Source organism: Eriocheir sinensis, chromosome 8 (assembly GCF_024679095.1).
Source record: "Eriocheir sinensis breed Jianghai 21 chromosome 8, ASM2467909v1, whole genome shotgun sequence".
Taxonomy (NCBI): Eukaryota; Metazoa; Arthropoda; class Malacostraca; order Decapoda; family Varunidae; genus Eriocheir; species Eriocheir sinensis.
The window spans coordinates 9,528,091-9,591,046 of NC_066516.1; the positions used below are offsets into that span (position 1 = coordinate 9,528,091).

The window sequence follows — 62,956 nt, forward strand, 5'->3', positions numbered from 1 at the left end:
CGACTGCCTGTCTCTGTCTACCTGTCTTTCTGTCTACCTGTCTCTTTCTGTCTACCTGTTTGTCTACCTGTACTTCTGTCAAACTGCTCTTTTATTCCTCTCTCTGTGCCCTCAAAGCGCCAGGAGCACCGGAAGAGGCAGGAGACATGGGCCACGTAGCGGCAAGGTTGTGAGCAGCCGTGCGCCAAACCCTACGTCGAACTGATTCCATTCATGCTCCTGCCGATACACCGCTTGGCAGGGACTGTGGGGGATGATAACCGATACGAGGACAATGGGAAAGAACGGGAAGAGGAAGAGGAAAGGCAAAAGTGAAAGGCGTTGGGAAAGGTTGTGGGGAAGAGAGCAATACCGAGTCATTCGATTTATGCTAAGGACAAAAAGGAAAGCGGAGAGCAAGAAGAAGGAAAGAGGAAATGCGAAAGGAAGGAGACATGAAATGGGGCGTAGGAGAGAGAGAGAGAGAGAGAGAGAGAGAGAGAGAGAGAGAGAGAGAGAGAGAGAGAGAGAGAGAGAGAGAGAGAGATAAACCAATTAATCAAACTCATCTAGCAGTCAAATGGAATACAGAAAACACTTTATGAGGTTCCGTGGAAAAATCAACATCAAGATTGAGAATAGGAGAAAAAAAAGGGAGGATGGGACGTTAATCAAGAGAGAGGGAGAGAGCGGAAGGGTAAAAAAGGGGAACCAACAGACTTCGGTGACCTTGAACAACCGGCTGACGTACGAGCGAAAGAGGAATTGAAGGGAATGGAAGGGAAATGGAGATGGAAAAGGAGAGTGAAGGAAACGGAGATGAAAAAAAAATAATGAGAACAGAAGAAAATGGTGATAATTATGAAGAGAAAACGAAGCAAATCGAACAGTGTGTGATGGGAGTGGAGGTGGAGAGGGAGCGTTAAGGGATTGGAGATGAAAATAATAAAATAACAACTGAAGAAAACGGCGATAATCATATAAAGAAAACGAAATCAATAGGATAGACTGACTGACATGAAAATTGGAGGGAGGACACGAGGGAATAAACTTGGGATAGACAAAAAATAGATAATTCTGAAAACCGAGAATAAATAGACGAGGAAGAGCGCGTAGGAGGGACAAAATGAAAGAAAATATAGGAGGAAGGAGAGAAATGACGGTAATGGAGAGGAGGAAAGTGGGAAGAATGAGCGCCATTGAGAGGAGATTGTGAGGAGGAAGGAGAGGGAGGGAGGGAGAGGGAAGGAAGGAGGGAGAGGAAAGAAGGGAGAGCAAAGGAGGAGAGAAGAAGGAAGAGGGAAAGGGAAGGAAGAAAGGAGGGAGAGGGAAGGAAAGAGGGAAAGAAGGAAGGAGAGGAAGAGAGGAAGGGAGAAAAAAAGAAGGAGAGGGAGAGTAATGGTGCAGGAAGAAAGAGTGATAAAGGAGGTTTAGAGGGGAAAAAAGCAGAGGAGAGAGAGAGAGAGAGAGAGAGAGAGAGAGAGAGAGAGAGAAAGGGGGAATTTATAAAGAAGGAAAGAAACGAGATATAAGGAGGAGGAGGAGGAGGCGGAAATGTAAAACCGGTCTGAATAGGAAGGAAGCGAATGACGAAGACGAAGAGAGTGGACAAAGAGGAACGGAGGAAGGAAAGATAAAAGTCAGTGATGCCGAAAAACATAGGAAAAAATATAGAAAAAGAGGAAAAAGGTGGAGTAGTAAAATAAAACAAAGACAAACACCTACAGACAGACAGATCGACATAGAGACAGACACAAACAAACAAATAAACTAACAAACAGACACACCTACACAGGCACACATAAACGAATACAAACACACAAACATGAACAAAAACACACACAAACGCAAACAAATAAAGTAACAAACAAAGACGCCCCCCCAGCCCCACCGCACACGCACAAACACACACTCAAACAAACCCACACACTTACACATACACATTTTCCAGCGCCCCTTCAAAAAAAAAAATAAGCACAAAAGACCGTCCGTTGAGAAAGCTTGCCAAAGGAAAAATAAACAAATAAAAAACGAAAATGGAAAACTTGCTGGGTATCGAACTGGTGCATTAGAATACTTCAGAGGCGCGTCGTTATCCCAAACTATGCGCCGAGTGTCCTGTGCTGAGTTACCGTAAGACTTTGCATTCGAGTCTTCGTATAAACCGTGTAAGCTCTTAAGTTGCATGATAAATAAAACTTGTAAATTCGCGGCAACCTGTAAAACGATATGAAACTCTTGCGAAATTCCTCTGAAGTCACCTCTCCTTTGTCATGGATGGTTCTGTATGAATGTTTGTTTCTCTTCGTATGTGTCTACGCTATTCCGATGGGGAAGTGGGGAGAAAGGGGTGAAGAAGGGAGAAGGTTGTTGAGGGTGGGGAGGGGTTGGATGGTGTTATGAAGGGGAAGGACAAAGAGAAGGGGTGGTTAAAAATGGGGGAAGGTTGGGAAGCAGGGGGTTGGAAGGAGTTATGAAGGGGAAGGACAAAGAGAAGTATTGGTTAAAGAAGGGGAAGGTTGTGGAGGAGGTGGGAAGTTAGAAAGAGTTATGGAGGGAAAGGACAAAGAGAAGTATTGGTTAAAGAAGGAGGAAGGTTGTGGAAGAGGTGGAAAGTGAGAAAGAGTTATGGAGGGGAAGGACAAAGAGAAGTATTAGTTAAAGAAGGAGGAAGGTTGTGAAAGAGGTGGGAAGTTAGAAAGAGTTATGGAGGGAAAGGACAAAGAGAAGTATTGGTTAAAGAAGGGGAAGGTTGTGGAGGAAGTGTGAGGTTAGAAAGAGTTATGGAGGGAAAGGACAAAGAGAAGTATTGGTTAAAGAAGGGGAAGGTTGTGGAGGAGGTGGAAAGTTAGAAAGAGTTATGGAGGGAAAGGACAAAGAGAAGTATTGGTTAAAGAAAGGAGAAGGTTGTGGAGGAAGTGTGAGGTTAGAAAGAGTTATGGAGGGAAAGGACAAAGAAGTAGTTGAAAGTGGTAGTAGTAGTAGTAGTAGTAGTAGTAGTAGTAGTAGTAGTAGTAGTGAGGAATGAAAAGGAAAGGAAAGAGAAAGGGTTGTATGGGTGTTAAAGAGGACTGTGAGGGGAAAGAACACGGGATAAGGTTAAGTAGAGGTGGTGGTGGTGCTGGTGGTGCTGATGCTTGCAAGGGGAAGGAAAGCGAAAGGGTTATGTGGGTGCTAAAGAGGGATGTGGGGGGAAAGGAAGAGGGAGGAGATATTTTAAGGTAGTTCATGGTTGTGGAGAAGGCGGGGAGGTGAGGGTGAGGGTGGAGGAGGAGTAGCGGGGAGAAGGGAGGTGAGGTTGTGACTGCGATGAAGAGAGTTATGACAGGAAAGGATGAGGAAGGGTGGTCGTTAAGGGAAAGTGAAGGGATGGTGGTGAGGAGAGGGAGAAGTGGAGAAGCTGTGACAGTGATGAGAAAAGTTATGAAGGGAAAGGATGAGGGAGACTACACAGGCGGATGGCGGGATGGTATAGTAAGGGGAAAGTGAGCGGAAAGGCTGTGGTGGAGGTGTTGGGAAGAGCGGTAATGAAAAGACGAGGAGAAGGAAGATTAGGATAGTGAAAGGCGATGAAGGGATGAGAGACATGTGCCGGTGTTTGGGAGGAGAGAGTTACGGGGACAGTGAGGGGAAAGGGAGCGGAGGGGCTGTGGTGGAGGTGTTGGGAAGAGCGATAATGAAAAGACGAGGAGAGGGAAGATTAGGATAGTGAAAGGCGATGAGGGGTGAGAGACATGGGCCGGTGTTTGGGAGGAGAGAGTTACGGGGACAGTGAGGGGAAGGGGAGCGGAGGGGCTGTGGTGGAGGTGCTGGGAAAGGGAGGTAATGAAAGGGCGATCAGAAGGGAGAGTAGGGTGGTGTAAAACCGGTGTCCGTGAAGGGAGAGTTATTGTTGCGTGTTTCAAGTCGTGTCGAAGATTTTTTCTTTCTTTTTTTTTTACATTAAAGGAAACATCACAACGGAAAAAAAAAAAAAAACGCAAATCACTGCTCCAAGGTGATTAGAAAACAGAAAATTATAACGATAAAATATGATGAAAAAAAGATGAAAATTCTGCTTTAAATAAATGTAGACAAAATTTACAGCGACTGAATTTGTTGACATCGTAATCATCATCACCACAATTTCATGGCGGACTCACACCGGCATCGCAACATCCATCTGGAGCCGCGTCACCGCCTCACCAACCTTCCCCACCCCTCCCCTCCTCTCCCCCCTGCTCCTCAGCCCTGCCTTCCCTGTCTCTCCCTTCACCTCGTCCTTCACAACTTCCTTTACAACTTCCTTCTTCTTCCAAACTGACTCATCAACTACAGTTAGCTGGAAGTGGAGAAAACCTGCAGACCATGTATCAAGGATTGTATTATCGGCAGAAAACGAGTTGTACTCAACAGACAGAAAAGCTTCATCGTAGTTCTCTGTCATTAATGGAATACCATATGGGTCAGTCCTGGAAATCATTCTCTCTCAAGTAGACATCACCAGCTTCGGAACTTGCCTAAAGTTTAACATTTTTTTAAGTTTACGGGTGTCACCAAAAGCTGGGAAAATCCCTCATCACGGCCGACTGCCATGCGTTCCATGCAAAAGGGCCTTGACATAATTATTCAATGATCCGAAAAGTGGCGATTGTCCATCAGCCTTGACAAGTGCACCGTCATACGCCTAGCCCCAAAACAGTAACCATACGTACAGTATAAGTGGGAAATCCCTGATGGTCAAACGTGACTAAACAAATCCTTGGGGTCACTTTCACCTGTGATGTCAAGACCTCAAAGCACTTAAATTTGATTATAGATAAAATTTAAAAACCGATAGCATGCTCGGGTTATTCGTGAGGAATTTTAAGTCACACAACAGGAGTTATGTTATTTCTGTTTAACTCAGCGATGAGACCTCGTTTAATATATGCAATACAGATCCTAGTCCCTAAATCACAGGAAGGACAGAGTTGGTCGAGAGCACAGCGAAGCACCACGAAAGAGATGCCACCTTTGCAGGCACAGTCGTAGGCTCATTCTTTCTGCTGGAAAAGAGACGACTACGATGACAGCATACAAACAACACAAAACTAAAAATAATGGTTTACTGATTTAAGTGAAGCTAGATTATGCAGGTCACTGAAATGGCTGATGAACGAACCGAGTCACTAAGGCTTGCAGCTCTGACATTAGCCAACTATCTTTCCTTTTTCTGCTATTCTAGGCTTCCATGTTTCCTCCTTTACCCCCTCCTTTATTTGTTAACCCGAATAACCGTCCCGCCACGTTAACCTTCCTCAACATTTCCCTCCCCGGAGTCTTTGCAAAATAAACTCCTCCTCGACTTCACATCCACATCCTCCTCCGCTGCCTCGTCACCTCCCGTGTTTCCGCTGCCATTTGTTCGAGCTCCTTCATCCCTTCCCGCACTTCCTGCACCTCGCTTCCTATACCTCGTTTCCTTTTCTTTAGTGTTTGTATTCCTTCTCCCTTCTTTCCTTTCAGTATCTTTCTTTCCTTCTCCATCTCACTCACTCCACCTGGCCCTTCCTTTTTAACTTTCATCCAACCTCTTCTCTCCCGTCCTCCACCTAGCATTCCTCTCCCTCAGCCTTTATGCCTACCAACGCTTGCTTCCCTGACCTAAGTTTTCACCGTTATCCTGCTACTCCTTCCTTTCTGTACCCTTTCCCTCTCATCACCTTAACACAACTTTTTTTGACTTTCAGAACTAACCCATCATTCTTACTTTTTTTTCTCTTCTTTTCATATGTTTTACACTTTCTGCTCTTCCTGCTTCCTCCTACTTTGCTAAACATGCATCCCCACCTTTCTGTTCTACCTGGCCTTCACTACTTTTACAACACTCCAGCTTTCCTTTCCTTTCCTTTCCCTTCCTTTCCTTTCCTTTCCCTTCCTTTCCCTTCCTTTCCCTTCCTTTCCTTTCCCTTCCTTTCCCTTCCCTTTCTTTCCCTTCCCTTTCTTTCCCTTCCCATCCTTTCCCTTCCCATCCTTTCCCTTCCCTTCCTTTCCCTTCCCTTCCTTTCCCTTCCCTTCCCTTCCTTTCCCTTCCCTTCCTTTCCCTTCCCTTCCCTTCCTTTCCTTTCCCTTCTTTCCTTCTCTTTCTTTCCCTTCCTTTCCTTTCCCTTCCATCCTTTCCCTTCCCTTCCTTTCCTTCCATCCTTTCCTTCCATCCTTTCCTTCCATCCCTTCCCTTCCTTTCCTTCCTTCCTTTCCTCCTTCGTTTCTTTCCTTCCTTTCTTTCCTTCCTTTCTTATCCTTCCCTTCTTTCCTTCCCTTTCTTTCCCTTCCATCCTTTTCCCTTCCTTTCCTTCCTTCCTTTTTTCCTTCCTGCCTTTCCTTTCCTTCCTTTCTTTCCTTCCTTTCTTTCCCTTCCATCCTTCCCTTCCATCCTTCCTTCCCATCCTTTCCCTTCCCATCCTTTCCTTCCATCCTTTCCTTCCCTTCCCTTCCTTCCTTCCCTTCCTTTCCCTTCCCTTCCCTTCCCTTCCTTTCCCTTCCCTTCCTTTCCCTTCCCTTCCTTTCCCTTCCCTTCCTTTCCTTTCCCTTCCTTTCCTTTCCCTTCCCTTCCTTTCCCTTCCCTTCCTTTCCCTTCCCTTCCCTTCCTTTCTCATCCAACTTCCCTTCCTTTCCCTTCCCTTCCCTTCCTTTCACTTCCTTTCCCTTTCTTTCCTTTCCTTTCCTTTCCCTTCCTTTCCTTTCCTTTCCTTTCCCTTCCTTTCCTTTCCCTTCCTTTCCTTTCCCTTCCTTTCCTTCCTTTCCCTTCCTTTCCTTTCCTTTCCTTTCCCTTCCTTTCCTTTCCCTACCTTTCCTTTCCCTTCCTTTCCTTTCCCTTCTTTTCCTTTCCCTTCCTTTCCTTCCCCTGCTTCTCCTCCATCTCCTCTGGCCTACTCGCATGCCCTCCCCTTCCTCTCCCTCTCCACTCCTCCCGGTAACCAATCTCGACTTTCCCTTCACTCTCGAGGAAGCGCATGATAGACACTTTCCATTTCCCTCGGCCACACGCTGTTTACTCCTGCCTGTGATCACCGGTATGGGCGGCTGCGGATAAAAAGTGAGGTAACAAGCGAACTGACATAAAGTTAAACTAAAAATATTGCTTTCTTCAGTCGATACGGTTTACTTAGATGACCCCGCAAGGACAAGCGAAATAACAGAGGTAGAAATAGTAATAAGATAAGAAAGGAGTGAAATGAAAGAGTGAAAAATGGCGAGACGAAACCAGATTCATGAATGTGGTAAAACGCAAGTGTGAATTATTATTATTTTTACCATTTTTTTAGGTCATTAATAATCATTTTTTGTATTACTACTACTTTTGTTTTTCTTTTCCTCCTCCTCCGTCCCCTCCTCCTCCTCCTATTACGAAAGTCCAAGGTCGAGCGCAAGAAAGCTAGGGTACCCTCGCTCCACTTTCTCCCTCTGTCACTGGATCCCCGCTACCGCTGCCACCGCATCGACACTGCCACCTCTGGACCCACCAAAAATAGTACCACTCCCTTGCACCACCACCACCTCCACCACCACTGCCACCTCTGGACCCACCAAAAATAGTACCACTCCCTTGCACCACCACCACCTCCACCACCACTGCCACCTCTGGACCCACCAAAAATAGTACCACTCCCTTGCACCACCACCACCTCCACCACCACTGCCACCTCTGGACCCACCAAAAATAGTACCACTCCCTTGCACCACCACCACCTCCACCACCACTGCCACAGGTACCTCTAAAGCGAGTGCCACCATCACCACTCCCAGTCCCCCTCCCTTCCCCCCTCCCATTCACTACCATCTTCATTACTGACACTCCCACCTCTGTCACCACCGTCAGTATTGTTACCGCTGCAACCATATCCACCATCAATTTCACAGTACAACCACAATATCACCACATCCTTCACCCAGTGCTCTCAATCCACCACCACAACCACCACCATCATCATCACAGCACCATCCCCAGGTTATCACTTCATCTACTATCACCACAGCCACCAGCACCACTTCACCACCACAACCACCATCATCATCAACGTTCACTGCTGCCAGCCTATCACCACAAACACCTAAGCGTAACATCGGAACTCTATCATCATCTCAACACCGTTCATCATCCCCACATGACAAGTCACCACCGTCATGCAACACCATTACCTTCCGCCTCAACACCACAGCGTCACAGTCATCACCGCAACACTCCACACCCTTCCTCATCCTTCCGTCCCCAACCTACCGCACCCCCATCCTTCCCTACCCTTCCCTGCCCATCCCGCCCGTAACACTCCGTCACAACACGATATAAAAACAGTAACTACCTCGAACTTGGTATTTAAATGTGATCTCTGACTTTTGGCAATGTTACTACCACAACAACTACCGTAGCTACTACTACTTTTGCTCACTAACATTTACTTCGTCCGTGGCTTCAGTGAGTACCTGTGTCAGCTGTTCCCATTCTCTGCTTTAGTAACGCTAGACATCCGCTCACACCTCAAAAATAACGAGGCGGAAATTCAGTCAAGTCGTAACGCCAAGCACGTCATGACAGTCGCCACGCGCTCAACATTCATGGGTAGAAATGTTGCAGCAGGTGGCGGGCATCCATGTCTGAGGGGGACTCGCGAGGTGCAGACTGCGGTGAGGTAATCGCCTTGGGAAGTGTTATCAAACGTTCTGAACGATACAAATGTGCTGTCTGGCTCCCCTCGCCGCTGGGAGGATGATCCCGCGGAAGACTGTTTTGAATGGGGTCACGCGACGGACGCTGCGGGTTATTCTCGTATATGAGAGCAGACCAGTCCTGTAAACACTGGCATTGGTGTGTGTGTGTGTGTGTGTGTGTGTGTGTGTGTGTGTGTGTGTGTGTGTGTGTGTGTGTGTGTGTGTGTGTGTGTGTGTGTGTGTGTGTGTGTGTGTGTGTGTGTGTGTGTGTGTGTGTGTGTGTGTGTGTGTGTGTGTGTGTGTGTGTGTGTGTGTGTGTGTGTGTGTGTGTGTGTGTGTGTGTGTGTGTGTGTGTGTGTGTGTGTGTGTGTGTGTGTGTGTGTGTGTGTGTGTGTGTGTGTGTGTGTGTGTGTGTGTGTGTGTGTGTGTGTGTGTGTGTGTGTGTGTGTGTGTGTGTGTGTGTGTGTGTGTGTGTGTGTGTGTGTGTGTGTGTGTGTGTGTGTGTGTGTGTGTGTGTGTGTGTGTGTGTGTGTGTGTGTGTGTGTGTGTGTGTGTGTGTGTGTGTGTGTGTGTGTGTGTGTGTGTGTGTGTGTGTGTGTGTGTGTGTGTGTGTGTGTGTGTGTGTGTGTGTGTGTGTGTGTGTGTGTGTGTGTGTGTGTGTGTGTGTGTGTGTGTGTGTGTGTGTGTGTGTGTGTGTGTGTGTGTGTGTGTGTGTGTGTGTGTGTGTGTGTGTGTGTGTGTGTGTGTGTGTGTGTGTGTGTGTGTGTGTGTGTGTGTGTGTGTGTGTGTGTGTGTGTGTGTGTGTGTGTGTGTGTGTGTGTGTGTGTGTGTGTGTGTGTGTGTGTGTGTGTGTGTGTGTGTGTGTGTGTGTGTGTGTGTGTGTGTGTGTGTGTGTGTGTGTGTGTGTGTGTGTGTGTGTGTGTGTGTGTGTGTGTGTGTGTGTGTGTGTGTGTGTGTGTGTGTGTGTGTGTGTGTGTGTGTGTGTGTGTGTGTGTGTGTGTGTGTGTGTGTGTGTGTGTGTGTGTGTGTGTGTGTGTGTGTGTGTGTGTGTGTGTGTGTGTGTGTGTGTGTGTGTGTGTGTGTGTGTGTGTGTGTGTGTGTGTGTGTGTGTGTGTGTGTGTGTGTGTGTGTGTGTGTGTTATTGTATCAATCTCTTCAGATATTTCAAACCGTTCTTTAGCATCCATATTGACCTGCCCTCCCCACCCACCCCCCATTTCACCTCTCGGACACCCCCGTGGGGTGTTGGCGCTTCGCCGACGGGAAAGCTAGACCCTTCGTCCTAGCTGTCGCGCCTCGCCGCGGCCAAGGTCACCAGAAGCAGGTAAACCGGTGAAAGTGTGGAGAATATACAGCAGCAAGGCCGGACAAATTCGCAGACACGCCCCGGAGATGTAGTTCCCGGATGCCTGCTTGCCAGCAGGGAGACATGCAAGACATCTACTGAATATATGCCGTGCACTCACAAGCCTATATATAGTCCTGCCTTCCTCCCGCTCCAGCTATTTTACCGGGTTTGTTCCCAGAGTCCTGGACAGACGGACTGATGGCGGCAGGATGCACGGGCCGCTACACACGCTGCAGCCCGGGTGTCTATAGTAACTATAGATCTTGGCCTGGCCCGCGGGGATTCTCTCACTCGCGCTGCACCGATGCACTCACAACAGATCCGGAAGGCAGACGGTCTTGTTTAATAACAGAAGAAATCTTAAACAGAAGAAATAGCAGCAATAATTTTATTTTTTATGATTTTTTTTGATCTGTAGTTGGAAGGGACAGAAATGAATCAAATTCATCAATATTTTCTTAATCAATGTTTTTTATCTAATGTTCATTATCTAAAGGGAAATTTACAAATTTTAGTTAGCAACAGTTAGTCCTTACACCATTAGGTCCCACAGAATTAGCTCGGACGGACGAGACTGAGGTGCCGACGTGTGTGTGTGTGTGTGTGTGTGTGTGTGTGTGTGTGTGTCAGACAAAAGCATTGTACCCATAGCTCGCTCACTCATTCAACAAAACTGGCACAACCTCCCCCTCCCACACCCCGGGCGTTCTATAATTAGTTCATCCTGATCAAAGAGCCCAAACTCCTAACTCCTCCAAACATAACAATTACGACAACATACAACATCCCCATTACGTCACCTGTCCTCTACATCCGGATATCCAAGGATGATAGTGCCTTCAGGGCTTTCCCAGCACACACCTACCTGTCTCTTACGTATAGATATATGTTATGATTCCAGGGATGTACGCAGTTTAATGGCATAACCTTCTCTAACTAACAAAGATTCACCACCACCGCCAAAGATTCATTCACACCGCTATAAAAAAAAATACAGGTAAACAGATAAAGAGACTAGCTGATAATTATAGTAAAAGGGGCTCATCACCACCACAAACATTAATTCACACCTCTCCCAAAAAATGCAGGTAAATAGATAAATCGACTGCCTGGTTAATCATAGTTAAGCATAATAAAACAATAGAATAAAATGATAATGATGATACATAATAACTTCAATCAATAAGTAAAGAATAAACACCACCACCACCAAAAGTCCTTTATACTAAAGCCAAAAACAACTTTCTAATCGGGTGCAATATTACGTTCGTGCAGTCCTCCCTCCCTTCCTCCCCCGGCCACGCAACGCCACCGCTTCTTATCCAACTGATGCAAGACTCTGCCCCGCCTAGGCCAACCCACTAACCTTGGCACACACTAACCTCCTCTCGGTATCAGTAGGAAAATAACGCGAAGTAACTGCTTTAGATGATTTCCCTATACCTTCCACTCTAGCACGGGCAATGTGGAAAGGACACGAGGGGGAAGAGTAACGTAAATGTCTGCACGAGAGGATTAGTTACGTAGTTCCAGCGAGGCGGGTCAGGCGGGGCGGGGAAGGAAACAGCGGTGGTCCAACGAAGATGTTTACACCTACTATTCACCTGTTTTGTTGTATCTTCGTATTATTGTGCTGCGTCTATCTGCCTCATTATCGTAAGCCCATCTCTCTTTTTTTTATTTTTTAATCAAGGGTATAGTACGAAGAGGAAGTGGGTTAGTGGCGAAGGTACAGGTGGGGGAGAAGGAAAGACAGTAGGAGTGTACAGTTGTATGGTGTAGGTTCGTTAGTTGTTCTGGTGTAGTTATTGTTTATCGGGCACCTTATTTGTACTCTCTCTCTTCTCTCTCTTCTCTCTCTTCTCTCTCTAGCGCTGGCAATGTATTCAATGGCCTGCTACGGAGCCGCGTTTCGGCCTGCGAGGCGGCAACACAGTTATACACCTCGCGGGTACAGCAAAATTATACGTGCAGTGGTTCTTAAACACACACACACACACACACACACACACATTGTTTAGAGCCTTTTAGTCCAAAACAATCTAGTGCTCTTGCGCCTCGACAAGAGGATAAAATTATGGCACAGGTGCGTAATGTAAGACGCCCTTCAAAAGTTCCTCTTTAAAGCCCTTTAAGAGGATGAAGACTCTCCGACGCAATGCTCGTGTCAAGAAGCTTCCCGCTGAGCCAAGGGAGGGAAGAAAGATAGATGGGAAGCATAAACACTAATTCGCCTCTTTACGACATATTAACTTTCTAGTGGTCACTTTAGCCTTCAGTAAACAGTTTATCATGCGGAAGGCGGTGACGGCGTTCCTCAGGTTGGCAAGGGCGACCCGCGGTGCTTTAAAGATGTCCGGAAGGGAAAATGCTGGGCGAGGCGGCACAGGATGACAGTAGTTTGTTTTCCAGGGAATTCAGCAGACGGTAACACCAAACGACGAAGACCACTTACTTAACACCTGCGTTCTCGAAACAGTCAAACAGCTCATTTAATTTTCATGAGCCAAAGTTCTCTTCGCATTTAATCTTGCTATGCACTGCTGATTTGCAAGCACTCACTCACGTCCATACCAGTGCAGAAAACTATTAATATAAGCGAATAAATTACTATTTAATGATTTCGTCAGCACAAGAGTCCTCACAGTGATGCAAGTCGGGGGAGCAACGTACCTTTATTCCTCGTCAGGAGCTCAGGCAACAAATATGTGTTTCTGAGGCTGCACAATCCGTCTCTGGCTCGGGTCGACCCTCTCCTAGTGGCGGGAGGGCGAGGCGACTTCAATAACGTCTTGGTAACTCTCGCTTATATCCCTGCGGTCGCTCGTTTCCAGGGTTCACTATGGAGCTGGTTTGTATGAGTCTTCGGTACAGTTCCTCGCTGTTTCTCGAGGCCTCAGATCACTTTTGTGCCCCACGAAAGCAATGTCTTGGTCTGAGTCGCTCCTGCCTCGGCCCAGGACGCAAATGTTGTTGAGGCTGCGGGTCGACGAGGCAGTTGGCAACCTCTTCCTGTGGCGCCGTCCGGCGGGGATGCAGCTGGATTTTCAGAACTTATCTCTAGAATTCCCGAGTGTTCTCGTTCGGTCAAGGCAACGCTAGGGTCCAGTGTACCTTGATCATGTTTTCTCTCAAAAAACGATGAACGATTCCTTGGTAGACCGACGCAACACGGGATGAACTGAACATGTCTGTCCTGTATCCCACTTGCTGTTTGTCTCTAGACCCCCCCCCCCCCTGTTTCACAATAATTGGGATAATGAAAGAAACTTTTCGTATAACTCACTGGCTTTCAAGGCCCCGCGTCCAGTCCTCGGCAAAAAAAAACACCCACCGTCGACCTTAACCCACCCAGCGAGTCTTCTGAGAAAGGCGATACAATGGTGCGCCACACACCACAATCTTCCCTCTCCGCTCCACAACTTCCACTTCTTCCTCCTCTTCCTCCACAGCCACAACCACCACAACTTCTTTCTCCTCCTCCTCAGTCTCCCCCTCCTCCTCCTTCTCCCCCTCTCCCTCCGGCGTCCTACAAGTTTCAAAACAAAAGACGTTGTTAGTGGTGGTAATGACTTACACACACACACACACACACACACACACACACACACACGTCACTCTTCACAGTACAGTTAGAGGTATCCATGGGGCACACCTTGGCCGACCCCACCACCAGCAACACCCTTTATTTAGTCGACCAAACTGAGCCACTGACTGATCGCCTCCACGCGACGAAGCAACTCTCAAGCTCTTAACAACACTGCAAGCAAATGACTGTGCATCACCTGCCATCTAGAGCCAGGACGCGGGTGTTCCCCTCGGACACGCGGGCATCCCAGCGGTGCGGGTGTGCGTAGTCGCTGCACCTGCTGCATACCTGATGTCCCTCTCGCCACCTCCAGGTCGGGATGGCAACAAGCGGCGGGACATGCTTTACGGACTACTCTTGTCCACAGGCTGTCCGGGACTTTGCATGAAACTTTTCCTACTGGATCTTCATCTTTATTGTGTCTAAGAAAGAGTCACGTAATATGTATATATATATATATATATATATATATATATATATATATATATATATATATATATATATATATATATATATATATATATATATATATATATATATATATATATATATATATATATATATATATATATATATATATATATATATATATATATATATATATATATATATATATATATATATATATATATATATATATATATATATATATATATATATATATATATATATATATATATATATATATATATATATTTTTTTTTTTTTATGGCATCAAACAAGTTTCAAGTCATTCAAAATGCTGAGTAAGGTGGCGGCCAAACATTCGCGGCAGTGACAATGACTGGCTGCCGAGGGAGGGATCGGCGGGCTTCCCCATCATGAACATCGCTTCTAGGACAGATAATACTGACGCGTGGCCCCGACGCACCAGCATCACATGTTCACATCATGTTCATGTTTCGCCGGATATGGCTCGCAATTGTCCATCAATATTAATTTCAACGAGCAAAATTTGACTCTAATGAATTAAACGGTTACTTTTGCCCTAACATCATGAATAAGCCTTTTAATAAGCTGCAAGCTAATCAATCTGTGTGTGTGTGTGTGTGTGTGTGTGTGTGTGTGTGTGTGTGTGTGTGTGTGTGTGTGGAGGACTGTACCTGTATTCTGACTGAAGTCACCCGTAAAGTCTTTGTGTTCGCTGAAATGTAACTGTACCTATACTACTCTAACCTGTGGTGAACGAGTTGGTGAAGATACCGGTGAAGATAATTACCAGGGATTTTAAACATACAAGCAAGGGAGGACACGAGCACACTTGCCGCCCTGCAAATCGTGTTATACCGTTCTTGGAAAAAAAAAACTCTCCTGTTATTGTCCTCATTGTGGTAAAGTGTTTGTTCGTTGCACACACACACACACACACACACACACACACACACACACACACACACACACACACACACACACACACACACACACACACACACACACACACACACACACACACACACACACACACACACACACACACACACACACACACACACACACACACACACACACACACACACACACACACACACACACACACTCCGTGGCGCAACTGGTTAGAGCGCTGCGCTGCCAGGGTTCACGGCCTGACAGGGCGGCGGTTCGAGCCCGCTCAGGCCGGATTCTTCCGTTGACTAGGAGTGGTTACTGTAAACCTTGAGCAAGTGGGATGGGGGGTGTGGTGTGTGAGGTCCTGGCAGTACCTAGAGATCGACGATAATGAGCACTTGTTCATGTCGGGAGGGTGTACCTGCTGGCGATTACGAGTCCAGCACGTGATCAGGCCATGGTGAATTACACACACACACACACACACACACACACACACACACACTGGTGGTCAGGCCCAATGTCATGCCGGTCAGGCGGGGTAACCTTGAACACTTTACCCCCTTCCACCCCACCCCACCCCACCTGACAGACATATGGGCTCTGATCCGCCCTGCGAAGCTCCAAATGTTAGGTAACGAGAACCTGCTTAGAAAAATTATCCTCATATATTTACCCAAATGGATACAAGTAAAGAACTGCAAAACTCGAAGAAAACGAGTGACCAAAACACGATCCACTAAGAGTTTGCGAAACTCCTGAGGAACTAAGGGCAATTCAGTGTAGTGACCTAACGCTCGCCTGGTGCCTCGTGAAAGCCTCGCAAGCTGTAAAAAGACGGTAAAGGAGAGAAAGGAACGCTGATACAAAGCTTTCCAGTAAGAAGGATTTCAAGTGAGGATACTGACTCACTTCAGCGATGGCAATTAGACGAATTTGACGAAAAAAATATCCAAATCCTATACACATGCCGACGTATGGCCGGAACACGAGTTTAAAATTGAGTTAGTGAGTTCAGGAGCCATGGTTGTAATTTTAGGGCCAGCACGAAAAACAGCACTGCGGAGGAGCCTCAGGAATGTGAAGATACTTATTTTAAAGACAAGGAGTTCATGGTCAATTGGTGTTGTTGTTGTTGGTGGCGGTGGTGGTGGTGGTAGTGGTGGTGGTAGTGGGAGGGATGGGGAGCTGTTGTGGTTGTTATTGTTACTGCTGATGTTCCTGTTGTGGGTGCCATAGCTACTGATGTTATTGACGTTTTATTGTTGTTGCTGTTGTTGTGGTTGTTATTGTTATTGTTGTTGTTGTTCCTCTTCTTCTTCTTCTCTTCCTCCTCCTCCTCCTCCTCCTCCTCCTCCTCTTCCACCTCCTCCTCCTTCTGCTCCTCGTCCTCCTCCACCTCCTCCTCCTCCTCCTCGTCCTCCTCCTCCTTCATCTTCTCTCTTTACAACAGTGGTTCCCAACCTTTTTTGTGTCGTTTCCTCTTTCAACCAGTTCAACTATCCGATTTTCCTCCTTCATGTGGACAAGGAGGAAAAGTAGCCAAACACAAAATTTACGTGTTTAATAACACAACATACATAATAAACAAATAGTAGCCAAACACAGAATTTGCTTGTTAATAACAAAAACAATCAATCAATGCTCTGACGCCTGTTTCCGCCGGGAACTCGCTCCAAGGGGGTGGCCATGACAGAAGAGTCTTCAGTTTTCCCTCTCCAAACATACATTTCTCGCACATCTAAGTCCTCGTATCTCTCTTTCACCCCTCTCTTTTATGACTGATTTTTATTTCTGTATACTTGAAGGAAAGTCAATAGCCGCATTCTATGAGATTTTTTTTTCGGTCGACTAATTGCTAAAATTTTAGTAAGATATATTTCACTCTGGTTAAATTTCCTCCCTGGAATTCTGAGATTTCCCCCCAGGTTGGGAAATGCTGCTGTACAGCGTTGAACACTCTAGTTTTGTTGCTTTTTTTTAAAGTATTTTGTTGCTGTTTTTGGTCGTTTCAAGGTTGGGGGAGCCGAAGCGCCACCATTACCACCACTACCGCCGCCACCTCGACCACCGCCTGAGCCACTCTCTATGGTTTTATCCCTGTATTCCTTGTTTGCGGGCGCTCGGCCGCCGCTACTTGTCCGGAGAATGTACGCGTCACCACCACACTCACTAACAGGCAAACACTAACACCTCAACACAAGGAGATTGACAAACAGCCTCCTAACAATCTCTCTCTCTCTCTCTCTCTCTCTCTCTCTCTCTCTCTCTCTCTCTCTCTCTCTCTCTCTCTCTCTCTCGACGTAGTAAATTTTTTAGCCTCACTAATGCAACATCCATGAGGTCCACAAGGCCATTTGTTAAACCACTTTTTCCTTGGTCTTTTTGCCTTGTTTTAATAACCAGTATTTTATTTTAGTTTAGTTTTTTTTTACATCTTTCTTTGTGGCTACTGTGTGTGTGTGTGTGTGTGTGTGTGTGTGTGTGTAGTCGGTGTGATGCTACGACAGAAGGAAAAAAAAAAAGGAGTAGAGCAGATCCATCACTGCCAAAATAATGAAAAAAAAAAAGGAAAATGACAATGATTTACAAATATAAGAAGAACGTTTTACATCCATTCGCTTTTTTTTGTTTCTTTGTTACTCCCGTTTTTGTCTCACTCATAAAACAGCACAAGACCATTAGAGTTCATACATAGAGTTTAGATTGGAAGGGGAACACACACACACACACACACACTTTGATCTACCTTCCTTAATTAACAAGACAAACAAAATAACTACCAGTAAAGAGAGGAAAACAGCAGAGAGAGAGAGAGAGAGAGAGAGAGAGAGAATATGGAAGTGTAAAGGACCCTTGTGTAGCCTACTATCCAGAAAAGAAAACAAACGCTAGAAGGGGAAGAGTAATACACAACCGCTCACTCTAATGATATAGAAATACAAAAAAAAAAAAAAGTCAGAAGTGGATAAGTTAAGTATTATTAGTCAAGACCTGCACGCATTCAAAATAAAAATAAGAAAAGAAGGAAAAGTTGTGCGTAAAAGAGGAAAGGACAGCCAGCAGGATCTCAATTACAGCCCCACCAACCACCTCCGTCTTCCTAGAATCCAGCAGTCGTATTCTAAGCACGCACATTTGACAAGGCTTTCGTAGGAGTTGTGGGCATTTCCAGGGGTGTTTTTATGACCTTGAACCTAAGAAAACACTCATTAGAATCCGATTCATCTCGTTTTCGGCCTTAGGGAAATAATTAATGTGAGATTCGGAAGCGACTGAAAATACTAGTCTGTACATTTCGTAACCCAAAGCACACATTTGACAAGGCTTTCGAAGGTGTTGTGGGCATTTCCAGGGGTGTTTTTATGACCGTAGTGGTGGTTAGACCCTTCTTCTGTACCTTGAACCTAAGAAAACACTCATTAGAACCGGATTCATCTCGTTTTCGGCCTTGAGAAATAATTGGTGTCAGAGTTTGAAGCGTTTGAGAAATACCAGCCTATACATTTCGCCGTCCAAACACATACATTTGACAAGGCTTTCGTAGTTGTGGGCATTTCCATGAGTACTGTTATGACCCTGGTGGTAGTTTGACCCTTCCTCTGTACCTTGAACTTAAATTAAAACTCATTAGAACCCGATTAATCTCCTTTTCGACCTTAGAAAATAGTTGGTGTGAGAGGCGGAAGCGTCTGAGCATACACACAGTACCTTCAGCCATGGAAATCCCGAGGTGGTAAGGACTTAAATATCAGGAGCATTAGTCACTTGGTAAACAACAACAACAACAACAACAACAACAACAACAACAACAACAACAACAACAACAACAACAACAACAACCACAACCACAACGACCACCACAACCATCACAACCCAACAACCACAACCACAACAACAACAACAACAACCACCACCACCACAACAACAACAATAACAACAACAACAACAACAACAACAACTTCTCCCAGTCACTGCAAAACCACAAAACCTATATTTACCGAAACACATTTACGCGGAAATGCATGTACTTTAATAGTGTTTATGCCCACCCCCCACCCCGTAACACCGCGTGACGTCACCACCCACCACCACCATCACCACCCTCACCACCACCTCAACCACAGGAACTGCACGATATGAGACACGTGGGAAGTGGGGAAGTCCACCATGTAATTCTCTTCCTTAGGTCTTCCTTATTTCGAAACACGTATAAATACCGATTGGTGGTTTAAAGTGAGGAACACGAAGATGAACTTAAGAAGCGGTGGGGCGTATGAACAGTGGGTTGCTCATGCCTCTTGGGTCGCGAATAGATGAGGAATATCCCTTTGATGCGCCACGTCTTTTCTGTTTCCTAGTATTCTGCCTCGGGCGTTCACAAAGCGGAACCCTCCCCGGTTGCTGACCTACAGGCGGACTAACATACGAGTACATGCGCGCTGATGGACTGGCATAAAATTTAATGTAGCTAGATGAAAATATAGACAGACAGTTGGATACATAGGCAGAAAGATAAACAGGCAATTAGAAAGATAGATAGACAGAGAGAGACAGATAGAGAGACAAGTAGAAAGATAGATAAGTAGATAGATAGATAGATAGAAAGGTAGATAGATAGACAGATAAATAAACATATAGATAGAATGGTCGACTGAGAGTTTTTATTGACCACACTTACATGACAATATGAAAAACAAGCTATACATCGGAGCTATAAATCCGAGCACCACCTGCCGGGCCAGACAACCAAACAGGAACAGCCACAGTGACGAAACCATGTGAAAATTACAAGAGGAAAAACAGACACAGGTATGAACATTACTGCAGGACCACAAATGAGTCCACCACAGCTGTCAGAAGAACCGATTGCCCATTTGAACGAGCAATTGACCTTTCTTCTGACCTCTTGTTCTTTTTCTTTCGTTGGCGCAGTGTATAGCCGGCTTTTTATGTTACTGTCTTTGTCTTTTACCCTTGAGCCTCTTCCCTTGCCGTAAAGAAAAATAGAAATGGCGCAGCAAGTCACGCCTGATCCCGGGGCATTTTCCTCCTACATCAACAACAGCAATTCCACCATCAGGGAAAGAGTGACTAGGCCGAGGAGGGATGATGGGACGGAAACCACCACCAACCTTGAAAGCAGGAAAAACGTGAACTTCAGTGAGTATTAGTCCAGGAACCGTAGAGAGCCCTCCCCCACTGTGCAAACATACACGTTGCAGGAGGAATGTATGACTGCTCAGCGAACCTTGCATACGTGAGGAAGATCAAAAAGGAGCTGAGGGAGTCGTCTGCACTAAGGTCAGTATTGTTAAACGCTTTTGCCTCTTAGATCAACTGTTCTCAAAGGCTAAAAAGGATATTCATTAGATTGTAATGAGTGTCTTTTTAGGTTCAAGGTACAGAGGAAGGGTCAAACTACCTCTAGAAATACCCAGAACTCCTACAAAAGCCTTGTCAATATGTGAGCTTGTGCGCCGATCTGTTTAAAAATATGACCCCAAGACCCGACGGAATATATCCCCAATTCCCTACGTAATGTGATATATCTGTCTGTTATTACCCTCACTTTTTCTGACAACCCGGTCCACTGTCAAATCTTCACCAGGCGCACACTATGACCGTTCCACCACCACTATTTTGAGAATAAACTAAACACGGCAAAGCACTATTCCTCACTTTTGGTAAGCCACACTTTGAACCAGTTTCCTAGTTTGCCACACTCTTTAGATGATCCGATTACTCTTGCTTTGAATGCACAACTGCCTTTTATCTCTCCCCTGCCGCCCTTTCATCCTTCGTCATCTTCAATAAGTCACGGCGTGCACACATTTCAAAAGCACTTCATGCACGCAATAAATACAGCGGGACACACAACGCGCCCCCGCTCTCTACCGCTGCGTCTCGTATTTCAGAGCAAATGTTCACGGCTGTAGAGCAAAACACACACACACACACACACACACACTAATAGGCCTGCCGTGACGTATGCTGTAGCGCCACACTTCCCCTTCCCATATTTCCTCCCCGGTACCACAGTCACGTAATGGACGGGCTGGTGATTTTAAACCAATCGGCGGACTCCGGGCAGTAATGGCACTAATGTCTTTGCCACGCCCACATGAAACTCAGTATTGGACGGGAGCGAAGTGCCTGTATTTGAAAAGCACCTCCAAAGTGACTGATGCGGCTGGACACTTTATGGTATATGGTTTGTGTATGTCAGTGTTGCCAAATAATACAGGAAAAGTTTAAAACAGACACATAATATTATCCTCTATTTGAATATATTTTGTCAGTCATCAGTGAGGAAACTTTGAATATCTGCAATGATAGTTAATGATATATCCAAATTTTCTAGGGTATATAGTTCAAATATATCACAGTCGTCATAACAAATTGGCAAAGTTAGTACAGACACCTAATATCAACTTCTATTTGAATATTCTATGTTAGTCATTCGTGAGGAAACTTTACATATCGACACATCGTTTGTTTAATTTCTAATGATCGTGAGAACGGCAGACAAGATCAGTCAATAATAAACGTCCTTTTATCTAACTAGTGGTGCTAGATGGGTCAACTAAGGCACCTGGGGATAGCGTTGTCTGCCGCATAGCCAGAATCTTCATCACTTAACGGACCAAAGTAACAAAAAATAGATACTCTTGTCATAACTCTTGAACTGTCGCATAACCTTTTTGTACGAATCTTAATGTAAGTTTTCTTATACATTTGGCCTTCAACTTTGTGTTCAGTCGACCGTCTCGGCAAAATACATGACCCTTCCTTACCCTGCACCGAAACAATAAACCCGGCCAGGACATTAACTTTCAAACGGCAGGACAAAGAAAGTTCCACAGCCACGGAGAAAATTCTTTCATGAATTCTCCCAACTTGCCTCCCGATACTGCTGAGGCATTTTGCTCATTCTTATTTTCCAAACACCGAGCGCACAACTTTTCGTCTTAAATATCTTTCCAAAAGTTTCAAGAAATCCCTAAAACTTAAAACAAAAATACGTTTCATACATTATCCTAATTTATCCTTTCTTCAGCGCGGCCAGTTCTTGCAGAGGTTTAATAAGACTAGTTGTATATAAAAGGTGAAAAAATAATAATTATCTCGGTTTTCATTCCAAAGTTCTGTGACCGTAACTTATTGTGCACTGATGCTGTATTTCTGCATCTTGTTGACTGCACTGTTTGGGAAATATCATCTCTTAACTTCATGGCTAGTATAGATGCTCTTGTTCGTTTTCGTGATGCTCCTCTCCTTGGCGTCTGACGCTCAACATGTGTTCAAGATAAACGGGGAATTTCTGCACGACGGCTGGCTTATATAGAGACGTTTTTCGCTCTTGTGGTGCTACTTTCCTAGATATCTGACGCCCACCGCTGGCTAATATAGATGTTTTTCCTCGCTTTTGTGATGCTACTATATTTGGTGTCTGACGCTCAAATTGTGTTCAGTATCAGCGAGGAACCCTTGCACCACTGTTCACACACAATGACACCGACTATACCAAACGAGTCCCATTGTTCCCCGCGAGGCCACACTGGCACTAATTGCGATCTCTTCTCGGAACACTCTTTCGCACCACATAAAAAAAATTAATTGATAATCCCCAACACGAATAGCTTCAGGAAAAAAAATAGACTGAAAAAAATAAATCCTAGAAAGAAAATTATCTGATCGGGGGTATGAAACGTAGAACAAGGCGGCGCAAAAGGGGAATTGGATCCGTTTTCGTTATTATAAGTGACAAAACAATTCTTTAATCTCTTAAATTGAGTTGATACTTCCCCGAGCAATAGGAAAACGGAAAAAAAGGGAGGACGGTGTTTAAGAATCGTTCACCGGAGGGGACGAGAAGAAAAAAGCTGATATGATTTAAATCCAGGCGTCGGGAGCGGATAAGAGGGCAAAGGGAGCGGGAAGTCTGACTAAGGGGGAAGAGGAGAAGGAAGAGGACGAGGAAGACGAGGAGGACGAGAACGACGAGGACATTGAGGACGAGGAGGAAAAGTGGGAAAGGGAAGAGGACGCGAAGGAGGACGAGGACGAGGAGGAGGAGGAGGAGGAGGAGACAATCACTTCTGCGTTAGGGATCAGCAGTAATCTCTGTGTCTTGCCATTGCTAAATTCGCATTCCCTCTAGGCGTGCATTAAATGATTTCTTAGTCTCTTTCCCTCTGCCTAGAAACCGGATCAACGGTTACTTAGTCGTGTCCTTAGTGCAATATCTTCCCTCAGTCATTTTCAGTTCAGTTTCCGTGGTTTTCTATTCATAGTGATAACAACATTACCCCTATAGGATACTTAGATTAATAGACTGTTCTTCAGTGTCTGCATACAATGACTTGTTCACATGGAGACAACGTCGCACCATCTTTTTTCTAGTAAATTCAACTCTAGACGATTCAGGGCATTTTCCTGTTACCCATACCCCTTTCGCGTTTACTACGCCTGATATCAAAATTATTAATAATCATGTTTTTTTTTTACCCCTCTCTGGCCCAAATCCTCAAAACGCTTATGGATATTATGTAGTTCCTCCTTTTATCCTTTGAACTGTGATTCCTGTCGAGCTCTTTCGCCTCCGCCTTGGAACGTCTATCTTTCCTTCCGGCTGGAAATATGTCTACATACAACCTGTACCTAAGAAGAGTGACCGCTCTAACCCCTCAGATTACCGCCTTTTAGCTTTAATGTCTCTTCTTCCAAAAAAAATTTAGACCTTTTGTTTTGAAACCATTTGTGCCAACACTGAAACCCATGGGACTTTACTTGTTATTTTTTTCCAGCACGAGTATATACATTACTCTTAGGATATTGTTCGTTTTTCCCCTTTTCGTAAAAAGTCCTTTGTGAGTGTGTATATATATATATATATATATATATATATATATATATATATATATATATATATATATATATATATATATATATATATATATATATATAGAGAGAGAGAGAGAGAGAGAGAGAGAGAGAGAGAGAGAGAGAGAGAGAGAGAGAGAGAGAGAGAGAGAGAGAGAGAGAGACTCATACGTAGGTGTTTAATAGCATAGCTGGGCGTTATCGCGATAAGTTATCGCGATTCTTTATCGCTGATAACAAAATCGGGTTATCGGCCATCCGCTACTTATTTAAATATATATCGGTATCTTCGTTACTTTTGTAACCAAACCAGCGATAATCGCTACTTTTTTCCGCCTCTCAGAAAAAAAAAGTTGTTTCCTCCCTACTGCACATACGTGGCCCGGGCGCCCGGTGTTGTATGAAAAAACTTCGGGGTATGAAATATCTTCGATGAAGAGATTTCGTACTTATATCATCAACATTAAAACACTAGGTTATTTTTTATGTTACTCAAAAATCAATATATCAAAGAGAAAAATCATTTAACTTTGCCCAAAAGATGATTATTCACTGCCTCAAATTTGATATTCCATATTCGTTTGTGAGCATGCGATGGTATTGAAGGCACCCGGTGTTGTGTTATTGGGTGTCCCATCGTCAAAAGCTGGCGCTGTTTACAAACACTGGTCTCTCGTGAACTGCGCATGTTCAGACCAGTAAGCGTAGCCCTGTACAGTCTCACAAAGCTTTTTAACACATTAATAAAGAGTTACTGGAAGGCTGAATCAGATATACAGTACCACCATCCTCGCTATTTCTAGAACGACACTCTGAACATATAAATACATCTGGAACAGAGTGTCGTTCTAGCAACAGCGGGGATGGTGGTAGTGGTACTGTATGTCTGATTCAGCCTTCCAGCAACTCTTAATTACGGTTAAAAAGCTTTGTGAGACTATACAGGTTTACGCTTGCTGGTCTGAGCATGCGCAGTTCACGAGAGACCAGTGTTTGTAAACAATAGCGCCAGCTTTTGACGGTGGGGACGCCAAATAACACAACACCGGTTCAGGCGTTTCTAGTATTACCGTCCATAGGTACGTGTCAAGGTGTTGTTTTCAGGTTTTGTAAGTTTTTTTTAAATACAGATAATGAAAATTTGAATTCATCTATGTTTTTTGTTTGAAATATCAATATAGTATCGTTTTCGCCAATCGGACTTATCACTAGCGAGTATTGGAATTGTGGATTTATATCGGGTATCGGTTATCGGTTATCGCCTATATTTGTGTCTCCAGTTAACGAATATCGGTTATCACCGATAAGGTTTTCCATTATCAGTTATCGGTTATCGGGAATAAGGTTTTCTGTTATCGTGCCCAGCTATGTTTAATAGTACCCACCTCCCCCCGCCACGTAGCCTCACCAGATCCTGCAATGACTTACCTCGCGATAATAATGGACTGCTGGAGGGACGAGTTTTTCACCCCCGTCAGGGTTAGACGCGGAGGCTTCTTTTTCACACCACACCAATATACGTGTCGCAGAGTTACGTACGGGTTCACAACAGGACGAAGAATTGCTCAGGTGGAAGGAAGACAATCACTCTAACCTACGACCGTGAGTTTTTGCATCATGAGGGGCCGCCAGCATATCTACTTCGAAAGGGAGATGCGGGCAATGGGGGGGGGGGAAGAATATGAGGGGGTGAGGAGGTGGGGGAGAGTGAGGGGATGGAGTTATGGGGGGGAAGGAAAGTGAGGTAGGGGTTTGGGGATGGAGGGACTGTTAAAGGGGAGTGTGATGTAGGATTGAGAGGTAGAGGGGATGGGAGTTGAATACTTTGGGGTGGGAGTGAAAGGAATTTAATAGGGTGGGGAGAGTGCAAGAGGGGTGCCGGGAAGGGGTTTGGGGGGTTAGGGAGATGGAGGCTGTTGGGGAGGTTTGAAGTGTGGGGGGGGATAGTGTTGAAGAAGTGTGGGGTGGTGGGGAGGGAAAAGAATTGGGGGTTGAAATGAAGGCTTGGAGCTGAGGTGGGGATTGGGGATTGGAGTGGTGAGTAGAGGTTAAGGGGCGGGGGCATGATATGAGGTTGGTGAGGGGGTTGGGGTCAGGGGTGGAGCTGAAAGAAGAGGTGGCGGTCGGGGGAGGAGAAAGGACGGGAGAGAGTACTGTTGAAACGAAGCACCGACCTGTCCCCGACCCTCACCCTACACACGCGCACCCTACGAATACTGTCCTCACTCTCCCTCCGGCCGGCGTCAGGAAGGGAGTTGCGGAGGAAGGGAGGGAGGAAGGGTAAAAGGGTAGCCTCATCTCCTGGGTTAGACTCTACCCCCTCGAGACCTGAGTTGTGCTGCGGCTGACGGCCCGATACACGCACTCTTTTTTGCCCGAGTTTTATGTAAGCGTTCGGAGTTTGTCTTCGTCCTAAGGTCATCGCTTGATTTGTTAGCCCAGTAGCGAAATGGTTGTATGTATTTTCAGCTTGGGGTGTGAACATTGTTTCGGACATAACATTATAACTGATGAGGATGAAAAATTTGATGGGCTTTTTTTCAGATGTGTGTGTGTGTGTGTGTGTGTGTGTGTGTGTGTGTGTGTGTCCGCCCGCATTTGGCAAAACGGCCAGTAGTGTCCCCACGTTCCCACTCGGAAGAAAGGGAGGGAAAAGGTAATGAGTTCTTTCAGTGTTCCTCTGCTGACCACTAGACGCCCTAGGTCTGTCCAGTCTGCCCCAGAGGATTATCCAGCTTGGTCTCCCGCCGAGAATGTGAAATTACGTCTCATTTTCTAACTCATGAGAATGGTGATTTAGCATTAGCTGCTGCTGCACGTTGTTTAGTGGTGTTTGCAGGGCGATGCCCTTCACCTACTGCTGCTCCTTTGAGAGGTCTATGTGCAAGGAACTCGTCCGTTTCTCCCCATGCATGCAATTCGTGTTTGCTTGAGTCGCACTTTCCTGTTGTCAATAAGTTCATGAATTCATAAACAAACGTGCTCATTCTGCTTTCAGCGCTCACAAGGAAAAGCGAAGAAAGACGCTCAACTTACTATAGAGATATAAAAAAGTGTAAAAAGGAAAATACGATACGAAGCGTTTCCTGTTTAACGTTAAAAAAGAGAACGAACTCTTGCATTAATTAACGAATCCGGGCATTACATTGAAGGTAAACTCTAGGGCCTGGACCACACACAGTTCACAGACAGACCTCAGCTTCCCAACTCCATCAAAATTTAATAAATGATTTTTACAATGAAGTCTCATTAGTGTTGCCCAGTGTGCGGTGTTTGCCCTCCCTTCGACGACTTTCACACATTAGCCTCACCACTCTATTTCATTACGCTCAGAACATTCACACCATCGCTGTCTCCTTCGTTCCTTGTCATACACACACACACACACAAACACACACACACACGCATACACACACACAAAGTACCCATAGATCGACGATAAAGAGCACTTGCTCATGTCGGGAAGGTACCTGCTGGCGATTACGAGTCCAACTCGTGATCAGGCCGTAGTGAGTTACACACACACACACACACACACACACACACACACACACACACACACACCCCACACACACACACACACACACACACACACACACCCCCACACACACACACACACACACACACACACACACACACACACACATATATACATATATATATACATATATATATAAATATATATATATAAATATATATACATATATATATATGTATATATATATATATATATATATATATATATACATATACATATACATATACATATATATATATACATATATATATATGTATATGTATATGTATATGTATATATATATATATATATATATATATATATATATATATATATATATATATATATATATATATATATAGATATATATATATATATATATATATATATATATATATATATATATATATATATATATATATATATATATATATATATATATATATATATATATATATATACACACACACACACACACACACACACACACACACACACACACACACACATATATATATATATATATATATATATATATATATATATATATATATATATATATATATATATATAAATAAGAACATAAGAACATATAAACGTAAGGAGTCTTCAAGAGGCCGGTTGGCCTATACAAGGCAGCTCCTGTTATCCTAACCCCGCCTTACCTCACTATCCATGAACTTATCTAACCTCTTCTCGAATGTATCTATGGTACTTGCACCCACAAAATGACTGTCAAGCCTGTTCCATTCATCCACCACTCTATTTGTGAACCAGTTATTGCCTGTGTCTTTGCTGAATCTGAATTTGTCTAACTTGAGACCATTGCTACGTGTCCTACCTGGTTCTTTTACTACCAGAACCCTATTGACATTCCCTTTATTAAAGCCCTTCATCCATTTATAGACATCGATAAGGTCTACTCGCAACCTTCGCCTTTCTAGAGAGTGTAGATTTAAATGCTTTAGTCTATCCTCATAGGGCAAGTTTCTCACACCCTGAATCATTTTTGTCATCCTTCTCTGTACAGATTCTAACATCTTGATATCCATTCTATAGTAGGGTGACCAGAACTGGACCGCGTAATCAAGGTGAGGTCTAACTAGAGCTAAGTAAAGTTTGAGGATAACCTCAACCCTCCTATTGCTTACGCTCCTTGAGATGAAACCGAGTACCCTGTTTGCAAGATTTTTAGCCAGAATGCATTGGGGTTTTATATATATATATATATATATATATATATATATATATATATATATATATATATATATATATATATATATATATATATATATATATATTAGTGAAAATCTGCAAGAGAATGAAAAGGAATTATTCATCATTAACGAAAGAGTAGGAAGAACCCTAACAGATGGACAACCAAAATAACCGAGTGGCAACTCAGAAAATATAGGCGTCATGGCAGACAGAGAATGGAGTGATGAATGAGAGCATTTTCCCGAGCAGGATGACGCATAATAACAGACAGAGCGAGGTGGAGAACGTTCGGAAAGACCTTTGTCCTGCAGTAGACTATTGATTGAAAAAGTCGATGATGGCGACACGCAGATGAACAATTAATGAAATTATTCATCATGCATTGAACACAATTATAATCATCATCATCATCAGTGACCCTATTCCTGTGAGGCAAATTTGACCCTCTGACCCTTGTGGCCTGTGTTCTAGGCAAAAAACAGTCACGGTGTGTGTGTGGGGGGGGGGGGGAGCGGCCTCCCTGACCAGAATCCTTTGACCGCTTCTTATGACATATACTGGACTGTGGAGGTAAAGATTTTTAATTCTTAATTACAGATTAAATAACTACACACAATAAGTGAATAATCAAAGAAATTTATAAATAAATACAAAATTGTAATAAAATATATGTAACCACAATTTAAAGCCTAATATGGCAACATATCTTGCCACAATCAAGGAGCTCTTGAAATAGTTGATTGCACCGCGTGGCTGGCAGAAAATACTAGAGTTGATCAAATTGTGAGCTCGAGGCGTAAGTCAAGTTTATTAGAATAATTACCTTGAGTAACTACCCAGTTATTAAAATGTGTGTTTGTGTGTGTGTGTGTGTGTGTGTGTGTGTGTGTGTGTGTGTGTGTGTAGCCGTAGGCAGATAAGTATATCACTGCATCCTTCTTATCGCCTGGCAGGCGCCGCTGTCGTTGTCGCTCCGTCCTGCGCCTGGGGCCAGATGGTGTCCTTGATCCACTGCATGTGTTCCCGCTGCCGCAGGTTGGTGTGAACGCCGGGGTAAAGTGGGTGTCCGCAGCCATGTCCGCGGGAGATAGCGCCCGCCAGCAGATACACTCCACCCTCCTTGTACACCAGCGGCCCACCGGAGTCACCCTGCAGACATCCGAGCAGAAGGGTGAGGTGAGATGCAGGTCAAAGGGGCATGATCGAGGTAAACAAGACTCACTTGCTCTAAAAGGAAAATCATATTTCCTAGTCACTGTTCACCGACTGTTGGTGTTGGTTACATACTCGCCTCTACTATACTACAACACTCAGTCCCCTACAGGGCATTGGAGCAACTAGTTAAGGCGGTAGACGCCTGCACCAGAGCAGAGGATGCTTACAGTCTCTGGGTAGAATCAGGCCGACTTTGGAAATTGACCCTGGCAACGCACAATGATATAATATATATATATATATATATATATATATATATATATATATATATATATATATATATATATATATATATATATATATATATATATATATATATATATATATATATATATATATATATATATATATATATATATATATATATATATATATATATATATATATATATATATATATATATGAATCTGTCCAATGAAAGTAACTTGACTGTATTGCTAGAACTGAATAATATCAAATGGGACGTCATAGGTCTCGGTTAAGTTAGCAAGATGGATCCAATGTAGCAGAATATTTTGAAACGCTAGAATATCTAGAGATGGCGTTGTGTGTATGCGCCGATGGCCAAAGAGATGTCAGGTGCACATGTCACAAGTCCTCCACTTAAAGGTAAATTTGGGTGCATACGCTATGTCTGCGCTCTGCTACAGTGTTCGTCCCCATTGTATTAGCCCTTTGAGCCTGTGGTGGGAATTAAGAACCAATTAACGCGGGACACGGGACACTGTGAACCCCAGGATTGCCGCAGTTTACCTTTCCCAGGTTTCCACAGGTACCCATTTATCGACCAGCCTCTATATAAAAATAAACCATAAGCATCCCGAGTCCTGGACGTCGCCCTTATCAGCCACCGTCTGGGCCACACGACGCTCTCCTCTTACAGGGCCGCCTTTGTTCAAAGGCCCTGTCCCCTTTTCAAGGGTAAATCTTAAAAGCAAGCAAGCAAGCTCTCCGCACGCCTGCACCACCTAGCGCCTCATTCGCCCCGCATTGTCCGTGGTACAGGGACGCCGAGAAGACCAGAGACCACTTTTTCCTCCTGTATCCACGCTGCCACTCTCACCGAGTATTCCTACAAAGCAGACCCTAGCCCTGAATGAGTCAACCTTCGACCTTTCGATTAATGAATATAAAATTAAGAAATTTTACATAATCGTTGAGAAGAACTCTCTGGGGAAGATTCCAGAGAAGTACATTGGTTGGGGACGGCCATCTTTCTTGCTTACGTCTGAGCCATTTGCTGATCATCCTACGAGCTGATCCCCGTCTAGACGAAGAGCACAAGCGAGATAGACCATTTGATCAGCAAAAAATCGACGCTTGGCAAGCAACGAGCGAAGAAAATGTGTACAGTAATGCCAGCCTTAATCTGTTTTTTCCTCTTATGTACTGCTTGTTAATTTCAGCTGTTTCTTCATATCCATCTTAACCCGAGGAGTATACGTTAATAATCATCATTTCATGTATCAAGGATTTCCTACAAAGATAAAACAATGGTGGTGGGGCAGACACACAGCAGCTCACCTGACAAGCGGACTTACCTCCGTCCGGGTGGCCCAGACAGAGGAAGGAATCGTCGATGCCTCGAGGGTAGTTGATGTAACTCAGCAGGGTGCTGTACGACTCGTCGCACGTCTGCGATGGGAACAGAGTCATGTTCAACTCCATCAGCACCGGACTCCGCATGCCGCCTGGGGGGATGTACGTATATGTTAGGCTGGTCTAAGGGGAAGCTTACTTCGGGCTTACTTTTCTTCTTTACAAAAAGACAGACATTATCTTGGACTACGTTGTGTACCTGAGGTGTGTGCGGTGGTTGTGGTGTGAGATTGGGAAATGTAGTGTGCATGTTGTGCAGAGTGGGTTTGAGAGGCTGTAGGTGCTATGGATGTGTGTGGGCTGCATATCAAGTCTGAGGTGTGTGACTGCATGTCCATGTGGCATGTGGGGAACAGAGGCGGGGCTGTGAGGATCAGTAGGTGGTACGGGGTGCGTGTGACAAGGGACGCATGTGGAGCCTGTGGTGTGTGGCGGTAGGAGGCGTGGGAGAGGGTTGCGTGTAGTGCATGTGGTGTGTGGATTCAGCATGTGCATGTGGGTAAATACTCACCGAACTGCGTGTCGCCCCATCCGGTGTAGGTGAGGTCCCGGCCGATCAAGTCCCGTAGCATCTCACTTCCCCAGGGCAGGCAGACGGGCATGATTGTGTCCTGTTCACGGGGAAAGGATGGAGGTTTCACACACACACACACACACACACTCTCTCTCTCTCTCTCCCTCGCCCCCTCCTTCGTCAACACACCCTAGGAGGCACCGGGTGGGCCAGCCTGAGGAGGGCCAGGTCGTTATAGTTCTCGCTGTTCACATGATTGGGATGGAACACGACATCGGCGATCTCGATGTCATGGTGGAGAGCCCCGTCGTCAGGGTCAGAGAAATCGTGCTCATCCAGACGGACCACGTTGAATAATCTGAAAGGGAATACATTTAGTTCATATTTTTAAACGTATCAGATTCCCATTACGACTACTTTCCGAGACTATAGAGAAGGTTAACCGGGTTTTCTTGGGTGCTTTTCCAGTTCAAGGTGTGGAAGTTGAGTAAAATTATCGCCAGGATCACTAAACAGTCCACTGAAATCCCATGAACTTCTACGATAGGCTCTTCAAACAGGCGAACAGAGGCGCCGATAAGTTTAAGAATACGGACTAAAGACTCAGGGATGGCTTTGCCTGGTCTGTGGGTAAAAGCTTCAAAGCATTACTCAGACGCTCAGAAAGATGGAGAAGAATAGGGAAAATACGAGTGATCTTGCAAGGGGTGATCGTCAAGCGTTCGTCCACGAGTCAAAGATTGTGAAGGAATAGTCAATCACCCCTCCATGCGTTAACCCTTCGTGTTGGGAGAGCGTGAGCACTTTCATGAGGCAGTACTTGCGTTCAACTATATCACAAGGGAAAAGGATACAATGGCGGGTAATATGAAAATGTTTCCCTTGTTATGTTGGTGTACAAGTCACCCCTCGCCGAACGACCACAGCCACTCTGTTCAGGAGTGGTGCTGCTTGCCATGCAGAGACCTTGTGGCATGGCAGCGCGAGAAAGAAAGAGCTTTTCATGAGTGTAGTGGCTCAGCAACTCTTTGGCGTGTGCATATGCACATTTGTAGATGACTCGTAGTCTGCTTGTAAGGATTAAAACGTATATCTCACTGAAGATGACATGAAGTATGCGCACTTACAGAAAACCTTGCTATTTTGAATAAATACATAAAAAGAAGCAATAAAGCTGGACATTTAAATAAATAAAAGGTAGACGGGTAAAATATCCTACATTAGATGAGAGAGAGAGAGAGAGAGAGAGAGAGAGAGAGAGAGAGAGAGAGAGAGAGAGAGAGAGAGAGAGAGAGAGAGAGAGAGAGTGTGTGTGTGTGTGTGTGTGTGTGTGTGTGTGTGTGTGTGTGTGTGTGTGTGTGTGTGTGTGTGTGTGTGTGTGTGTGTGTGTGTGTGTGTGTGTGTGTGTGTGTGTGTGTGTGTGTGTGTGTGTGTGTTTCATGCTTACTCGCTGAAGAAGCAGTGGAGGGCAGTGAGCACCCACTGGGGGTGAACAAGACTGCCCACGCAACGCCACTGTGCGTTCTGGCCGTTCTCGTCACGAATCCCCACCAGTGCCTGCAACACAAATGTACATGTTACTGCTACGTTATGGAGCAGCCGCCCACTCCGTTATTCTCTCCACTATAGCCACCATCACTGCCCACTGTTATCCAGACCGCTATAACTGCCTTCATTCGGCACCATCAGGATACAGCTACTGCCGTAACCCTCAACACCACAACCTCTACCTATTTACCATCATCATTTATTGTTTGCCATGATAGAGGCAATGTTCTACCAGCCCTTTAAGTTGATTTCAGTCTCCCTGGAAGTGTTTGCATCATAAGTTAAGAAAAATTACTTTCAGGCCACAGACAATGAGCATCGGACGTGAGTACCTACCACCCAGGGCCAAGAAGTGGTGGGCGAGACAGCCACGCCACCAAGAGACCGCGCCGCCCGAGGATGGTCAGGCGGAGGGGAACGACTCGCCAGGTGCCCACATTCTGGGGGAGATGACAAGAGTTCCTCTTCGTACCACCACTATTGTTATATTCAAAATTACTCTGAATACTGTGGGGGCATGTCCTCATCCTCCCCTTTCGAAAACATTCATGTCTTGGGAAGGAGAAAAGAGCAACGAAGAAAGGCTGTGTCAGAGTTTACCATGAATGAAGATGCTGACTTACTCTTGCTTTTGGAATTCGGACATATAAGAGATAAGCTGGAGTAGAAGATCTTGTGCAACGAAACTGCAGAAGGGGTAGGGGCATACAGCTACCCAGTTCAGAAGAGTAATTAGTATGAAAACATCGATAAAAGATGGAATAGGAAGCAACAATGTGTCGGAATTTGAAAGGTAAGTGTGTGTGTGTGTGTGTGTGTGTGTGTGTGTGAGAGAGAGAGAGAGAGAGAGAGAGAGAGAGAGAGAGAGAGAGAGAGAGAGAGAGAGAGAGAGAGAGAGAGAGAGAGAGAGAGAGAGAGAGAGATTTTCATTTGTATAAACTAGAGAAACTCACCGAAATCAATGACAGGGGACGAGACGGTATTCGATCCTGAAGTATTCTCTGGTTCTGTGATGGGTAAAAATGCGCTAGAGATACGATCACTTTTTACTGGAATAATACACACACAAAAAAACGCACTCTCAAAACACACACACACACACACACACACACACACACACACACACACACACACACACACACACACACACACACACACACAATGATATTTAACTGAAATGGAGTAGAGTCATGAAACAGCTTCCCAAAAAACATTTACTATATTTACACAGTCACAAAAATAATCATAGTAATATCCAAATAATAGGCAGCGCTGAAACACACTCCCTCACCTTGCGGCTTGGCGGGGCAACAAACGTAGAGGGTCTGGTCCTGGAGGCCACATATCTTGGCCACCGAAAGACTGAGATGACACTCGTCGGCGGGGAGGCAGCGTCCGACGGTGCAATCTTCTTCCCTCACCCCCGGAAACACTATCGCTGAGTCTGTAGGGGGATGTGAAGTGGTGGAGGCGCGTGGAGGGACAGACGGCGGGGAGATGTGTGAGAAGGAGGGGGTGTGGCTGTAAGAAGTAGGGATGTGGGAAGGGAGGCGTGGTGGGGGAGATGCTGTAATAAGGAGGGGGATGGGAAGGGAGGTGTAGGGGGGAGATTGTATAATAGAGAGGGATGTGGGAATAGAGGTGTGCTGGAGAGGAGCTGTGATAGTGAGGGGGAGGGGAAGGGAGGTGTTGTGGAGGAACATGCTGTGATAGGGAGGGTGATGGGAAGGGAGATGTGGAGGAGAAGGTGTGGTAAGGAGGGGCCTGGGAAGGGAAGAAGGCTGGGGAGGGGTGTGAGGAGGGTAGTGGGAAGGGAGGTGTGGTGGGGAGATGTTGCGATAAAAGGGTGATGGGGAGAACCTCATCGTATCTAACCTTACTTCGTGCACGGCGAACTAATAATAGACTTCAATGAGACAGATGGTACGATTCTTCGCTTCCCTATAAATATTTCGAGGCGCCAAGTATTTTTAACCAATGCTAAGACTGGCAGGATACACTGATTATACATCTCTCGCATTATTCACTCTTCACCTTTACTTATACGGCTTCTTTTTCACATTCACCTTTTCCTCACTGGTCTCCCTTCACTGCCATCACACACCAACCACATTTTATCCTTTTCTCGCACTGAATTATCCGGCTTTCTCTCTGGACACCTAATATTACTCTGTCTTCATGTCTGCTAGCATGTTTGGGAAGGAGACAGACAGATGGGCGATAAGAAATTGAGGGGAGGGTGGTGAGGAGACAGTTGAGAAGGAATGCAGGGAGAGAGGGTTTGAATAATGAGAAGGTACTGCGATAAGCTCATGGAGAGGGATGGGATGGCATTGGATGGATAGTGGGGAGAAGGGGTGGGGTAGCATAAATAAAAACCCACAGTGGCAGACGATAGAGTTATATTTTTAACCAAACAATTTCGGTGGACACTGCCATCATCTTCAGTGGTGTAAAGGAAGATGGTGGCAGTGTCCACCGAAACTGTTTGGTTAAAAATATAACTCTATCGTCTGCCAGTGTGGGTGTTTATTTATACATCAAGAAATCTCGTCAGTGTGATTAGCCCCTCTACGTTGGGGTAGCATGTGAAGGGATGGGTGGTGGGGAGAAGGGTAAGAATATGGAGGGGTACGAGGCGAGGAGAAAGCTGAGAGGGGTGCGAAGGGAAGGTGCTGGGAGGTGTAGCTATTCTTGACATACACACAGGACTCAGTTATGTAATTTACGCTTAGCTAAGAAAAAAATAATAATAACACCACTGGCCTAACGGAAATGTGTATAGGATACCCGAGTAAAACTTCAACGTGTCTGTTTCAGCCCAATCTAACATAACACAGTTAATGTACATCAATATCATAACCTGTTGAAAAAAAAAAAATTGGGTAAAACGGTGAGCATGACCCCGTCCACTCTTTATAAGGGCAGCCAGTAAGTTCAGCGTGCAGTGCGCCATCCTCTGCCTCAGTATAATAAAAGCTCTATGAAATACCTATGGAACTTCGGCAATGCATTTCTTCTGTAGCTGCGATGGAGGCTAGCATTGTTGCATAATAATGTATGGCTGCCATTGAAAACATCCATGAAATACTAAGGCTGTATTCACACTAAACGAGTCGAGTCGAGTCGAGTCAAGTCGAGTCACAGAGTCTTGACTCTACATGACTCGCCAGTCAAGGGAACATAATTTTCTAAGGAATTTTGCAGGAGCCATGCACATCAGGGGAGTCGAGTCGAGTCGAGTCATGTCGAGTAGCGTTGAGTCGAGTCACGCATGTGGCCAGACCCATTTTTTTCGTGAGTCATCGCGAGTCCACTGTGCAGTATGCAGCTTGAGGATTTGATATCTTTTTTTCGGGAGTGCCCTGCTCTATATGAGGTTCGGGTCTCGGCAGACATAACAGCGGGGAAAGATAATGACGTAATAGAACCCAGGAGATGAAGTATGTAAACTATGATGATTAGGGAACTTGTACTAAGGAAAAATAACTACCCATGACTCAATGTGGTGTGACAAATAAGAATAAAACTAATAATAACTGAAGACTAATAACTGAATAATAAAATTATGATTATTTAGATCAGGAAACAGTCTACAGATGACTATAAGCATCAAATTTGGGTCTCTTGGTGTTGTGTTCATGCACACATACTCTGCTCCTCTTCTTCTTCGGCGCCGAATCCACAACAAAGCATGTAGGACAGGGAGAGAATGTGTGTCCATACTCCCTGGCATAATTATGACAGGATACTGATAAATGTGACTCTTCTTGACTCTCACTGTGAGTGGAAATGAGTCAATCTGACTCGAGTCAAATGACTCTGAACACTCGACTCGACTCGACTCGTTTGGTGTGAATTAAGCCAGCCTAGAAAAAATATATATATTTTGACATTATGTAAGTTAGCCCGCGTGCATGGCGAGCCAAATGCGGTGAAAGTGTTTGGATTTTGATAAGGTTCGTCTTCCAATTCCTTTACAATTACCTTGTCTGCACTGCCAATGATAACTACTGTGATTGGGTACTCTATGGTCTATGTACTACAGCTCTCGTCATGCCGGAGGTAGTATATAGGTATAGGGTAGCCTACCATATATAGGTGGTAGTCTAGCTTGACTTTCCCAACATACTATCAAACCTTCCGGCGCCCCAGCACACATGTTTCACACGCTTTTTGAAGGTTTTCGACATTTCCAGGGGTTCTTTAATGATCCTGGTGGTAATTTGACCCTTCTTCTATGCTGTTATCGTGAAAAAGCACTCATGAAAACCTGCTTGATCTCCCTTTGACCTTTGGAAATAGTTGATGTTGAGAGGTGGAAGCGTCTGAGACCGACCCTAACAGATGAACCTTCACCGACCTGCACCTTTGCTACTCACTCTGCCCTGTGGTGACGGTGATGGTGACGGCCGCCAGCACCAGCAGGAGACATGCACAGTTATGAGGTGGACACACAGCCATTTGCCACACTAGAGTTGGAGCTCTCACCAGAGGATGTTCTGCTGAGATTTGATGTACACTAGCCTATATACGTAGCCTCCTTGGTTCCACCCGTGTGAGGCAAGAGGACAACAGGATGGAGACGGGCTTTACAGGTGAGGGACTTCCCACTGACACATCCAGCAGAATCGATCCTCGGTCAATGCTGGACTGAGTACCGTTTACCGTTTACCGTTAATGCATGAGTTTCCAGGCCCCGGTCCGCCGTCGTATTAGCGCTCCACAGGGCCGCCAACATTATAACAGCAATATTAGCACCGAAAGTTATCCTCAATCCTCATGTTTGTAAAGTCGTAGGATTTAGTGAATAAGTGAGTTTTCAGCGCTTTCTTGAAGATTGCCAGACATCCACTATTCTTAACATCCCCGACAAACGCTTAATTAATTGTCCCATGGGATGTTTCTTGAACTATATACATGTAGTAAAATGAGTTGAATGCTAGAGCACCGGTTTTTGGATTAAAGAAAAATGATAATTAGTTGCATAAGTTTAAGCTGCGCGTGGTCGCGGTGCTCATCTCCGTCTCATATTGGTCAATGAGCTTGTGGAGGGCATGTGCGGCATCCGAGTTACCATATATGTAGAATGCATGTGTGTTCATATATTTCAAAAACATTGGCAATTCTCCTGCATTAGCTCACAGCTCTTCAGCGATCCTTGCCGGGTTAGTCCGAAGGTTGCTCTTGGAGGTGGTGCACGTGTGTGTTTGGTGCTCCTTCTGTTGTTGATGTTATTCTTTTTTTCGGTGCAGCACGCCCCACGTTAGTGTTTTTGTACTATGTGCATGACACCCCACTTTATGATATGCTGGGGTGCATACCACCCCAGGTATGTGTTTTTGGTACCTGTTTCTTTAAAGAAATTTTTTTTATTTAATTTGAATTTTTATCTCGAATTTTTGGGAAAACTTGAAATTTCAGTATTTTTCCATTATTTTTTTTTAGACCAGAAGAATTTAGTGAGTCAAGTAACTTTAACAACCAAAATGAAGAGGAAGGAGGCTAATTTCAATTTTCAAAAATACAATTGTTTGAAAGGAAACGTGTTTTTTCTCGATCCGAAAATGGGGTTAGCTACACCCCAGGTTTGTGTATGTGTGACAAAAACTGAAGGTTTGCGTTCCCGGGTTAATTGAGTAATGTTCTTCCCGCTGTTGTGGCGGGTGGTGCGGGTGTTCTGTGACTTTGGGTAACGTAAACACTGGGCGGGGCCGCGGCGGGGAGGGTCGGTGTGGCCAGGCTGAGATAAGGCGCTGCGGCAGAACACGGTGAGTTATTCAGTCAACCCTCCCCTGATAGAAATTAGTACGTAACATATGATCATACTAACGCGATTGGCTCTCCAGACAGTCCATGTATGAGTGGGGAGACGCAGGGAGCCTGAGTCAGGATGGCAATATGTGGGACTTTGGAGGAATTCAGTCATAAAATATAAGTACATGGTACAGACAGTACTTATGAAAGTAAATGGAAAGTTGAAATTTTTCTATTGACAAGCTAGGTTCCTAGATCAAAATATTAAAAAACTTCTATGTTCAGCATTAATTCAGCCACATATTTATTATGCCTGCACAGCATGGTATTCAGGACATTAGAAAATACAAGAAACAGCTTCAAACTTCACAGAATAAGATCATTAGATTTATTTTAGGTTTAGAACAAAGAGCTCATATTGGAAGAACAGAATTAGAAAAGGTGAATGCTGACCGTAGAAGACAGAGTAAAAAACCTGAAATTAAATCAGGCCTATAATATATTTAATAATAATGCACCATCTTATCTCAGTGAAAACTTCCAAAGAATGAATGACCAGTCAGCTAGAACTACTAGAAGTGAATATAATTAATGTAAGCCAAGAGTTCAAGGAGGAGCAAAACACTCTTTTGCACAGCTATCAGAGTGGAACTCATTACCCAATAATATCAAATGTATAAATTCAATATCCAGGTTTAAAGCTGTTGTGATAAAGCATCTAACTGACCAGGGAAGAAATAGAGAACAAAATTATTTTGTATTTTACTAGCAGTAGCTATAGGGTCTTAGGATAAAAGTTAAAAGTAACCTTAGTTATGTATTTTAGATTTAATGATTAGTGAGTCATGCCCCGTTTCTGTATATTTTGTTGTCTGTACATTTTTAATCATATAAGTATATTGTATTTGTGGCATAATATTGTAACTTTTATAATACTGTACTGGGACCTGCTACCTACTCTACTTAGACTACTGTCTTGCCTACAAATGGGGACCCCACAGGAAATAAGTTGGACAACTTTAGTGGGTTATCCTTGTATGAGTTTGCATGTTGTCACTGTTTTGCCTTATCAGTCACAAAATGTAACCACTTACTAAATAAAATCAGTCAATCAAACACTGAGAGGTAATTGTGTAGAATCACTCCGCGCCTCCAAAAGATATTTTTCTTCCGTTAAATAAATCCAACAACCTCCTACAGGGGGGGAGATCTTTGCCCCTCCTTGAGCTCTCATCAGTCTAACTAAACTTAGCTAACCTGATGATGGGGGGGCTTCATCCCCCACTCACCTCCCCCATTATCCTAATCAATACTTTTTTTACTTCCACCTTTATTTCATGATTCAGGGATGTGTCCTGTTCCGGAGCCATAATAGAGCAGCAAAATATCGTCTTTTGGAGGCTCATCTTTTGGACCCCGTCAGCTAGGGCAATATTCTGATCATTCATACATTCAAAAAGCTTAAGATGTAGACAAATAAATTTAAAGAAGTACGTAACATCAACTAAAGGTAAATTTACTAGACTGTGGCAGTAGCAACCGCAGCACTTCATGTGATATACTGAAAAGTTATCATGATTACGAGTAGCATGTTTCAAGAGACAAAATGTTTCTGGGTAAAGGAGAATGCTTTCTCACATATAGAAGACAGCTAGCTACAAAAACTCCAGAGCAAACTTTGCAATAGCTTCCTTTTATATTGGTGAGAGTTTACTATCCTTTGCGACTATAAGTTAACAACAAGTTCACATATTGCAGGGCCAGGTTACTAATTCAGCACCAATATGTTACTATCTGATAGTTTAACATGTGGTTTCATTAGTTTGTGAATTAAACCCTAAGGTCAAGAAGGCCGATGAAGGGGTCAAGGCAGCCACAGTTATTTGTTGTTATTTGTTTTGTTATTTGTTTAGTTGTTATTTGTTCTAATAGCAGGGCTCCTCAGCAATTTCTGCAATAAATTCACTGTCTACTATCTCCATGTGAAAAGGCATTATATTTTACTCAGAAAGGAGTAATGTATGAAGTAAACCACTTAAATCTACTTAATCATCCCCAGAACCACCAGTACCCCATGAGTATAAGCCCTGCATATTTGCAAAAACAATAATAATGATTAAATGATCACATCACATCACATTTCCCATTTTGTTAACTGGGGCATATGCACACACCCAAACATTCCTCACAATACCTATTTTATCTGTAATCCATATTAACCTCAACTCACACCATCTGGTTTGTACATTTTAATCCCACCCATACTTGCAGGGAGGCCAATACTTTGTACCCTTCCTCCTCTCTCCCTTTTCTATTACGTACTGTCCATACTACTCCTTCCCTTCTACATCTTCCCGCACCCTCTCTGCAACATCACTTTCACACTTCCCAACACCACATTCTCTCACGTGTGTTTCATCAACACCTAATGTATTGCCCGAATTTCACTTCATTATTTCTTCACTCAACCTCTGCATGTCACAAAAGTTACAAAACTCACAAGAAATTAATCTTGATTGGGAAAGGATTTTATGACTAGTTTGGTTAGATTAAAGTGACAAAAAAATAATCATAGTAAGACACATGAATTATGTAGCATGTATTTTCTTTACAGGCCACAAGTCATGGATAAAACTGTAGGGGCTGTGTCAGCTGCAGCAATTATAACCACGGGTGTTGCTGCGTGGGCGCTTTACAAGTTCCTTGAAACAAGACAGAAATTGAAGCAGTATGTTGCAAAATATGATGATGCTAGGGAAGTTCAGAGACAGTTGGTTCATCATTATGGTGATCTAAAAGATTTGCCTCTTCTAAAAGAAGTAATACCACCGGAAGCAGAAGGTTATCATTCAAGGCTCTCACATTTTTGCAGTGAAGTGTGCCAGAGGCATGGAGTGCCCAGAGGGCGTGTGCTGGATGTTGGTTGTGGGCCAGGAGGGTTGTCATTTCACCTTAGTAGTCACTTTCAGAAAGTGGTGGGCACTGATATTAGTTACCCAATGATTGCAGCTGGACAGCAACTCAAACAATTTGCAGAATTTGGAGCTCCCTTTAGTAGTGAAGGAGGCAATCATATATCTTTTATACGAGTCAGAGTTCCTGATTCCGCTGTGAGGGAGAGGGTTGTATTTTGGGATGAGGATGCCTCTGCTCTCTTCTACACAAGTGGTAAATTCAACTGTATTATTGTATCTAATACAATCACAGATATGGAAGATCCAAAGACATTCCTTGAAACAATTGCAAACTACACTGAAACTAATGGGGTGTTGATTATTTCTGATGTTTACAATTGGTTGAATGGCCCAGAAGAACTTTTAGGAGGTGAGGGTGAATGCTTGACCTGGTCTACAGTGAACAAAATCTTAGAAAAAGAATGGACTTATGAGGAGGAGACTAACATACCATTTTATGTTCCAAGATGTAAGCGTCTTGCTCTAGTTGGTAATACTCATGTCAGTGTCTGGAAAAGAAAGCCTGAAGAGATTTAGGTTGAAGTTCAGGTGGTTTCAAAGCCAAATAAAATTCTTACTAATTTTTCATCATCATGCTAATGGTGTTGGGGCTGCTATAAAAACCCCAGTGTTGAAGTGAAGGTATTTTAGTATATGCATTTATATGAAAACTGCTTTTATGGTGACTAGTAAAGAATGTATTAACTTCTATGATGATTCAGTATGTCAAATGCATTTCAAATGCATTAAAATCCAAATGCATGAAAAGCATATTTAAGAGCTTCATATTTACATTAAATGAAAATAAAAATAGACATGCATGTCCTGAATGCTTAAAGATTTATGTGTTCATCAACATACTGAAAAATATTTATAAGCAAGTCAAGTGGCACTGATTTTTAATAAAAAAAAAAAACTATTTTTTGCCTTATTGACCTTTTAAAGTTATTTTAATTTCAGCCCTGTGGGACATTAGGCTTCCTTGTGTTGATCCCACAGTCTTTGCTAGCATAAGTGAACACTTTGCTAACTTTTTTTAAATGTAGCTTCTCATAAATAAGAAAGCTTAATGTGATTCCAATGTGACTTCTGTGCATTTTGTTCCTGCAAGTGAACTTAAAAGGACTTCTAACAAGCCATCCCTGCAGATAGAGTGGTACATCCATATTCAAACAATCCATCCCAGAAAGCCATTTGAATATCAAATTGTTCATATATGGCTGATTTTTTCCAATAGGATATGTAATATAAATTGGATTAATCCATTCCAAGCTCCCAAAAAGTGCTCTGTATTGAAAAAAGTGAAAATATTGATAATTTAACCACTATAACATATGTCCCTGCCTAAAACTATAAATGAAACTGTAAAAACAATAAGTACATGCCATAAAGGAAAATTTAACTGCACTTTACCACTTCATTCTTTATTTGTGCCATGATTGCTTACTTTCCCTGAAAAATAAAATAAAAACTACCTTAAAATAACAAAGAATTTTTTTGAAAAGTCATGCAGCTTCAGCGAGGTATGTTTACCACTCACCACATGGAAAGAAACTGACAGCATTATGCATTGTTCGTCCATGCAGCCACGCTGTGTCACCTTTGTTTTGATTTGGATATAGGAGCAAAGTTTGACTATAGGGGCAACTTTTTCTTGAAAAAGTTGTTTGGAAATTGGGTCAGGTGTTCAGATATAGAGGTTCCACTGTACTTGAATGCATGGCTGCTAAGGAGAGACCCAGTGTGTGCTCATAGAAACATGGCCAGTTAGAAATTAATGTTCTGCCAAATTACTACAGTTTTGTTTAAATAAAGTTCAGTCTTGGATTGGGTGCATACTCAGAGAAGTGGGAGCTCAATATTTTACATGTCTGAAAATTAAAATATGAAAACATGTTCAATGACTCAATATTTTTAAACTATTCATTCATCTCACATATTTCCCTTTCCACTACCTTCCTGCCCTCAAGGAGATCTCCCTAATTTAGTTTTTGACTTTTAATGACATTCCAGCCGGGGACAAGAGGGCACAGACCCTTTGTTTCAGAGATCATGGTCCATACTTTTTGTTTTTCATTTTCATTCATCTTCTCTCCATACTCCATATTTTCCATCTTTAAACAGGGTCTTTCCTTCCTGATATCCTTTAATATCCATTTTTACTTCCTTTCCTATGCTGCTCCCTTTCCTTTCTCTTAATCACATCTCTTCTGTATCTTATTATCCTTTCTCCCAGTATATCCTGCTTTTTTTTTTATCTATCTACCACTTCTATCCTATTCAATCCTTTGTCATACTACAACCTATATTGCCTTCTTTTTCTATCACTGACTTCTCCAGATGCATTTCAATATAGTCACATAGGATTCATCATTCCTTTGTCTCACCTGTCCAGTTGTGCCTTCCAGTGGATTCCTAACTTTAAGTTCTGTAAAAGTTAGCCCAACTTGCCTGAGTGCAGCAGAACTGAATCCCATAATTTCAATTCAAAGATAATTGTGTTCTGGGATAAACATTTGATACACAAGCAAAATTTTAGCAATTTATTTAAGTCATTTTATTATTTTTAACTATTGTTAAAACAAGATCCAAAGAAACTGAGGATCAGAGTGAATTCATTGGTGGAATGAGGAAAATATGTGGGCAGGCAAAAGACTGGTTAGAAATCAGCATGAATTCACTGCAGAGACAGATATGTATGATGTGGGAGGAGTTACGATTTGTAAAGGGTAACAGGCAAAACTTGTGGAAGACATGCAAGGCAGTGACAGGAGAAGGGGTAAGATGGCAGTGGGAAAACACTACACTGAGAAGTAAATGGTGATGGTGAACAAATGGAAACTACAAGAGAAATACACCTCATTCTGATTAAAAATGAAATAACTTAAATAAATGTGAAACAGGGAAATGTAAAAAGAAGCTTTGCAAAAATTATATTTTATTAGAGGAAAAGGAAAGTCTTTCTGTGTTTAACAACATATAAATATGATATGCTTAAACTATTTTATGGAAAAATCTAAACATGGGAAAGGGACATGAATATGCACTTAGTATATTACAAACTAGAATACATGCTTTAGGAACATTTCACATTTTTAATTTGATTTAAGCCAATAAGTGACAATGACTTCCTGCTGACTGTAGTTTGGAGGTGAAAGCCTATATATTATTATTTATCACACAGTCATCTCATATTTCTAGAATTTCCTGATGTATAAACTAAGGTCTACTTATAAATGAATGAGAAGTAAAACCACTTGTTGTAACTCTGAGTGAGGGTTAGTTATTACATTTTCTAAGTTTATAATGTTTATTTTCATAATCATTTGCAATAATGAAGACTGAAAAGTGGATCAAGGTTACAAATGAACCCAGCTGTTATTCACTAGTTTTAGGTATTAAAAATACAATTCTTACATAAAATTCACCGTAAAATAACAGAAAAAGTAACAATTAACCACCATTCAATCAATCTACTAGTATTGAATTAGCTTACAAGTAGCTTCATAACAATAAAAAAAAAGTTAGTGCTTATTCTGTAAGAATAAGATAATATGATTCTGCTGAGGCATGTTGATGCTCAACAGTACGTATGTATTATGACAAGAGGCCAGCGAGAACAGTAGGTTGTACGAGATAGCTTTAAGTACAGCCATACAAACAGCTTCCCTATGCATTGTCATATCTATCTGTACTCAATCAGCAATCTGTCAGCTTTAAGCAACTTGACTAAAATCCTAGGAAACAAGATCTTCAGCTGCATATTAACTATGATTCAAGGATTTGAGCATGGAATATTACCTTTGTCTGCAAATGTAAAAAACCTAATGCCTTCTAGCACCAAAGCTAATAATGAAATAACCATATTTCCTCTTGTATTGCACACATTGTTGTTTTGAAAGTGAGAAAAGGATAAAGACAAATGTGTATTTGACTCATATGAAGACTACTACTAATGTCAGTGACTTTAAATAACATTCTGATTCTATCAATAATGTGCAGGGCACAAGAGTTGGTGCATAACATGCATATAAAAGTAAAATTAAAGCTTCCAACAAATACAGATCTCTTACCTAATAATATATAAACAATGTACAGTTTGACAATATAAGCTAAAGTATAAGAAATCTGAATAAAAGTGTCCCACAACTGAGCCAAGTATGACGACAGGTTCGTCCATGACCATGCACCCTCAGCGCTGCCTCTGCCTCTTTGTGTTTGTGCATGCAGATTCAGCCAGAACAAATCAGTATTACCTAACTAAGCTGATCATAATCACTCTTAGCCTGGAATCTCCTTATTCAGCATTATCAAATATATCCTTATAGACTGATGATTTTACCAAGAAATGAATATAATCATCAATGAAATTTGTGTAGGTGAGTGAACAAGTAAACTGCATGAAGACAGGCCTGTGTTTAACCTTGGTGCATAACTATTTCATCACCAATTATGGGTCATTTTCTCTATTGGTTTTTTTTAAGTCACTGGCAGTAAGGTGCATATCTTATGAGCAGTCACATTACAGCTCTTGTTATGTAAAACTCATTTTTAACTCACACAGCTTGACTAGGTGAGACACAATATTTGCGAGGAAATACTGTACATGTTGAATAAAATATCAGACCAAACTATACAATGCTTCTTTCATACACCTGCACACAATAAAGTCTATTCAGCAGTGCAGTCCATGGCATCCAAGCAAAAGCCACCAGTATAATAGAGAGTCAGTTTCAAGCTAAAAGTTATAGAAGAGAAAGGAATATATGAAACAGCCTGTTGCAACATTTTGACCATTATAAACTGAAATCATAATTCAAGATTAGTGAAAACAAGAGAAGCTGCAGAGCACTATAGTTTGAAGCACCACAAATCAAAATAGCACTTGACATTTCAAACAGTGACTTACAGTCAAGAAAATATAACTACATAGGTACAATTCTTGTCATTTTTTATGCTCTTCCCATCCCTTATTCTACAATTATAATGTTATTTTTCATCCATAGTGCAGATTAAGAAACAAATATTCATTCTGCATAAAAGCTGCATTTCACACCAAGAAGTATGGGAAGTGCTTTTGCTCTACATTGCTGTGACTTGCTGCTACATATAATCCACCTGTTGCCCTATTTGTGCTTCCGAGGCAAATTCTTCTGGAGTTTAGTGTTGATCATTGCCTTTTTGTAAATAAGTGTTATCTGACCTCACTGTTTATGAGAGTTACAACCCAGAATGACATTACAAATGGCAAATTTCTTTCTACAGTTATATTGTGTTACATTCTTAGACCACCATAATCCATATATATTTGATTAATAAATTGTTTATATTTTGGCCTTTTAGTTTCAAAACCATCACTTACATCTTGAGACTTATTGGGCCAAGGATGTTTTGGAAACAAGTTTCTGGAAAACTGATGGACTGAATTCTTTGACTGACAAAGAAGTTACTATTCTCAGCAGCTGTGGCTCACTCTCCCCAACACACCCTGCCCAGGCTGTTGTGTATAACTTCAACCCCAGGGTGAAAGTGAGGCAAGCAATACTGCTCTTTTGCCAAGTGTTTTCTTTCCCTTCTAGTCCTTTGCCTTCTTGCAAACACCAGAGAGAAAGGCAAAGTTTTTATTATTACTTAACTAACTGTCCGCAAAGGGAACAACAATACGAAAAGAACAAAAAGAGGAGGAGCAGATGTAGACCAGTAGATAATGGCAGGGAGAGTGAGGTCCACTTTGCCTGCCAAACATTCCATCCCATCCATGCTGTCTGCCCTGCATGCGTGATGCATTGCCACTTCCTTAATCGTATACAGCAAAACTGGGGCCCCAACTGTTGAAATGAAGTGACTGACAGAAAATTAGAAAGTGGCAACTGAAGTTGGGTGATCATTGCTGTCTTTGCAAAACCATCCCCAGAGCAGAAATGAGGCAAGCTACACACTGGTCTTTTGCCAAGTTCATCCTCCACATTTTCTTGTTCCTAGCTCTCTTGCAAACACTAAGGGGTGAAGCAAAGCCTTCATTGCCACTTGACCTCTTATTATGGAAACATAATGAGACTGCAAAGTTGAAAACAAAAAGGGGAGGAGCAATAAAATGATGAGGAGTGAGTGAGGTCAACTCTGCCTGCTGGGAGGGTTGCAGAACCATGAGCTGGATTGGTTTGTCATCCTTGGTGCTTTGTTTCACCATGGCTTGTGTCTGGTGCTGCAGATGTTTTTGCAACTTTATCTAGCCATTTCTATGAAAAATTGGCCATAATGCCACCACCTTTAAATCTTTATCTGAGACTTTGCCTCAGAATGCTTAAATAGATGGCTGATGTGAGCTAACATCTCAAAATCAACTTCTCATTTCAACTGAATGAGCCACAATATCACTGCCTTCATAAGAAAAAAAGTACATACACTCTGGAGTCCCACCACCTGCTTGCCTTGGCCCATCAAGCCATTACTGAGACTGGCTGCATGGGGCAGCAGGGCCCAGGAAAAAGAGCATGGGTGGGGACACTCATGTGTTTTATCTTCGTAGCTGTGCCACTTCTGAATCTTTTACTAGCATCCCTAGTTAAATTATCATGTTTCCTTTTTTTTTAATTTCAATATGGTGAGTTTGGTTGGATGTACAACTTATTACTGTACTTATCAAAGAAACTCGTATGAATAAGTAATTTGCAGTAGTATGATATGTTCAGGTTCACAGAGCATTGAAAAGAAAATGGCAAACTGCATCAAGCCATATATGCTGCATATCCTGTTTCTCATACACCATCTGACCAACTGTTTATAGTTGCCCCTGGATCCTATCTAATTATTTCTTAACTCTTGTAAAGTGCGAGGTCATTTTAATTCATAATTCAATGCATATATTGGATATGGAAGAGATTGTGTGTATGTCCTTATGGTGCAGTCACACATTATGCAGTGCCCACAACTTTGTTAAATGCTAGTTTAAACATTTTTATTTCCAGCTTACCTAACACCTGTGACATGATCATGTTCAGAACTTTCTCTGTTGCATGTGATCATTTGTTTTTACTACTCATGGAATATAAAGCAATATAAACAAACAGCAGTCAGACTCCAGGCTCACTTGCCTTCATGTCCTATTGCAGGTAGGCAAGTCACCTTCATGATCCAGGAATGCTTGGATATGTTACCCAATTGCATAGAAGTGGCAGAGTAGCAAACAGTGGGTACCAACAGTAAATATAACAATATTAAATAAATTTAGAGATTTTGATTATTAATGTATATGAAATAAACTGAGGTAGCCAATCATTTTGTGGGATATTCTTTAAGAAATTTTAAGGTCCCAAAGCATACAAATCCTCTGAAATGTTGGATACACTATTACAAAGAAAACACTTGCAATTCACACCATATTCTTAAAATGCCTTAAACAACCACCTGGATAACAATAATTTGATTTCATCAAATCGTACAGCAGACCATCAATTTAACACAATTTTTATTTAACATGAGACTTGAGTTTTCTGTACAAGACAACTATCTTCAATTGAGAACAAATAATTTTGGGACATAACAAATAAAACATTCCTGCCAGTGAGGAGGGTCAGTAAAACATAAAAATGAGAAACACTGAAAATGTAAAATAAATACAATAAAATGTGGAATGACGCTAACAAGCGTGCAGCAAGCAATACTGATTTCCACTTGGCTCCTGATTTGCTTAGTGCAAGAGTAACAAGGCTGCAGACCCATCAGCTCAGTGAATGATTCTTTCCTGGCCCCATGTTGGCTAAGGGCAAAATCAGCATGGCTACTCATTGGTTGTGTCAAACTGTAGGTGGGTGAGTTCCTACTGGCTATTGGCTGCAGAGAAGGGTAATGTGACTGCTGACTGCCTGTGTCAGCATCTTGGTGAACCAAATGCAAGAAAATTTTTACACATTATTATTTGAATGTTTTTCAATCCTATTGACACATTCAGTAAATAGTCAAGGTAATACTGACCATGAATTAATTGTTGTCATGCATTTATAAGTCATGCTGATAGATGTAAACAGACCATTTCATGTTCTATAATCTTATCTACATCAAGTTTTTGAGCATTAGCATCAGCAGAATCATACAAAAACTTTTGTTTATTATAGGTGAGGGTAAGCACTTGTCTCCACAGTGGGTCTATGAAAGCCTTAAGGATAGTCATGGGCAGCTGGCAACTCTCCATTAAGGGGCAGGGCTGGTGTAGGCCGACCATACAGTACATAGCAGATTCTAGTTCTCAAAGAATCACTTCATTATTCCCTCATTTATTCATTCATTGCTGATTTTTTTCACATATTTGTGTCAATATATATATATATATATATATATATATATATATATATATATATATATATATATATATATATATATATATATATATATATATATATATATATATATATATATATATATATATATATATATATTTCATATTTAGTAATGTGTTTCTTTTGTCCCAAAATAACAAATCCCATTGAAATAATTTTCATTTTGTACAAAACTAATTTAGAACTAATTCCTTTGGTCCCTATCTCATGTCAGAGCCAGGGTATACAGTATCATTAGGCTATGGTGAGAGAGATGAATATTACGATAAAAAAATGGCCTACTTGATCGCTGTGCTTCTTAGTGGTGTAGTGAAATAAATTCCACTTTGATCACACTCCTTACCTATTTTATTTTAAGACCAGATATGAATTCAAATGGTGTGCCATATGTATAATAAAGCTTAAATATATTTTTGCATATAAATTAATAAATATTCTCAGACTCTATTTATCCATATTTACTGAAGGCAATGTTTGATCTGACAAAGAATGAGAGCTATCACTCTTTTGACACTTATCAATAGAATCACTACTTATTTTCCAAGCTTTCTCACCAGTCTCCTCTGTTTTAGCAGTATCACATAAAGTCTCTTGTGAAAGGCTTACTAGATTAGTTCTATTTTCTGCGCTCGTGGTATGTGCGATACTATTATTTGTGCTGGAAGTGTGACCTGCTCTATTATCTCCTCTGGTTGAATCAGCTGTTCCATCATCAATGTTTCCTTCCTGAGGTGTTATGGTGCTGCTATTATTGCTACTGCCAAATGTTGAGTGAGAGGCACATTGTGAGTAGGCAGGGGGGGAGGAGGATGTGTTCAATAATCTCTCAGATTCCATACAACCATCAGACTGCTGTGTTCTTGCATCTGGCTGCTGCTGTGAGCCTCCAACTGCACCTTCTGGTTGGCTCTCAGGTACTTGATGGGGAGCTAAAAAGTCCTGCAACCCACCTTCTGCATTAAGTTGTAGGGAGCCTGAGCGAGTGGCTGGATATGGTGGTAACATGGACATGGCCTCCTCATAGCTTGGTGGTTTCTCTGTCACCAAGAAGTAGTCTGGTGGCCTGGTCTGGGAGGCTGAGGTGCCTGGGGTACGGGAATGGGCTTGGCCACGTACCATAGGCACAGTGATTACATGAAGATCTCCTGCACCATCTGAACTGACCTTTAAAAGCCAAAGAGCAACAACACTGTAAAAAGCTGGTTATCATCTATCACAAGCACCTCACATTAGTGCATATGAACCACCACAATAAATCTATGTCCCTTCCATTGGTACTATCAATAGTTTTCCAACCAATATAGAAACAAATTACTGTCATATCTTAGATTTTGCTCTCTTACAACACAACTCACACAAATGTAACTTGTTGAGGGCACATGTTATAGCTTCACATGGCTGCAGTGCTCATCTCCGAAGCATTGGCTCTTGAGCCTGTTGCTGGTAATAACCCATTACCCCATGACACAGCTAGTGTGACATTTGGGTTACTACAGTTTATCTTTCCCAGGTTTCCCCAGTTACCCATTTATTGACCATCACCAAAGGGAGGATGTACAGTCCTACATCTAGTATTAATTCTTACAAGCTCCTCACACAAGCATGCAATTACATAGTTAATCATTTAAATGAAGCTGAAAATACTATGGAGAAGAGGCAGATGATTGTGTCTGTCACAAGCACATAGTGCTTATGTGAGTTGACATCTGAAAAGAGTGCTTTTGAGGTCCTGATTATGTAAATGAAAAAGCACTGTAAATTTATTTTCTTGAGTACTGCGGCTTAAATAATAATTCTTGCCTGTCCCTTACTATGCATTCCTGCTATTTTTTGGTACAAACAAATACCTATATGCACAGTAAAAGCTAACATATATGCCTGTTGTGCCATTATAATGCCTTATGGTGTTGCAATTGTACATATTTTGGAACCAAAAAATCCCCAAGTCAGGATTTTTTTTACTAAGAACCAAGGACTACAGTAATTTCTTACACAGTATTTGGTGCTATAGAAAGAGGTCGAATAACTTAAGGATACTATACAAGAAACTTCTGTAGTCTTTGGTGCTTTGTAGAAAACTAGGATACTTGGGGAGTTGCTCTACTGTATTGGTGGGATATCTATAATTACAAGGGGTCACAAAAAAAGTGAAATGTATTCCCATTTTTCTAATTGATCTCATTATTCATTAGCAATTTCATAATATGTGAGATCTTGACATAATGCAAACACTTCATTTCATAATAATCTGCTATACTACCTACAACTTACAACTTATCCAGTTATGATTATGCAACTCTGGCAAAAGTTAGCATAAAAACATTGCATCTAAAAATTTACACATTGTAGATTATAATAACACAAGGATGTCTCACCTCTTGGACGGCAGTAGTAGTAGTGGCTTGCGGGGATACGAACATCCAGCGACACATGGCAGCGATGATAAGGAAGGAGCCAATGATAACCAGGCCCACACCAAGGTAGCGCACAGGCTCTATGTATGCCTGAGCCACACCCAGCCAGTTGAGCAGAACACCTGTCACCAGGGAGATTCAGCTATACAGGTGTATTCTTTTACTGACCATCATTCTTACAGCCACAGGCAACCTTTGTGTCATTTTTACACAGGTGCATCATCTCATGAATTCTATCGAGTGATTAATTACAGGCAGCACAACAATGAATTTTATTGCTTGATGCCAATCACAATGAAACTATTAACCCCTTCACTCCAGCGACGCCGATGTCGGCGTCCAACGGGCGTCCAACGGCGTCACCGTATGGAAAGGGTTAGTCCTCTGTTAAACCTCTTAATCCTCTTCCATTTCCTCTTAATCCTCTTCTAAACCTCTTAACAGGAAATGGAAGAGGATTAAGAGGAATTTAGAGGAGGATTGAGAGGTTTAGAAGAGGATTAATCCTCTTCCATTTCCTCTTGACGCTTTCCATACTGTGACGCCGACATCTGCGTCATGGATGGAAAGGGTTAAGTTCCCTATGAATAAAAACTAACATGACATTCATGGACCTTCACACTTGAACCAAGGAAGGGTTTAAAGTTTAAAGAAATGTCTGTCACAATCCTTGGAAAGAGCTTGGGAAATTACATACCAAAATGATAAAACACCAATGATTGATATAGTAATAAAAATGCACCATATTAATCTGAACTTTAGTACAGATAATAGATACTTTGTTACTTGCATTCGCTATCAGAATTATTGCTGGTAAATTTATTATGCATGAATAACAAAATAACCCACCTATACATGAGAGTGCAATGCCATATCGGTATGCCTGATGAGTGAAATTGGGAAAATTTCCCAAACGTTGGACTTGAGAAGGCATCTGCAAAACAGGAAAAAATACAATAAGTAGTATTTATTTAAGTATGAAACATTGAAAAGTTATTGAATTGGACAATGCAAGGAAGAAATGATAAGACAGACAGAACCAGGCTGAAACTTTTTTACTGTGGCCATTTCCTTGATCAAATAAAAAATGAACAAGCGATAAATGAAGTTTGCTCTTGTGCTCACCTCAGAGGCACTGGTGGTTTGCCTGCTCGCCAGCAAGAGGTTGTTGCTGGCTGAGGCCGCAGTCACCTAAGTCTCCTTGCATGTGTTAAAAATCCTCATCATACTGAAATCATTAAAAAAGAACTTAATATTCTCAATCCTTCTGGACCATCAAATCAAATCCCTACACTCCTTGACTTGACTTTGACTTTCAAGGTTTTGTCTTAAAATTTTCATATATTCCACAAGCTAACTCAGTGAAAAGTCCAGTTAATTTAGGCATGAGTAATCTGTTAATGGTACTTGTGCATTGTACCTTCCAAGTGACCCTAAAAAGGCCTGAAGAAAAGGACCACACATACCCTACTGAAGGTCCATTCTAACTTAGTGATGAATATATTTATATTACCATATATAATATAATATTTCATATATATATATATATATATATATATATATATATATATATATATATATATATATATATATATATATATATATATATATATATATATAGTGTATATATATATATATATATATATATATATATATATATATATATATACCAGGTATAGATATATAGATAGATGGATAGATATTATATATCACTGGATACTCATGGAGACATGCTAAGTCATGACACATGACAAGTCTCTCAAGTTTCTTGAAATGAAACACAATAATGGTTACATCCCAATTCTTCTAAACCTGACATGAAGCTTGAATGTTGCAACAATAAGCCTGTGTAAGTGGTAAGGAACTATATGCACTCCAAAAAGACCCTGTAGTTCTGAAGGATCCTCTAACAAGTGGTTGGAGGATCCTCTCATCAGCTACCGCTCCAGCATTGCTATACTAAGTCTAGTGGTGTAGCTCTGGTCTCTGATACCAAAAACCTTCAATTCTCAACCTCTTGAACCTTGCAAAATACAGGAGAGAGTTGTTGATGTTCCTGATACCAGAACCATGGGGACCAACACATGACTTAAAAGCCAATTCTGTCAGTGCGAGTAGTAGCATTAAGGTCACCTAAAACAATCAAGTGTGTCCTAAGGGGGGCATTGGTCAAATATGTAGCCGAGTTTGGTGTAGAACAACTCCTCATCTTCAATTTCACTTATCAGTAAGAATGTACAAGAGATATGAAGTCCATGGTGTGTTTCATCCTCACTGTAATTATACACTCATCAAACAGAGTAATAACCTCAACCACAAATGACTGGAGATGACAATGGCTACCCAGGTACCATTGTTCTTACCAGACCAGTAGTAGGTGTGCCTCCGATTACTGATCTCACCACTGCCCGACCTCCTCATATCAGAGAACCCTACTATATCTACCTTCGCCCTTCTGAGCTCACTTAGTGGGTGAGGTAGCCAGTGATCCCCTGAGAGGCTCAGGACGTTCCAGGAGCCCATGTGCAAAACCCTTCAATAGTTAATACTGGACCTGGTTCTGTGGGTGGGCACCACTGATTAATTTCTATGGAAATACCCACTACATTGTGACTACAAGGAATGGTGAAGGGGTTATTTAATGTCAATATTAACACTTATGTTAGTGCTCATTAATATGCAATAAACACAAAACTAGACATAACTAGTAATAAAAAAATAATTAAATGGTAAAAGACTGTAAACTTGCCCCCCTGTCCCTGACAAGGCCAAGTTGATGCAAACGCCAAACACTCCTGCAGCAATGTTGACCCTCGCCTTCGCCTGCCACTCCCCCTACTTTTGGGGAGCTCCATCGAGTCCCATTTCATAGTCACGATACAGTTTACCGGACACAGATGGCATTAACATGAATACAAAGGGTGGGGCTGGGGTGGGAGTGGGGTCATGACAAGCCGTTGACGTGTAGTGCCCGCCAGTGTCACGATCAACACCCATACGTGACACTGCCTTGGAAAGCTGAACAATTTTCCTTGAGGACCTTAACAACCTGGGGACATTAACAGGTGACCGCGGCGGGCCTGTACCTTGCATGCGTGTGCCGTGCTGTGGCGAGGCAGGGGGTGCTGGCTCCCAGGGCCCCGCGGACGGCCTCAGCATAGTCAGCATTCCTTCCCCGAGGCTCCTCCCGTCACGTCGCCGCCGCCGCAGAAAACTCGCGTCTCGTGGCACACTCGACTATTCTGGAGCTCGGACTGCAGCAAGCAGCAGCAGCAGCGGTCTTCTCCCAACTCTCTCTCGAAGAATTACATAATTTGACTGCCAGTGAATTACGTTCATTTGCATAACTATTAAATGTAAACTGATACGGGAGAGCGATGATGATTCGGCCACTTTTCAAAAAATAATTTTAGAAAAAAAGTTGAAGCAGCAGCTAGTGTAATTTTGTTGATCTCACAATGTTCCTCCATCATTCGGCTCTTTAGATCATTAATATCACACAAGCTTAAGTAGCTATTTACAGTTTTTAGCAGTAGGTGATGAAACACAATTGTTTCTAATCGTCCGAACCATCGATCCTTACCCGTACGTGGTGATGGTTCGGCCAGGGAGGTGCATGGATGGTACGAATTAACTCCTATAATAGTACTCGGAGTAATCTAAATATAACTTAAGTTGGGTTACCTAATGAGCAAAAAATATATATCCAAGACATTTGCATGTGGGTACAAAAATATCCTCTCAATATTTTTAGGAAAAAAATAAAACAAGGAAAGCTACGACAAATATCTCGAGAATTATGGAATTATGTCTTCCTTCTTCCCTCACACGCAGAATATCCGAATATAAATCAACCACATTAACCTTTTTTATGATTGTTGCAATACATATATCGTTTCAACTTATATAAAATTAACAAAAACAATGAAAAATCAATTGTCCGAATCCCCATATATCCATAAAAAATAAATGGGTAGTCACACTTCACTTCCAGCACGAGAGCGTATATTCGTGTTCTATCTACGGTATACCTTTGCCGTGGATCGCTGCACCATAATAATGCACAATCCGCTACTTTAACCATATTCATGAAGTGAGAGCTTACGATACACCCTACTAAACACTGCCCGGGGATGCCCGGGGTTAAATTAGTCATATATTCATCGTTCTTATCATCAAATATATATCTTGAAGTTTGATAATAAATGTATATACTGTATGTCCATCATCATTTAGCAGCCTAATGGATAGTTATATAACGAAGCCTAGTCTCACTGTCCAGATTATTTGCATATTCACTTAGATTGTGTCATGAAGACGGGAGGCACGGGTCAGCCATCATCAGGGGTCAGGGGCTCAGCTGATCGCTCTTGCCTGCCAAAATGGCTGACAGTTGTTTTTCCTAGAACAAAAGCTGAGCGGTGTGACGTCAGTGCAACCCCTCAATAGATCTTGCACGAATAGATCCTGGGTGTGCCCAGTTCATCCAAAACCGACTTCACACACCTCACTCCCACCCGGTTTCCTGACCCCACCATTCCTTATTAAGAAAAACTGAGACCATCATCTTTTTAGACTTTTATTAATTAATAATCTTACTGTGTTCCCTCCCAACACCCTCAGGATTGTCTTCCCAGTAAAAGGCGTGTGGTGTGCAATCAAAACTGTTTATTTCATTATATTTCATTTCAGCCAACTCTGATTGACAATAATGTAAGGCAAGCTTTTTTTATTAATAATCCATATAATTTGATTTAAAACTAATTAGATGTTTAAGATTAAATGAGTAACATTTTTTTCAGTCATATATAATACAATAAAAATGATGAGGTGAAGAACTCAACACCTAGCATTGGTTTATCATTGACCTAAATGTATGCTTAGGTTAAGGCAGCTTTAGGATTTTGATTTAAAACTGGTTTTACTTCCTAATCTAATTCCACAGTATTGGTAGGCTACTTCTTTCACAGAAAATAGTTTTACAACTATACTTTTCATGATTTGTGCTACCATTCTTTTCATGATTTTGTGCCACCATTCATTTCAAGGTTTTGTACCATCATTCTTTTCAGGATTTTGTGCCACCATTAAGCAAATGTAAATGCTCATCTTCATTACCTTAGTTAGTGATCAAGCAGAACTACAAATAACCTCACAAAGAAAACTTTATATAAAATGACTAGATTACATCAAGGCCTCTGCAGTTACTAAAATGATCAATATATGAGAAATCACACTGTATAATTTCATTAAGACAATAGTAATAAATGATTAATTGGCACATTATATACAGGTTTTATATGGAATAAAAAAAAAGAGAAAATGCACAAAATGGCTATGTGATATAAATTATTTTTTGTTTAACATTAAACTATTTTACAACTAATTTCAGTGAAAAATCAATGCAGAACAGTCATATTCTTATCTCACAGAACCATACCATATACTGAAAAGGTGTGATAATTTACTGCTTAACCATCTAATTACATTAGATCAACCATCATCATCACCTCTCTTGATTAAACATTCAATAATATAGTTTACTTAATTCAAAGTATTACCAGTTCCCCTTAAGTAGTTCGTAAATGCCCTATAATAGAGAATCAAGATAAAATTTTCAGTGCCTTTCCCAAGAACCAGCATGACAATTTCCTTTCTTTATCTTGATTGTATTGGCAATTGTTATCAAATATTCAAAAATTAGTCAAAATTATTCAGATGCATGCCTTGGTCATTCACATAAAATAATGTGGTAATTTGTTTGCACCACTGGGAGATGCTGAATGTTAAAAATACTTGTAAACTTCTACAGAGTAGTAAATATATTTGGGGAAACAAATAAACTCATGTACATACACACAAAAGATCATACTCAATTATTTTCTGATATCCAGTAATGTGAGAAAGTTCAGAAATCAAATCATTGCCATCGATACCACAAATCTGATCTGAAGTTAATTCTCATTATGAAAAAAAAATATTGCTACTTCAAGCAAGTTCCTTTTTCTCTGCACACATCAAGAACAAACCAACATTGACAAATTCTGACAGTCATATTCTATTCATCATGTGTTACATAAGAATATGGCCGTCTTTACATATTAAACGACAAAAAAAATTGTTCTTGTAGGCAATAAACTCACTAATGAGACAAAAAGTTTTTAAAGCACAAACTGATCATAAAGGTTTGGGAGATAGAGCTTTTGTCATGAAAACTGTTAGTGCATAAAACTTGTAAGTTTAGCATCGTTTATCCATATCCACTTAATGATTTCATTATTACTAGCACAAGTTGGATGATGTAAAACCCTAGTATTGAGTCACACAGCAATTTAGACACAGCATGTGTGCAACTGACTATGCTGAACATTTTTGTGGACCCATTTTATACACCACATACTGATGCTATGCATCTTTTTGGAAGTGAAAAGATAGATAAAAAAATATATGTATTGCATGAATTATCAATCAACATCTCATTGAAATGATCCTCAGATTTATGAATACAAAATATGACAGCCCATTTATGCTGGGGTTTGCATAGCTGGGCGTTATCGCGATAAGTTATCGCGATACTTTATCGCTGATAACAAAATCGGTTTATCAACCATCCGCTACTTATTTAAATATATATCGGTATCTTCGTTACTTTTGTAACCAAACTAGCGATAATCGCTACTTTTTTTCCGCCTCTCAGAAAAAAAAACGTTGTCTCCTCCCTACTGCGCATGCGTGGCCCGGTGTTGTATGAAAAAACTTAGGGGTATGAAATATCTTCGGTGATGAGATTTCATGCTACTCAAAAATCAATATATCATAGAGAAAAATCATTTAACTTTGCCCCCAAAATGATTATTCACTGCCTCAAATTTGATATTCCATATTCGTTTGTGACCATGCCATGATACTGAAGGTGAAGGTGAAGGATACTGAAGGTGTTGTGTTATTTGGTGTCCCATCGTCAAAAGCTGGCGCTTTTGTTTACAAACACTGGTCTCTCGTGAACTGCGCATGCTCAGACCATTAAGTGTAGACCTGTTCAGTCTCACAATGCTTTTTTAACACATTAAGAGTTGCTGGAAAGCTGAATCAAACATACAGTACCACCATCCTCGCTGTTTCTAGAACGACGTACACTCTGTACATATAAAAACAACTCATACAGAGTGTCGTTCTAAAAACAGTGAGGATGGTGGTAGTGGTACTATATGTCTGATTCAGCCTTCCAGCAACTCATAATTATGGTTTAAAAGCTTTGTGAGACTGTACAGGTCTACGCTTGCTGGTCTGAGCATGCACCGTTCACGAGAGACCAGTGTTTGTAAACAATTTTTGACGGTGGGGACGCCAAATAACACAACACCGATTCAGGCATTTTTAGTATTACTGTCCATATGTACGTGTCAACGTGTGGTTTTAAGGTTTTGTAAGTTTCCTAAAATACAGATAATGAAAATTTGAATTCATCAGTGTTGTTCTATCTGAAATATCAATATAGTACCGTTTTCGCCTATCGGACATATCGCTAGCTAGTATCGGAATTGTGGATTTATATCGGGTATCAGTTATCGGTTATCGCCTATATTTGTGTCTCTAGTTAACGAATATCGGTTATTGCCGTTAAGGTTTTTCATTATCAGTTATCGGTTATCGGGAATAAGGTTTTCTGTTATCGTGCCCAGCTATGGGGGTTTGTATCCACAGCTTGAAACAGAGCAGTCTGAGGTTTGACTGGCAGGCCAAGCAAAGAGAGTTCTGGTAGGAGTTTCCAGCAAGCAAGGAACTGCTCAGATATAATGAGTTGAAGGACAGGTCAGAGCCACAACCTGTGTTGGCGGTTACTCTCTACAGGAATTACAACCACTGAGTAACTATTCAGCATATTATAAATGGGTAAATATAACAATTTATTAGTTCAAGAAAACTTGAATTATATCAGCATATCAATCCATAGTCATTTCACTTTATGCAGAATCCCAACCATCATAACATTAAAGTCATTCCTCATCTTTCTATCACAGCCCATTGGAAGCTCCTTAGAACACATTACTTACCTCTAAATACTATATGTTATGAAAAAGAGGAGGTTTTATACACCCTAGGGGAGAAAACAACCACTCACAGACTAGAGCACGAGGAGAACTGGAGGAATGTTGAACATCTTAAAAATTAATAATAATTACACTCCCTATAACCAAGATGTGTGCATAGTGCCAACCAGAAGAGCTTCTTTATGAATTATACTCATTCCTTCCTAGCAAAATCTCAATATGTATACTTTTTAATGGTGAAGACATAACAATCATGATGAAAGCATACATGACAATTAACATAAAACTGCTCATATGTAAATGTACATGACTGGAAATAATTTGGAAGTTGAAGTAACCTTGCTTCAAATATATAACATTATCCAGAAGGTTATATTTTCTCACTTTGGTTCATAATGTACAGCAAATGTTCTTTAATCCAGTTTGCAGCACACCAACCTCGTGCCGGATTATCAGATATGCCATACTACTGAATGATAGTGCATGTATGGACAATAATAAGTATGTACAATTTTTTGTATATTTTTTAGTCTGGACTCTCTCAGTCAATGTAGCAATGTATGTGTGTACCCTTAGATGGGTGGTTCCCTTGGCTCCATATTGCTGCCACCTCATGCCGATAAATGTGTGATAACGGAATGGAGGGATGAAGAACACTATGTGTTTTCCACTAGCTGGCGAGCTCTTTGTATGGAGGGTGTAACGTGAGTTGTGTAACACAGTCTCAAAAGTGAAAGAATATTTTACAATTGTGATTAGAAAATCTTCTATAAAAATATATTTTTGTATTCCTATAGTGTGAGCTGGATTGAACGTTTTAAAGAAGCATGTTACTTCTGACTTGCAACTGGTTGAACAGGAAGGGAGGAAGGAAGAAGGGCCGGGGTGATGGAGAAAGAGAGAAGGGGAGGGCGAGAAGGGAAAGAGGTTGGTAGAGGAAAGAGAGGGAGGGGGTGGGTAATGCAGGAGTGATATTGATTCACAAAAGAATTTAATGACATTAAGCATTCTCTACATAAAAAATCATGTTAGTAAAACTGTGTACTTCACCACAAAAGTTTTCCCTAATTGATAAGGAGTGTGTTTAAAATAAGTAAAAATATAAAATGAGGCACCTTAGATGTGTGATCGATTGTCACATGAAACATTTCCAGCAAGGCTACAGCTATTTAGCAAAACTAACATTCTCTAGTTGTCATGATTCTATCAAATGTTTGATAAGTATCATCAGCCTACATGCAATATCCACAAAATCCACATTACTGTGTGTGAAAGCTCACGGTGAGGTGATAGATCCAGGCCCAGGTCAACTGCACCTGCATGAACAAGAGTGCTGGTTTTGGCCAAAAAACAGCATCAGTTCCCAGTTACAAATCTTTGTCTGTTGTACTGCAACACAGACATTTCCAGTTAGTTTCATCAAGGAGATGAAGGACTGACCATGAGAAAGCAATACAGTAAAGTTGAGTTAGAGGTATACAGGTATCTATAGTGGCATGTAGCCTTAGTGCTCATATCCATCACAATGGCTCTTGAGCCTGTGGTGGGTAAGACCCCATTACCCTAAGACACAGCATGTATGACATCCAGGTTACCCCAATTTACCTTCCCCAGGTTTCTCAACGTAATCACTTATTGATCAGTATGACAGGGAGGATGAACAGCTGGATGAGCTGCACATCAACTGCCAGGGCCAGTATTCAAACCTGGGCCCACAGATTCATAGCTAGGCATGCTAACCACTTCACAATGGAGGATCTAAGTTGTAAAAATTATATATGAAATTGCCATAGTGGACATTGATGTAAAACAACCTAATTTTGCTAAATTTATCTACACCGCCCATGTGCTGGGAGAATGGTAATCTATCTCTACCATGAGGAGTATGAGTTAATAAAAAAATGGACAGGGCCACATCACACCATGAGTAGAACTGGTAATAGTTGAATAACCAAAAAAAGAGTGGGCAGACTGAGAATGAAGTGGAGAGATGAACTTGGGTATTTGCTGGTGCAGGATGGAGTACACAAATGTCAGA

At 42.0% G+C, this 62,956-nt stretch overlaps 4 protein-coding genes across 9 annotated transcripts in view; 1 reads left to right on the forward strand and 3 right to left on the reverse strand.

Annotated features, from left to right (window-relative positions):
• Nucleotides 1-12,920, reverse strand: part of LOC126995472 (proclotting enzyme-like) — a 34,488-nt gene extending 21,568 nt beyond the window's left edge. The window contains exon 1 of one of the 4 annotated variants that reach the window (XM_050855049.1): nucleotides 12,668-12,920. Coding sequence is in view for 1 of the 4 variants with exons in the window: in XM_050855046.1 (XP_050711003.1) it covers nucleotides 196-215 (20 nt within the window). In the remaining 3 variants the exon portion in view is untranslated. Of the gene's footprint in view, nucleotides 1-67; nucleotides 86-195; nucleotides 231-12,667 lie in introns of those variants that run through there. The other 3 variants (XM_050855047.1, XM_050855046.1, XM_050855050.1) reach the window with 3 other exon arrangements.
• A 16,175-nt stretch (nucleotides 12,921-29,095) lies between these two features.
• On the reverse strand, nucleotides 29,096-37,931 carry LOC126995473 (venom protease-like). Of its 2 annotated transcripts, none has more exons than XM_050855051.1 (9): nucleotides 37,789-37,931; nucleotides 34,698-34,850; nucleotides 34,360-34,413; nucleotides 33,743-33,846; nucleotides 33,306-33,415; nucleotides 32,048-32,216; nucleotides 31,856-31,955; nucleotides 31,270-31,436; nucleotides 29,096-29,679 (listed from the first exon to the last, which is right to left on the reverse strand). In XM_050855051.1, exons 1-9 carry the CDS (start codon nucleotides 37,868-37,870, stop codon nucleotides 29,470-29,472), a joined length of 1,149 nt encoding a protein of 382 aa, XP_050711008.1. In that variant the 5' UTR covers nucleotides 37,871-37,931; the 3' UTR covers nucleotides 29,096-29,469. The 2 variants fall into 2 exon arrangements, with proteins under 2 accessions (XP_050711008.1, XP_050711009.1); XM_050855052.1 differs by having other exon boundaries at nucleotides 29,532-29,679; nucleotides 31,287-31,436.
• On the forward strand, nucleotides 37,857-42,955 carry LOC126995475 (uncharacterized). Of its 2 annotated transcripts, none has more exons than XM_050855055.1 (2): nucleotides 37,857-38,004; nucleotides 41,778-42,955. In XM_050855055.1, exon 2 carries the CDS (start codon nucleotides 41,788-41,790, stop codon nucleotides 42,652-42,654), a length of 867 nt encoding a protein of 288 aa, XP_050711012.1. In that variant the 5' UTR covers nucleotides 37,857-38,004; nucleotides 41,778-41,787; the 3' UTR covers nucleotides 42,655-42,955. The 2 variants fall into 2 exon arrangements, with proteins under 2 accessions (XP_050711012.1, XP_050711011.1); XM_050855054.1 differs by lacking the exon at nucleotides 37,857-38,004 and adding an exon at nucleotides 39,044-39,177.
• A 2,083-nt stretch (nucleotides 42,956-45,038) lies between these two features.
• Nucleotides 45,039-56,161, reverse strand: LOC126995474 (uncharacterized). The gene is made up of 5 exons (XM_050855053.1): nucleotides 55,954-56,161; nucleotides 53,993-54,095; nucleotides 53,717-53,801; nucleotides 52,829-52,989; nucleotides 45,039-51,617 (listed from the first exon to the last, which is right to left on the reverse strand). The coding sequence occupies exons 3-5, from the start codon at nucleotides 53,799-53,801 to the stop codon at nucleotides 50,898-50,900; spliced, it is 966 nt and encodes a 321-aa protein (XP_050711010.1). The 5' UTR covers nucleotides 53,993-54,095; nucleotides 55,954-56,161; the 3' UTR covers nucleotides 45,039-50,897.
• Between the last annotated feature and the right edge of the window lie 6,795 nt (nucleotides 56,162-62,956).

Bases quoted from the DNA above. Each gene is read 5' to 3' on its own strand.
- LOC126995474 (XM_050855053.1), bottom strand. From the start codon at position 53,801: ATGCCTTCTCAAGTCCAACGTTTGGGAAATTTTCCCAATTTCACTCAT. The intron at 52,990-53,716 runs GTGGGTTATTTT...CCCTGGTGACAG, and splicing joins CATTGCACTCTCATGTATAG to GTGTTCTGCTCAACTGGCTG. The intron at 51,618-52,828 runs GTGAGACATCCT...TGGCTTTTAAAG, and splicing joins CTACTACTGCCGTCCAAGAG to GTCAGTTCAGATGGTGCAGG.
- LOC126995473 (XM_050855051.1), bottom strand. From the start codon at position 37,870: ATGGCTGTGTGTCCACCTCATAACTGTGCATGTCTCCTGCTGGTGCTG. The intron at 31,956-32,047 runs GTGTGTTGACGA...CCCCGTGAACAG, and splicing joins CCCACCCGGTGCCTCCTAGG to GACACAATCATGCCCGTCTG. The intron at 29,680-31,269 runs GTGAGCTGCTGT...GGATGTCTGCAG, and splicing joins GAGGTAAGTCCGCTTGTCAG to GGTGACTCCGGTGGGCCGCT.
- LOC126995475 (XM_050855055.1), top strand. From the start codon at position 41,788: ATGGATAAAACTGTAGGGGCTGTGTCAGCTGCAGCAATTATAACCACG.